The 72,089-nt window shown below is 45.6% G+C and overlaps 1 protein-coding gene across 5 annotated transcripts; it reads left to right on the forward strand.

Annotated features, from left to right (window-relative positions):
* Positions 1 to 9,778: 9,778 nt before the first annotated feature.
* Banf2 (BANF family member 2) lies at positions 9,779 to 51,838 on the forward strand. Of its 5 annotated transcripts, XM_076928291.1 has the most exons (5): positions 9,791 to 9,877; positions 23,960 to 24,085; positions 40,359 to 40,470; positions 43,602 to 43,730; positions 51,635 to 51,838. In XM_076928291.1, exons 4-5 carry the CDS (start codon positions 43,605 to 43,607, stop codon positions 51,779 to 51,781), a joined length of 273 nt encoding a protein of 90 aa, XP_076784406.1. In that variant the 5' UTR covers positions 9,791 to 9,877; positions 23,960 to 24,085; positions 40,359 to 40,470; positions 43,602 to 43,604; the 3' UTR covers positions 51,782 to 51,838. The 5 variants fall into 5 exon arrangements, with proteins under 5 accessions (XP_034352598.1, XP_076784406.1, XP_076784405.1 ...); XM_076928290.1 differs by lacking the exon at positions 40,359 to 40,470; XM_076928292.1 differs by lacking the exons at positions 9,791 to 9,877; positions 23,960 to 24,085 and adding an exon at positions 12,439 to 12,532.
* Positions 51,839 to 72,089: the final 20,251 nt, after the last annotated feature.

Raw genomic sequence — 72,089 nt, forward strand, 5'->3', positions numbered from 1 at the left:
ACTCATGTGACCTCTAGGTTCTCCAAAAATACATCCAGAAAATCAAGTATGCAAGTACTGTCAAAATGGACATTTTTGCGGCAATTTGGGGCTTTTGGTTAATCTTTGTACGTGTGTGAGTATGAATGTGATTCTGGGCCTGGACATGTGTGTGTAGGGACCACAGGAAGATATCAGGCATCTTGCTTATCACTCTCCACTTTATTCCTCTGAGACAGGATCTCTCACTAAGTCTGGGCTAGGCTGATAACCATTATACCTAGTGATCCTCCTGTCTCCATCCTTCATAATGCTGGGCTTAGGATGCAAAGTCATGTGTGCTGGTGCTAAAACTCAGGTCCTCATGCTTGGGCAGCAAGCCCTCTTACCCTCTGAGCCATCTCCCCAGCCCCAGCTTTATTGCAATTTATCTAGCATAGAAGTAATGTGAGTGCATTCAGATAGTAGAGTATACTCTATCAGGAAAAGTACAAAAGGGGCCTGGAGAGATGACTCCATGAGTGAAGTGCTTCCCCGGCAAGCATAAGGACATGAGTTCTATCCCCAGCACCCAAGTAAAAACACTAGGCATAGAGGTACATGTTTCTAACCCCAGTGCTGGGAAGGCAGAGGCAGGAGGGCCCCTGGGACTTGCTGGCCATGGAACCCAGACTAATTGGCAGACCCTGGGTCCCACAGAGAGAACTAGTTTCAAAAAAATGGCGGCTGAAAAAAATTGATACCCAAAGCTGACTTCTGGCCTTCACGTATACATGTATGTACACTTGCACATAAGTGAACAGGCATACATATATAAGCATGCACACACACACACACACACAAACACATGCATACAAAGAGAAACACCAAAAGAAAAAATACATGAAACTCCAACTTTCTGGTGTGATGTTTTAATCTTTTCCTTCTACATTATTTTCTTTTTATAAAGACTCACTGTCTAAATACAAAGTATTTAAAAGACTGGCTACTGTGCAAAGGTTCTGCACTAGTCAATGTCTAGGGAATTGACCCAAAGTGTCTTCCAGTTCCCTCTAGGAACTGGGCATTCAGAAGAGGACGGGACAGGCAGGGACTGTTCTGGAAATGTACTGGGTGGTCACCAGAGGAGGAGAAGGGCGCCTTTCTGCTCTGTCCTAGTGACTTAAGATGGTGGTGGTGGCTGTCACTGGTAAGCAGCACACGTGGCAGTGAGCTGGCATTTTCCAGAATGACCCACCCACAAACCTGGTCTTCCTGGCGCTGCTTCAACAAAGCAAACAGCAGCTTCCTAAGAAGCGTTTGCTTGCTTTCCTTCAGACATGAAAACGAATGCAATCCATCTTTGGTGTGTTTTAGAAAACTCCACTGTGATTTTGATAAGACTTGTGCCCATACCAGGCCCTTGCAGCCCTCAGTCTGACAGCTCTGAGGATGCAGGGAGGGCAGAGCTCTCTAGCTCCGTACCTGGCTGGCCAAGGGTGTCTTCCCCAGCTCCTCTCAGAGCACAGCTATGCCTGCAGGCAGGACAATGCTTTCCTTATTCCCCAGTCCTCACTGTCTACTGGCTGCTGTGGAGCCTTGCTGCCATGGCAAACATTCAGACCTGAGGCCAACAGGCACATCTTGAGCGCATTCTTTCAGCTCCTGGATGGAAACAAGCAGTATTTATCCCACAGTGTCTCCTTATGCAGAAACAGTCAGAAAACTGAGAATATACACAGTGTGTAGCCCGATGTCAGTAGATGTTTCTTCTTTCAGTGCAGGACTTGTTTGTTGGCTTGTTTGCTCTGTTGAGGCAGCAGGTCACCATATAGCTCAAGCAGACCTCAAACTTAATTTCTTCTTGCATTTTGCACCGGAGTACTGGGATGGCAGCATGCATCACCATGCCCGGCTGGTGCATGAGTTTTTAACATCTGCTGTGCTCCAGGGCTAAGGCTGAAGTAGTGAGCTTAACAGACATGAGCCCTCGGCTGAGGTGCTGGATGGAAGTGGAGGAGCTGCTCAGAACCAGCAAGAGCTCTCTCTAACTGTAGCCTCCTCTGGCCTGCAGGCTTCTCTTTAATTGTCCCCAACTGAGGTACAAAGCGTTCCGATGAAAATTTTCAGAAGTAAATGACCCCTATGTTGTGATGTGCTTGGTAATCAGAGCAGCAGGATGGATACTCCCAATACTCTTTGTCTAGCGTATCTGCACTGTATATACTGCCTGCCCGTTCCATGCTTAGTAGCTTCAAGAGGTGAGATTCTGGGTTCATGAGTATCATTCTACATGTGTTCAGACAACACCCACATTACTTAAATAACAGCCCAAAGCTCCAGGGAAGTAATGCAGAGGAGATCCCTGGATGGAACACACAGGAGGACAGAGTATTTCTGGTATTGCAGAACTGAGAAATATCCCCCTAGATATGGCAAAAGGCTCTAGTGATAAAGCAGATTAAAGTGACAGAAAGAGGAAGTGGGGGAAGGGCTATTCTAGTGTGTTTTGAGAGACGAAACCTAAGTCATCCGAAGGAAACAGGTGCAGCAAAAAGCAGGACATAGCTTGTGTAAAGGCCCAGAGGCTTGAAGATACTTCACAATTTCAGGAAGCAGAGTGCAAGCTGATAAAGATGTGAGTAAAAGAGAGACAAAGAAAGTCAGGCACCAGAGAGAGAGACAGCCCAGCAGTTAAGAGTGCTCCATGCTCTTCCAGAGCACCCACGTTTGGTTCCCAGTACCCATACTAGAAGGCTCACAACCACCTGTAACTCCAGCTCCATGGGACTTGACATCCTCTTCTGGATTCCAAAGACATCCTCACATGTGTTGGCGTATGCACAGAGACACATATCCATAAATAAAAATAAAAAAATAGAGGAGGTTAGGCCCTAGATTTGGCATATTAATAACTCTATTGTGGTGTGTTTAATACTTTATGGGGGCTTTCAAGCATACACTATCTCAACTTAGGAATCCCAACAGCCCTATTATACAGATGAAGAAATAAGCATGTGTTTCTTCAATATCACAAAGCTAAGATGTAGTGAGACAAGGACAATGATCAAGAGCTGTTGGCACAACACAGAGAACTCTACTCACATTGCAAGAGGGCTCATTTGTATCCATGCTTGGAGATTATTCAGTCGGCAGCCTCTGCCACCAAACCTAGTGGTTCTGTACCATCTTGGAATTATTTTCTTTGTATTTATGTGGTTTTCTTTGTTCCTAGGCTAGGGGTTGGTGGGGAATATAAAGCACAAAGATTTATCGCTTGGGCTGGGATTATAGCTCAGTGGTATGAGAGTGTCAGTCTTGTGTGTCTTGTGTGTCAACTTGACATATTCTAAGGTCGTTAGAGAGGAAGGAGCCTAGATGAGGAAATGCCTCCATGAGATCCAGCTGTAAGTCATTTTCTCAATTAGTGATCAATGGGGGAGGGCCCAGCCTATTGTGTGTGGTGCCATCCCTAGGCTGGTGGTCCTGGATTCTATAAAAAGTCAGGCTGAGCAAGCCGTGTGAAGCAAGCCAGTAAGCAGCACCTATCCATGGTCTCTACATCAGCTCTTCCCTCCAGGTTCCAGCCCTGCTTGAGATCCTGTCCTGACTTCCTCCCATGATGGATTATAATCTGGAAGCATAAGACAAAAAAAACCCTTTCCTCTCCAATCTGCTTTTTGGTCATTGTGTTTCGTAGCAGTAACGGAAACCCTAACTAAGACTACGGGTTAGGCAGGTAGGTATTAGATGATAAAGACAGAGTGTGTCCCAGTCCTTGGTGAGCACATGGAAGGTTGTAGTTAAAAAGAGACAATGTAGCCGGGTGCAACTGTACACATTTGTAGTCCCAACACTTGGGAGATACAAGCAGAAGGGTCAGGAGTTCAAAGGCAGCCTCTGTTACTTAGAGTTAGCATCCAGTGTGGGCCACATAAAATGCTGTCTGAAGAAATAGAAGAAGAAACAGTACATAGAAAGATAGTAGATGATGGAAATAAATGTAGGTATTTGTTTCTCTCGAGGATATCTGTGGCTAGTTTACTAAGGACTGAAGATTAGAGCTGCTTTAAGACTTACGGGGAAGAGATACACACAGACAAGCATCTACAGAAGCTCATTGCACTAGAAATCTAGTGTATTAGAGACCATTGTAAGGGCTTGCCATCAAGAACTTGCAGTGTAAAAATAGGAGTGCTTTATTATACTATAGAACAAAAGAGAATCGCACAGGTAAGACCTGGGTAAATCTAAAAAAGAAGAAAATAATTATCTAAAATATTACCCATAAAACACAATCCCTATCATATTTGAGATATATTTCTTTCTATTGTTCTCTAGTCAGGCAACATGTATGTATGTATGTATGTATGTATGTATGTATGTCTTATATACCATTGCATACACCACAAGTACACACATTATTCATAGGCATTTTTCTTCTTGGGATATAAATTATGTTTTAAAATTCATGTATTATTTTTTAGTTCCTTGAAAAACGTGTGTATGTGTGCACACACAGATGTCACAGTGTGCAAATGGAGGTCAGAGGAGAACTTGGGCAGTTAGTTTTCTCATTCTGCCACTTGGGTCCTACGGATGGAATTAATGTCACTAGGTTGGAAGCAAGTGCTTGCTTTGAGCTGCTGACCCATCTCACTGGCCCAAACCATGCACTTTGAACGTGCAAATCAGGGCTCTGGATGTAGTTCAATTGGTAGAGTAGCTGTCTGGCATCCCCAGTGCCCCTCGAAAAACAGCATGAACCTATAAATTAGGGTAAGTGTATTTCAATCATTATCAGATAAAGATCTAGAATATTCCTTTGCCCCACAAGCCTGCCTTGACCCTTCAGCCTATCTTCCTCAGTCTCCTCTTCCAGGTGACCACTGAACTCACTTGTATAGCCTCAGGCCTGTCTTCCCTGTTCTGGGAGTTTGTGTTCATGGAATTATGTATATGTTCTTTTCCTTCTGGCCTCTACTGCTCAGTGGGATGTTTTTGAGATTTATCATATGATCCTATACGTATCAACAAATTCTTCAGTTTTATAACTGACTTATATTCCAATAGAAAAGTCCACCAGATTTGGTTTATTTTGCCATCTATTAATGGATATCTAGATTGCTTCTGGGTTGGGGCTACGGTACATAAAGATGCTATGGTCATTCTGTGCAACTTTTTCCTGTGAATGGGTTGCCTTTATCTTGGGAAATGCCCAGGAGTAATGTGGGTCTGTAGAATAAGTGTGTATGTTTAACTTTACAGGAAGCCACCAATTTTCCAAAGTGAGAATGAAGATTATGGCTGACTAGCATTCTTGTCAGCACTTAGTATGGCTGCTCTCTTGATTTTAGCCATTCTGGTGAGGATGTGTTGGCTTTAATATGTATTTCCCTAATGATGGTGACCATTTTTTATAGGCAAGTGTTTTCGTAATTGTGATTGTACACTCTGCTGTTTAAGTTTATACTTAGTGTACTTCTGTTACCCACAGTCTTCATAATAACCATATTAATGACTCCTAATAGTCTAACAAGAAAATTCTTTGCAATTTACTTAATTATCCTTCTATTAGACATTTAAATAATTTCCAATTTCTCATAATTCTAAACTACACCAACATTAACATTTTAGTCATAAACTTCCCTCTATGTTTTAGATTTATTCATTCAAATATATAATATTTATATTTCACATATTTTGGATTATTTTCTCCATATTAATCATAGGCATGAAATGATTTGTTGTAAGCATTTTCATGGACTGGAATGTAGCTGGGGATAGACTGTTTACCTAACACACATAAAGACTTGGAGTTGTTCGGCACACCACAAAAAATGTGTTTCTCTCTCTCTCTCTCTCTCTCTCTCTCTCTCTCTCTCTCTCTCTCTCTCTCCTCTCTTTTGAGACAGGGTCTTACTGTGACTTGAACCTACTGGCCTCCTGCCTCACTTTGCTGAGTGCGTGGATTACAGGCATATGACCACATACACCTGCCAACTTCCTTTAGATTTCTGGCTATGGGTGAAAAGTTGACAATGCTCCTGGCACAGTGTTCTGATGCCATAGGTGTCACGCTGTCTTGAGCCAAGTGACGATGGAAAAAAGAGAAACTCTGGAGGGCTTTGTCATTCCAAATGACCCACCAGAGGTGACCAACAGTAGCACTTCCAAATTCTCCCACATGAAGTATGTGGCGGGAGAAATGGAGGAGTCTGGGGTATATTTTCTTGCCACACACATTTCTGTGGGGTTGGAAATGGAGGAGTCTGGGGTATATTTTCTTGCCACACACATTTCTGTGTTGGGAGCCGACTTTAGCAGAAAGCGGCTAGATCAACTTTGCAGCCATCTGGAACCATATACCCTGATGAAAGATTTGGTTTTCAATAGCCTACAACAGCTGAAGCACACTCTGATATCCCACATATTTTGTGTTGCTGTTTACTGGCCCCAGATGCAAGGTGCACTTGGTGGCCACGCCTGCAAGGCATGCAGTTCACGTGCTGTCCACGTGCTATCTACACCATACATGCTCATAAGGCGCATGTGCTATCCACACCTGCAAGGCATTGCGGTGCACGTGCTGTCCACGCTATAGACGCCTGTAAGGCTTATGTCATATCAACACCTGCAAGGCACGTGGTATCCACGCGCCTACAAGGCATGTGGCAAAAGCCTATAAATAGCTCAGAATTCCCTTCAATAAAAGAGACTTGATCAGAATCTCTGTCTTGTCTCCATTCTTCACGTCTCTTCCCCTTTATCCCCACTCTCTCTCTCTCTCGCTAGACCCTGACCCTCGGACTGGAACGGGCAGTACGGGCCGCAACATTTCTGTGGGGTTGTGTGTGGATCTGTGGGAGCTCCAGAGGGGATGCTAATAATGAGAGAGGACACCAGGAGGGGAGCCAGGGTGGGAACTGAAGTCCACCAAAAAGCCAATGAGGGAGTTGAATCGCTCCTACTGATGTGTGTGAAAGGCTGGACAAACTCACTCATGGCACTGTGCAGGGTGCCCGGAGAGCATAGTAATTCTGTCTACCAGCACAGGCCCTTCCCAGCCACTCTACAAGCCTCTACCGCTCCCCAAACATTTGAGCAAGACTGTGCATGCGAGGCAAAGCATGCACAGTCTTGCTTCAAGCAGGAAAGGCGAACTCAGAACAAATGTGCAGAGTCCATCAACTCCCACGGGCAACCTGAGAAGCCTCCCTACATGGGAGAAGCCTCCCTACATGGGAGAAGCTGCCTTTGGACCAGGTCTCCAGGCCTCTTCCTGAGATACCCACTAGTATGTTTTCTTAAAGTAACCCTGCCTAAACTCCAAAGGGCAACCAGTGGAACACCTCCATCTGTTCTGGAACCTTCCTCTTGCCTGTTATTCCCAGACCTTCCATGATATTCTAAGACAGCTCTTGTTTTTCTTGCTGTGTCCTTTGTAAGCTTGGAATGTAGCTCAGGACAGCGTCTAGCATGGTTTCGTTCCTCAGCACTTAAGAAAAGGCAGGCCAAGGTAGAGTCTGAGCTAGGTGTGGTGTGGTACAAACCTGCAATCCCAACACTCTCAGAAGGTAGAGGCAGGAGGATCAGTTCAAGGTCATTCTCTGCTACACAGTAAATTCAAGGCCAGAGTAAATTATTTGAGACCCTTTCAAAAAAAAAAAAAAAAAAAGAAATGTGACTCTCTCAAGGACATACAGTACTTCTTATTCATGCCTTAGGTTGATTTCCCCTGAGCCAAGGACTCAGAAAGCATTAGTATTCCTAGGGGCTTATTCCTAGGGGACACTGGGCAGAACTGGCAGAGCTGATCTAGAAGAGGGAAGCCGTAAGAGATGAGTTATCCAGCCATTCCTGCAGTGGGCATGAAGGATTCAGTCCTAGGTGGTCCTTTGCCATTTCCATTAAGGGTTCACCACTGGCCGAGGGTGTTCAACTGGAATGACTGACCACGTGTGACAATGGCCATCACCTGCTGTGGGCAGGGTGTGCTCTAGCAGCTATAGGAAGCTCCAGAACAGAGACGTAGGCATGGCAGCTGGAAGTCAGGCTGCCTTCCTGCTGAGGTAGGACAGTCAAGAGGCTGTGGGCAGGACCCCTGACAAAACCAATAGAGAGGGCCTCTTCATAGGCTCAGGCTGGCCAATGAACAGATCTTCAACAAAGTACACGCTTGCTCTGGCCTCAAAGGCACAGCTCCTGTTTGTTCTCCAGAAACCTCAAAATACTGCCATCAATTGGCTGGGACTATTTTAAGATCAAACCCAGGAGACCAGCACCCCTCACTTGCCCTCAGAGTACATTGTAGTTCCTGAACCCACAGTACCAGCTTCATCTACCCACTTGCTAAAAATGTACGTTTCTGGGTTCCACCCCAGACCTACTGAACCAAGATCCTTCTGGTGGAATCTGCACTTGAGACCTACTGTTCAGATTCTAGATTTGAGAATAACACAACAGTTTCCAAAACGAAGCATATGTATATACAGATATACATACATAAACACATACAAATTATGTGTATACATAATTCGTGTTTCAGGTTACTCTCCTTCATTAAGTGCATACCCAGCACAGAACAGAGTCCTAAGTTCCTCTGCTCATTTGTGGCGAGTATGTAGAGAGCCTAATTCTCAGATCAGTGCTGGGAATAAAGCACAGTAACAGTTTGGCGTGTACTAGGCCATATATATATATATATATATATATATATATATATATATCACAGTCCTAAGTTCCTCTGCTCATTTGTGGCGAGTATGTAGAGAGCCGAATTCTCAGATCAGTGCTGGGAATAAAGCACAGTAACAGTTTGGCATGTACTAGGCACCATGCCTATATATATGTATCATATATATATATATATATATATATATATATATATCTTGTAGAACATGAGCCTGTGAGACATATAACAAATGTGTGTATATATATATATATATAATTGTGAGGATATATATATAATATATAATAATATATATTAATATATAATAATATATAATAATTTGTGAGGATGGAGCACATGTGGAGGTCGGAGGACAACTTGAAGGAACTGGTTCTCTCCTTCCATCATGTAGGTTCTGGGAATCAAATTCAGGCAACAAGCACTTGAACCCAAGTCAGTTGATGAATCCATTTTGAATGTTCTCCATGATAGAATCCCAAAGCACCAGCAGAAAAGAGGGCTGAGACCCCAGGAAGTGGTTTCATTCCATCCCCTTTGACGAACTCTTTGCTTTTTAGTACTATTAATTATTAAGTATCCCTAATTATTGGTTACCAGCCATGGAACAAAGCTACAGCAGAAGACAACCTAAAGGATAACGGTGCTGGATTTCATGGTGGATTTGTGTCCCTGTCTCCTAAACTAATATTTAAATTACTTTGCTTGTTTAGAGGCCTCAGGAGGTAGACAGGAAAGGGGAAAGTCTTCATATTGCAGTGGGTGGGGTGGGGAGGGGCCAGTAAAAAGGAAGGAAAAAAAGGCTGCCCTGGAATTTTAAATCAATCACAGAGAGTGTGACAAGTTGGGGGTACACATTAGTCAGTTGGTGGAGGTGACCTTAACAAAGTTGGGGTTGGTTTAGTTGAGTTGGCCCAGGGTAGGTGTGGTCAAGGATTAGGATGGCAAGCGGCAGAGGTGGTGTCATACCTGGTCTCACAGGCTCATGTTCTACAAGGTAGATACATCTCATTACTTCTCAGCCCCTCCCGTCCCACCCTGTCCACCCATACCAAGCTGCCACAGAAGGGTTGTCTCAGTAGTATGACATCACAATGTGACCCATTCAGGGTCTTGGGACTGATTTATCCTAAGGGCCCAGCGTATAGATTACTGTTCACATTGAGCTTACCTGCAGATATAGATCCACAGTAAGAAAGAAGCCTGCTACTGCCAGACCAAGTGCACCTGGTGAGTACTGACACCTTGTTCCTAGCCCCCAGGACCAAGACACGGCCGACAGCTGCCTTGGAGTCCTCATGTACACTAGGACAGAATAAGCTCAACTGGTAGCCAGGAGTATGCAGGAATGAGCCCAACCTCTTCTTGGGGATGTTGACACAGCTGTGGCATACCTGCCTCCTTCTGAGCCTCTTCCTGCAGGCTAACCACCTGGAGGAGGTGGGGCTCCGACCAGCACCTAGGTAAAGGTCACTCATGCTCTTGAGGGATCCTTGTGGCCCAGAGGCCACATTTGCAGATGCCAAGCCCTCTGGAGTATATTCTCCAGCCCTTACCAAGGTCATAAGCAGCTATTGGCTGAGCTCATTCTTCCCTGCAGGTAGCTTTGGGCTACCAAGCTAAGAGGAGCTTATGATGGGCAGAGAGGAAGGAGGAAGCAAGCATGGTGCCTAGTACATGCCAAACTGTTAGTGTCTGTTATTGTGCTTTATTCCCAGCACTGATCTGAGAATTAGGCTCTCTACATACTCGCCACAAATGAGCAGAGGAACTTAGGACTGTGTTCTGTGCTGGGTATGCACTTAACGAAGGAGAGTAACCTGAAACGCGAATGTGCTCTGTACTAACTGTCCACAATCAGAGTGCTCTCTCTGGAAATTGAAGCGTGAACTCACAGGCAAGCTTGGCCTTCTGTCAGCATGGCTGGGGATGGGGATTCTCAACATCAGTAGGAAGTTAGACCAAAAGATCTTAAAGGCCATTTCCAGATCACACGTGGCAGAATTCTGAATTACATAGCTTGCTTAACTTGTGTGAGCCTGGACAAGCCAGGTCTTCCATAACAATGGTGGAGTCTGTGTTAGTTTGGCAGAGCTGGAAGGAACCCTGGAGATGGATTACACCTACCTGCTGGGCGCCACGTGGTAACAGATGCATAAGCTGGCTACCCATGTTATCCAAAGCCCACAGGACCAATACAGGGTTAATTCACATTGAGCAGGTGAAGGAGGGGACTTGGCCTGGGCGTTAGTCAACACTCAAGCTCTTCCATTTTTCTTACAAAATGACTCTCAACTTGATTACAGTGCCAAGCATAATGGCACATGCCTGTGCGCCCAGCACTTAAGTGGTAGAGGGAGGAGGACCAGGAGTTCAGAGTCATCCTCAGCTGCATAGAGTTCTAGGCCAGCCTGGGCTACATGAGACCTTTTCTCAAAAACCATGAAAGACTGTAGCTATGGCTGGCTTTGGGCTCATGACCACCAGTGTTCCCATTTCACAGATGGTAATGGTTATATAGCTGCCCCAAAATTAAGGTATTCAAGAAGATGTCACAAGCATTCAGTAGCAAAGCATGTCTGGTTCATGGCAAGGAGACCCTGCATTTCCACTTGAGGCAACTTTTCCAGCCTGCACAAATACCATTTCTTACATCTTTTTAGTTCTCTCTCTCTCTCTCTCTCTCTCTCTCTCTCTCTCTCTCTCTCTCTCTCTCTCTCTCTCTCTCTTCCTCCTCCTCCTCCTCTTCTTCATCTTCCTCCTCCTCTTCATCTTCCTCTTCTTCTTCCTCCTCCTCCTCCTTTTTCTTCTTGGTTATTTGTTTGGGGGGTTTGTTTTTGTTTGCTCATTTTTTTTTTGAGTCAGGGTCTCATATAGCCCAGACTATATAGTGATTCACCTGCCTCTACCTCCCTAGGACTGGGGTCACAGTTGTACAGTGACTGTGTCAACCTTTCTTAATCTTCCCATTGGGCAAGTTTACATTGTCTTCCCTGATTCCATATTTTAAGCTCCTCATAGGCTTCATCCAAGATGGTGTCAGCTTCTCTACAGACTGCCTGTTTCAGTGCCTGGACATTTCCATCTGATAGGATGGCAAAGTATTTCCATACCAACAGATGTTCTGGGCTGAGAAGAAAACTATGCTAATGGAACTGAGCCTCCTCTAATTGTGGCAATTCCCCTTCTGTGTGCCACCCCAAAATAGTAGCCATGCCCTGTGCTTTTTTCACACCAGGGAGCCCCAAATTGGTGGCAGAAATGAGGCTACAGAGGAGTCAGTGAATAGACTCTAGAGCTACTAATACGAAGGAAGACTCCAGCCTATTCAGTATGTGTCACACAGGGCCACTGTCACTGGCCTTGACTGTTGGTAGACTTAACTGTTCTCCACTGTTGAATTTGAAGAGCCTTATTTAACTAAAAGAAAACAGAACCTCCAGAAAATTAATGGAGGACCAAGCTCCAGAGCACATGATCAGACCTCTTGAACTCAAATCTGATGTGTCTAATAGCCAGTGCTGGTCAACAGGACTTTTCCAGGGATGGGCCTGTTCTCTGTTTGTGCTAACCAGTAGGGCAGCCACTAGGCCTTTTGAGGCCATGGAGTCTTTAAAATGTGGCTAGTGGGGCTGAAGAACTGCATTTAAAATTTTAATTTAGATCACACTGCTACTCTTGGCTACAACTAACTAATGAGCTAGGCAGGGTAACTCTCTCTCCTGCTTCTGTGATGTCATCTCTGACCTCAGCCCCTCCTTCTCCAGAGTGTCTCTCTCTCTCTCTCTCTCTCTCTCTCTCTCTCTCTCTCTCTCTCTCTCTCTCTTTCTCTCTCTCTTTCTCTCTCTCTCCACCCATCATCCACTCCAGGCTCTGGATTTTCAGGTATTTTTATGTATTTTCTGCTTTCCCTGCTAGTACTGGGTTTTAGGTCATCTCACGGTCTCCTTTCTTGGCCACAGTTTGCTAGGAGGGTTTCAGAAGAAGTCTCCCCTTAGAAGGAAGGCCCTCATATATCTGTGTCCAACCCCACTACAAGTCCTTCCTCGTCTTTCTGAAACCATTATCTCTGTTTTGTCTCATTTGTTGGCATCTCCCAAGAGTTTCAATTCCCCCAGAGCATGGGTGCTGTCTTTGCACCTGCCACCTCATGTCTGGGACAGTACTCGAGAGGGCAAGTGCTCAGCCATGATCTTCTCTGAGCCAATGGACATGCTGAAGGCTGCCAGGCTGTAGTGATGGGAGACGGTCAGCTCTTCCATACCCTTACTGAGTAACCCCGGCAGGTAACTTGGTGCAGTAAAGGTTATTTGTTTCTCCCAATTCTGTGGCTCAGAAACCAGGCACTCGTCTTGGTGTGACATCAGTGAGGTTCACTTCACTGCATTTAGCTATAACAAAAGCTGAGGTAGGTGGCCCATGAGGGCCTCACTCACATGCCTGAGGCTTCCAGTCCCTCCAGGAAGCATTCCCTTGCAGGTAACTTGGGTCTCCTCACAGCTTGGTTATAATGGGGGGGGGGGGGTTAATCATATTTTAATGCAACAGTTAGCTTCTGAGGGAGAAAGTAGAAGATACCAGTTGTTTTCATCACACATCTTGATCAAGCCAAGCTGTGGAGCAAGCCGAGATAAAAGGGGAGAGGAAGTTCTTCTCTTCTTGGGTGGGCAGAAAGCACATAGCAGGAGGAAAGACTCTGAGGGAGCCTCCTTGGCAGATAACCATGGGTACTACATATAGGCAGAGACTCCATTGTCCTCCAACCTTTGGGGGCCCCTTAAATCCAGATCTGCCAGGTCTGGGTGGAGCCCAAGACTTCATTCTTAGTCAGCCACAAGAGAGCCAGAACTGCAGGTCGGTGGGTGCTCTTAAATCACAGCCTACCAAGGCTGACCTTACTCTTAGGTTTATCCCCAGTCCCCTGGGGATAAGCACTTCCCCTGAGGTAAGCACTACCCTCCTCTGCGACCTGCACAGGCCACCGCCCACACAATAGCATGGAGTGACTACCTTTTGCAGGACTCTGTTCTCAAGGAATGATGTGGCCACTCATGTTTCAAAGTCAGCGGCTATGACTATCCTCACAGGACCCTCACACATTTAGGCCCACTAACGCTTCTTCTTGGAGGAAAAAAAAAAGATTCACAAGGCTCAGGAAAGGCAGCTCAAATGCAGAACTAGAAGTAGCTCATGAGGCTGCACACGAGGCTGGGGTGATGTGTCAGGAATGGGGCCTTTCTCTGCCCCTCCAAGCAGGACTCTGTTTAAAGAGTTACACTTGCTGGGGGCCTGGTAGACACAGTGCAGTGGCTTAACATCCTGTTAAGTCACTCATGCCCTTACAAGTAATCAATTAATTAAACCCTTTGGGTCACCAAGTTGGTCTTTGGTGGGGTGGTTTCTTTGGTTTGTTGTTGAGGTAAGTACATCTTTGTTCATGTCTTCGCAGGAAATGTTAAAAAAACAAAACAAAACAAAACAAAAATACCCAACCAACCCACAATCCTATGTCCCAAACATGGCCACACATTCTTTTCTTTAACATTTGGTTTGCATCATGCGCCCTCCCCCCTTGTAAAATTGGTGGGTGAGGCTTTCACGGTTATAGGATTAGGAGCCAAATTCAAGCTGCACATAGTCTCTGACATACAATGGTTTGAAGTATGATACTTCAATCTTTTTTTAAAATGCTTAAAAATGTTTATAAGAATTTTTGCCTGCATGCACATGTGTGTACCACATGCATTCCTAGTGCCCACCAAGACCAGAAAAAGGCACCAGATCCACTGGAACTGGAGTTACAGCTGTCTGTGAGGCACCACGTGGGTGCTGGGAACCAAACCAGGGTCCTCTGTGAGAGCAACAAGTGCCATCAACCATCTTGATGATGGTGTGAAAGCAACACACACGCAATAGAAGTCACACCTGGAATTCTAAGATCCATTCATTTCTTGAGATGTCAGGCAAGGGTCATGATGTCAGCCATTTGTTCATCATGTTCATATAATCATGAGACTAAACCAAAGACTGTACAGAATTCTGCACTCAATAGCATACTTGAGATAGTCCATATCTTATTGAAATTTTCTCTTAGTTTGGCCCAACTTTGTGCTAACATGATTGTGTTTAAACATGATTAAGATACACTCAGGCATGATGTTCAGCAAGTAAGGTTCTTAAATGCAATTTCAACTTACAGAGTGTATATCAGGATGTAAACATGTATGACAAGGATCATCTGTAGTTTAAAAGAATTTTCTGGATGTTGTGATCCAGTCCTGCAACTCCAAGTGCTTAGGAGGATGAGACAGGAAGATCATAAATTCAAGAGTTGTCTGGACTATGTGTATAGCTAGAAGTTAGCCTGGGCGACTTGGACTCTGACTCAAGTTAAAAAACAAACACACAAAGCAGAGAAAGGACAAAGTTCAGTGGGGCAGGGGCAGTGTTTGGGTAGCCTATGTGAGGCCCTGGATCAAATCTTCAGTACTGAAGAGGAAGAGAAGGAGGAGGAGGAGAACAAGGAAGAAGAAAAGAAAAGGGAGGAGGAGGAGGAAGGAGAGGAGGAAGAGAAGGAGACAGAGGAAAGGAGAAATTGATTGGAGTATATTAGGCCTTTGGGACTAACTATACACAGGCCCTCAAGTATTGGTGTCAAGAAGGATATTAGACACCCTCAGTTCTTCCTCCCCTAAGGATCTCTCTGGCAAGATCTACCCCACAGAAGAGATGCCCTGTCCCTGTGCACTATGCAATCCCAGCAGAAAGGCGGTATTATTCCTCTTCCAGACTTTCCATCAGAAATCCATCAGGTTCTCTGGTTGGCCCAGCTAGACCCACATATCCATATCCAGTAGTTACTATGGGGAAGTAGATGTGTTCTCCTGTGGCCAGCCTGGATCACTGTGACTCTCTGAAGCCAAGTGGTGGGTTGGTTCCTTGCAAGCCATGTAAAATGATATCAGAAAAGGGTCTTTTTTTTTTTTTCCTTACTGGAAAGGAAGAAGAGTTACTGAAAAGTAAAACAAAAACAAACAAAACAACCAATAGAAACAAAACAAAACCCTCACCCTAGTTAGTCATGAGAACTGGTATGGGTGTCCCCTGTTGGCTGAGAGATCAGAGGGCAAACAGGGTCTTTGTAAATTCCAGAGAGCCCACAGCAAATCAGACCTCCAGAACCATAGGACAACCTCAGAAAGGTCCTTATATTAAGCTCTAAGATGAAAAGAAACATAAATGTTAGCCAAGGCATGCCCCATCCCCAGCATCCTGGTTCAAGGAATGTTAGTGTTCTTTAAAGGGCAGGTGAGAAGGTCTAGGTGACAGTGATTTGGTCTCACAAATTATCAGTTCTATTGTTTTACAGGATGTATCAGAGCCTTAGATAAGCAGGAATAGCCTGGATATTCAAGAGTTGAGGGGAGATAGGAGGCAATTGAAGGATTATTAACCTAACTCCACCATCTTAGCAATTTGCTAAGATGCTTTCACAGTACAACCAGCAAAGAAAGACATTTGTGATCCGAAACAGTGGGAGGGTTTCTCACTACAGCCACCAGTGCTGAAGCAGAGGAGAGCCGCTGGGGGTCTGTAAGGATGATACTTAGAAAACGGCTTGCAGTCCGGCTTGTTCCTGGGCAGCCACCATGTTCCCGCTGCTCCTCAGCTCTGACCAGGGCTCGGACTGGCTAGATATGCAGGTCCTGGCTCCCACCAGACACCAGCGTGGGAGGATGACTCTGCCAATCCAACATGCTGCATCCAGAAAGCTCGGCTGAAATCCAGACAATATCTGCCATCCTCGAAGTACCCGGTAGAAATGAGACTCTTAAAGCTTAATGATTATCTAAAGGATTTTATATTTAGAAATGCTCAGTCAACAAGATGCCCACACAATTAGAGTTGTTACCCAATATCTAACCTTTTGATAGAAGTTGCTACCCAGGACAGCTTTCAACCTATCCATGGTTCTCCATGGCTGATAAGTCTCCTTTCTCTCCAATCTTTCCCCTATTTATCTCCTCCCCTTCCTCTTTTATCCCCTCCCCTTCCTCTCTTTTCCCCGCCCCTTCCTCTCTTTCTCTCCCTGCTCCACCTTTTCTAACTGCCTAATCACCGGCTCCACTGCGAATACAATGTAGCAAAATAAGTATCCTGCTACAGGGGTCTAATCCAAGGCACTGCTGATATGGTTTACCTAGAGATGTGCCATCCTCAAGAGGCCCTCAAAACTCAGGAAAACAAGTTCCCTGCTTGTTATGCAAAATATGACGAAGAACACAGAGCAAAGGCTGCTGGGGCAAGCAAGGATGCTGAGCCTCTGTCCCTCTCTGAGGCTCTGTCCTCCCATTGCTGAACTGTCTAGAGTCCTCCTGAAGCCTACCCATACATTTTTGGGTTTTGTCTTTTTCTGAAGACAGGGCTACTCAGGCACAACCGAGGGGTACACAACCATGTGCAGAGGTGACTGGAAAAAGGGTTTGAGTCAACACTAATGGGCTGGGCAGGGAACCTAGTATGGATCTGTTTAGATCCCCCAAGGCATCTCTCAGCAGTGTTCCTTCCTCCAGGGGTGGGCAGAGATCGCTGGAATAAGGAAGGCTTAGACTTTACTATCAGGGGAGGTGGGCTGGAGAATGTTTTTATGAGCAGCTAAAGGTCAGGAGGATGATACTTTCTTTGAAGAAGTCGTAAATCAGAAACACAAATGAAACTCAGAATATGCTAGAGTTGCTATGTGTGTTATCCATCTTATGGATGAAACAAATGTCAAGAAAAAGTGGGCAAATAGACTTGGTCAAGTCACGTGACTAGTTATATCTGGGATTGTTCCTTTGGGCTGTGATGGACCAGGCCTCATTCTGTGTATAAGCATCTCCTTGCACTATCAGGCAACTCCTCCGCCCATACTACCCTTCCCATGTGTTTCTTCTGTCTGGAGGGTTGCCTGCTGCTTTATTCTCGCTGGTTTTTCCTTGCATAACTGCTCACAAGCTCCAACGTGCACCCTGTGAGGAGCAGTGTGTACTCAGAGAACCTTGGCCTACCCTGCAATCCACCCCCTATTGCTGCAAGATAGAGGAAGTAGGAGAAAAGAGTAGAAGGCTCCATGGGTCTAGTCTTAGGAAAACACAACCACCCAACCATTAAGGTGACGTCACTGTGAAGCTAAGCAATCTCATGCTTATCGGAAGCTGCAAGAGTCAGCGCCACGAGCCACACACACACTATGCCAGGCAGGGGGTGGAAGCTGAGGGGGCGTTATACTTCCAGAGCACAGCACTTCCTGTTTTCTACTAGAGAACCTATGGTGTGCTTCTATGGGCTGCTTTGGTAATGGAGCTTTGAGACCCCACTGAGCCTGGGCCCTTCCAATGGGCTATTCAGTGACCCGGCATAAGCTTGATCCTGGACCACACAGAGAGGAGGAAAAAAAAGCCATTGTTTGATTGGCTCAAGTCACAAGTAATTTTCTGAACACAGAAATCAAGCTGTGACCTCTGATCAAGTATATAACCTTAAGTATACTATGACACGCTTTAGCCTTGTTCCCTTGTCTAGCAAGCTGGCTAGAATGCGTTTTTGATGGGGGTGTTAAGCTGATTCTGAAATAGCAACAGTCCTAGCCTTTCTAGAATAAGGACTTCTTTGGCGGCAGCCAGAATGGAGGTTGCAGGTGTGTGTGTGTTAAGTTCAAGGTGTCCAGCCAGTGAGTAGCAAACCAGCTACTTGTCGCCCATCCACCTGTGTCTTGGTGTGGTTTCTGAATCACATTTCCAGGTTGTTCAGAGTGAATCAAACAGTATTCACTGTACAGATGAAATGGCTAGGGGCACCAGACGTGCAAATGGCTCTCTCAGTTCTTCCCTATACAGGAGCACAGATACCATACATGTGCCCTCATCACTCACTCCCAGATGACTTTACCCAAATTCCATGCAGAGGACAAGACCTGAGTGGAGTCTCTTCTGCATGCTTGTCCCACCAGAGGCTTGGAAAGGCATCTAGATCACACCAGAGCTCAGAGGACTCTGAAAGAGCTGGAACCTGACCACGGCATGTTAAGCCAGGTTTGCAGGTCTGGAAATCCAGCCATCTTCAGGGCAGGACCACTAGGATGAGCATCTCACTGAGAGGAGGGAGGCTCCTCTCATGGAGGGAGAGGAGGGAATGGCGATCACCTCTTTGTAGACAACTTCACAGGGAAGAGAAAACTATCCCAAAGTAGCTTCGCCCAAAGTTTAAGAGGAAACCACCAATCCAAAGTGAAAGTTTTCCAGGAGATAAGACTTACTTGAATGACTCCTAACCTGAGCTGCCTGGTCTACAGTAACTGAATATATGCTGTCCAGTTGTATTTATAAGTACAAATGTCATTATTTCCTCTGGAAGCATAGTCTGCAACAACAGAGGGAAACTGGTGGTGTAGATTTGTTGGGTCTGTGTTACAAATGTGTCAGTTATTGGCCAACAGTTAAAATTTGGCAACTTGAGGCAGGCATGATGGCACATATTGGTAATTCCAGCACTCAGACGGCTGGAAGAGAAGAATCGTCTCAGTCTGAGGCCAGCTCAAGGCAAGTTGTGGCTATACAACAAGATCTTGTCTCAAAAAAAAAGTTGCTGTTCTGTGCAATAACACATACTGTAATTCTAGCACTTTGGAAACAGAAGCAGAAGGCCAGGAACTCAAGTTCATCCTTAGTTACATGGGAAACTCAAGAGGGCAGCCTGGGCTACATAAGACTATGTCTTAAAGCAAAGCAAAATAAACACCCCCTGTCCTCCAAAAAGTGGAGGCAAGCATGATGGTATCTTGTAATCCTAGAACTTGGAAAGCTGAGGCAGGGGGATGTGGGGAATTTGAAGCCAGCCTGAACTACATAGAGAGTACTAGGCTAGCCTGGGCTATATAGCAAGACTTTGTTTCAAGCAAGGAAGTAAACAAACAAACAAACAAAATGGAAACTTGTGCATAAAAATCTAAATTTTAAATTTTGGACTTCTTGTCAAAAAGCTCTGCAAATCTGGTCAAACTTCCCCAAAGTAAGACCAACTTTTCAGAGAGAGAAAATGCCCTTCAGATGGAGTGTAGGACCTGGCTCAGCCAGAGTCCATACCACTTTTGTAACCTCTGTCTCCAATGCAATTCCAATCCCCACTTACCATTGCCCCTGCACTGTTTTCCCTCTCAGGTTAATTGCCTTCTCTTACCAGTTCCTTCTGGCTTTTGCATTTGTCACCTACCTCTAACGGTAAGCCCTTAATAGGTATTTAATAGTCCTGCTTTCAAAAAGATCACTGGACTAGGACTTCTAGCTCTATAATTCCTGATGATCTAGTCTTGAGGCTGACTCTTGAAAGAGGCAGAATATTCTCTGCCCGGTCTAGAAAAGGCAAGTTCACTTCTAAAGAGTGTATCAACACACAGCTGGGCAAGCTTCTTTAAACATTTTTTAAAAATATCTGGTCCTAGGAACTAAATCCAGGATTTTATGTATGCTAGGTGAGCATCTTGTTGCTGAGATACACCGCAGCTTCCCCTTTAGGTTTTTGTTTTGTTTGTTTTGTGACTCAGTGTTGCCCAGCCTGGTTTTGAACCTGTGACAGCTTCTGTGGTCATCTTCCCTATTGAATCAAATGCCTAAAACCCTGCAGATGTCCAGAAATTACTTTACTGCTTCTGGCAGTTTGTAAAAGAGCACCAAGCATAATACCATCAATTAAAGTGATAGCAGTCTTTGAGAAACTCTTTCCTGTGTGTTCATGAGAACTCCTCTGAATTCCACACAAGTTTAAAAGACAGCTCTTGTGCTGACTCTCCTTCTAAAACCAGATCCATCCAGCCGCCTGATATTTATTTCAGGAGGGTCTTTGTTTTCAGTCTTGGTGACTCAGAAAGAGATCTTGGATAGGTCTTTGCATCTAACCTGCAGAGGTGTTAGCTATTTTCTTAGGCTTCTGGGCCCTTGAGAATCTAACCTGTTAAAGTAATATTTTAATAAGGCTATTTCTTGGGCCGACTATCTAAGCGGCGGCAGTTCTGCTTAGCTCTGCCACCGTGTTCTGCATTCAGAGGCCACAAGCGTGCCACAACTAGAAAAGGCCAGCCAGAAACACAGACCCTGTCTCCCATGGCTCTGCCAATCTACCACGCTGTTTTTACAAGGCTGGGCTGAGCCCAGACCATCCCTCCATCCACACGGTACTCGGTAGAAATGATACTCTAATGTTTAAAGATTATCTAAAGGCTTTATATGTTTGATAATGCTCAATTAACAAGATGCTCACACAATTAGAGGTGTTTCCCAATATCTAACCTTATGATACGAGTTGTTACCCAGGACTGCTCTCGATACATATGTGGTCCTCCATGACTCCTACATCTCTCCTCCCTCACTCCTCCCCTTCCTTCTCCTCTTCCTCTCCTCACTCCGCCTACCTCTCATACAGCCCAATCGCTGAGCTTTATACAAATGTAGTGGGTTCGTATCCCGTTGCACTAACCCATAGTCAGTTCCCAGACATCTGTTGGTTCTGCTGGTCAGAGGTGAGCTGTAAGTTCAGAGCTAGAGAATTCCCAGAGCCAGGTCTTTCCTCTAAAGTAAGGACTCAGAACCAGAGCAAACTTAGCAGATGCTACCCAGCCCTGCCTCTGGTCCTTCAGGGCCATCTTGTGTCTGCTTCTCTCTCAGTAGCATGGCCCAGTGAACACTGAGCTGAACTAGAGGGAAGAAAGCTTAGCCAGGTGTGAGTGCGTGCAGTGCAGGATCTCAGTGGGTAACTGGTTCCATTTATTAGGGGATGTGTTTATGCCCCTGGGGAGGTGGCTAGGGTCTCTAGGACAAGGTCTGTGTGACCATGTACCATTGACCAGGGCAGGGGTGTTGAAAAATGCTTCATCTACATACTCAGGGACTGTAAGGGGTGGGGACCTTACAAGGCCAAACAAGGAGTAAAACCTGGTAATTGTCAGGGTCCTCAGTTCTCACTAGGGTTGACGGTGCGGACCTGACTTTATGGCACCAGGTTGGGAATGGAGAGGTAGCCAACTCCTGCTGTCCTCACATTTGAAGTCTCAGGGGTTGAAGTTCCCTCCACCCTTCCCCCATGACTCTGGGCTATTATGGTCCCACACTTCAAGACTCAAGTTCCCACAAAAGCTCTCTGCCCATGTGATACTATGAGGTACATATAGTAGGAACTGACTGTGATGTCCTGTGGGCTAGTCATAGCAAGAGCATTTTCCTATTGAGCATTGAGAAGTTGATTTGGGGCGGGATCTATGTCACACATAGGGAAGTCGGGACAGAATGGAAAAGCTGGCTACAAAGCAGGCTGTTTCCCTGAGCAGTGTGCCCTCTGAGGATGTTTGGGATATTGGAGTTGTCTCGCCTAAGGGGATGGGTGTGTGTTGTCCATACTTCCCTGGCTGGGTAATACTTCCAGACATGGACAAAGCCACAGGCATTGACCTTTGTAGAAACTCTTGAGTCCTGAAGGACCAGAGGCAGGGCTGGGTCAGCATCTGCTAAGACTGGTTCTGGAGCTCCCCTATCCCTCAGCTTATAGTCCACCTCTGTCTTTTACTGACAAGACATGCTCTTTGCCGCCCTGGTCCTCTGTTTCCCTAAATCAACCCCTCAGCTGATTCTGAGGTGAAGTGTGGCAGAGGCTGTGAAGAGGCAGGCATGTCTGAATTGCTCAATCCATGTAAGTCCCAGAACTTGCCAGTGCGACTTGGTTTCTCATCTCTCACTTGCCCACAGTCTTTATTCCGTTTCTATTCCCGGAGTGAGCCCAGCTGGCACCAGGCCTCCTTTCCAGATGAGCAGGGACTTGCTGACAGCCAAACTAGTGTTTGGCTCCCAGGCGACTTCTGAGAGACGCCTTGTCCTGCCTCCGTGGTCTCTCTAGCTGTGTCCTCTCATCTAGATTCTCCAGATTTGCTCCCTTGCTCTGTGAAGAGGAAGACTCAAGGTCAAGTCACGAGCAAATGCCCAGAGGGAGGTTTCTGACATCTGCAGCTCTGCTGTTTCGGGTCAGAAGCAGAGGCTGTTCTAGGAGCTTCTGAGAGTCCAAGTGTGGGACGATTACAAAAGAAACAAAACTACAATAATCAAAGAAATAAGAGGTCATCCATTTGATAGTGACTGAAGTAGGGGTAGGAATGGGGAGGCATGGAGGCGTCTAATGGAGGGGATATGGAGGGCTTGAAGGGACATAGTTATATTTTAATTTTAAAAATATATTTTTAAAAGCACAGCATGCCCAGTTATGGGGCTGGAGAGATGATTTGTCAGTTAAGGGGACTTGCTGCTCACACAGAGGACCTGAGTTTGGTTCTTAGTACCCACTTGGAGCAGTTTATAACAGCCTGGATCCCAGTTCCAAGGGATCGTCACCTTCTTCTGTCCACTGTGGACAGCCACCTGAATGTGTACATATATACATACAGAGACATAAGAGCACACACACACACACACACACACACACACACACACCCCGAGAGGAATAAAACTTTGTAAAAAAAAAATTAAAAGATGCCTATTTAAATAAACAACCAATAATGTTTTCAATGGAAGTCCATTGGGCCTTCCCACTTACACTGCAAAGTTATTGAGTGTGTATCTGATTTAATTTTTTTTTCTTGAGATATGGGCTTAGCATGTAACCCAGGCTAGCCTTAAATGTTCTATCATAGTGCCTCAGGCTCCCCAAGAATGAACAGTTGTATTTTATCTGCTAAGTCCTTCGACCTGGCCTTGGAGACTCAGAAACAACCTCCTGGAAGGTGTGTGCTACAGACAAATACAGCTACCTTCAGATAGCCCTGCGTGTAACAGGCATACAGGTAGATAGTCAGGGTCTGCCAACTGCTCATAGAAATTACTTTTGCCCAGGGACCTTAATGCATGCAGTGGAAGCCCAGATTCACTCTCACTACACTTCCGTGTCAAAACAAACAAACAAAACCCATCTGTGCTTTTCCTTAAACATGGCCATCCTGTGGGGTACAGGGAGGTACAGCCTAGGCCTTGAAACACTTACATCTTGGGTGGCTCTTCCTACCAGCCGAGACAGGGATTGGGATTTCACTCACAGGTTCACCAAGATAGCAAAGGGACAGAAGAGGAACTGGGTAGTTTAATGTCAGGTGTAGCCAGCTCTTGCCTGGTTCCTTGGCACAATCCTGAAGAGGGGAGACTAGGCCATTGTGCTACTGTGGTTACTTGCAGACCACAAAGGCAAGGGGGCTGGGCCTCTGAACCTTTCAGGTGACTCCAGGTTGATGACTTTGTCTCCTAGGCAACGATCCTCCCACAGCAGAGAGGTTTGCTGTGAGCTTGCAGCTACAAATGAGGCTTTCTGGCTGGGCAGAGGACCTAGGCACAGCCCCCAGCAGCACTTACTGAGTTCCCTATGTCCTGGCATGTGAGTATGCAAGCCTGTTTCTGTCCAGTTCACCAGGAGATTTGATCTCCTTGGAAACAATTCTGCTCCCCTTGGTGACCACCAAGGGAACAGAAGCTTTCTCTCTGGTAGCAGTGCAGAGAGACTCTGAACACCTGTCCAGTCTGCAGGATAACACCCTGATCCTTAAGGCACTGTCACTGCTCTGGCTTGTGGTATCTGGCCCTGTCCAGTCTGTTAGGGACATCTTGATATACTCACTGCCACTGCCTGTGGCCTGCACACTTATCCCTGGTGGTATGCTTCTCTCCCAGGGGTCCTCTTCATCCTGACATGAGGATTCTGCTTACTTATCAGCCCCTGAAACACATTCACTATGTCCTGTCCTGGACATATGGACTATGTGCTGCAAACCGCCAAGGGCAACCCCTCAGACTCTCTACCTAAACACTGTACCGGCTGCATCATCGTCCACAACACTTGGGAAATGGTCCTGCTTTTCTCGATTCCCTATAAGCCCAGGGAGGCAGTCACTAATTCCATGCATAGCTTTAAACCCACCAGTCATCCAGATCTACCCCTCTGGGATCTTCAGGCCTACTACTTCCTGGTTTGTCCCAGAGAAGGAAAGGCAAGCCCCTGTCCCTATTTCCTGCTTCTTCAGCCCTCATTCTTCCTCTCCACCTGGAACTACTTCCTCCTCTTCTCTGGCACTGAAGGCAGAGGAAGGAGGAATCAGCTCATAAGGAAAGAATCGAGAGGTTTAAAATCACGTCTGTTCTGATACATCCATGCTCACTGCAGCTTTATTCATGAGAGCCAAGACGTACCCAGTGATGAATGAATGGACAACAATGTATGTTCAGCCCTCTTATCTGTGCTGCCTTAGAAAAAAAACTACATCTATACTAAACATGTACAGGCATGTTTTGCTGCCTTTGCACCTTACACAATACTGTGCGGCACCTATCGTATGGCGCTTGTGTTCCTTGGGTACCATAAGGTACTTAGAGATTACTTAAACTAAGCACACAGGAAACTGTGCATTGGTCATATGCAATTGCTACAGCCACAGATGGAGGAGACTTGACTAACTGTGGGTTGTAGCATCATGGCCACGGAGGATGTCTTGAGCCAAGGGGATGTTGTACTGTTGTGTAGCCATAGGGAGTCATAGTAGTGAGACTCAAAAAGGAAAGAAATCTTGTCATAGATGATAGTGTGGATGACCATTAATGGCATTATGCTCAATGAAATAAACACAAAAACTCAAACACCATATAATGATATGGTATCTGTAGGGTCGGCAAGCATAGAGACAGAAAGCTTGTTAAGTCCTAGTTTAAAACGTGAACAGTGAACGTAAGTTTGCACAGATATAGATGCAGTGTGACAGACAGTAGAGTACCACTGTTGTTGGTTTGTTTGTTTTGCCATCAGGGAGTGAACCCCAGGGTCGTGTACATGCTAGGTAAGGCTTAAACTCATTCAGCTCCTGACCCCTTCCTGCTTAAGAAATGTCTCTGTCCTCCCACACGTGAAAGTATGTAAAATAAGTGCACAAACCAAACATTCACTGGAAATGAATCACAAATTTATCCCAAAACAATCCTTTGGTATACATATAATTTTATAATTAAAGACAAAAGCAAATTTGCATACAAATAAAATGAGTTCGGTCATTGACTTCCACATTAAGTCTTGGCTGAAGATGTGGATTCGTGGGCTGAGATCTTTTCCTGCAAGCATGAAGTCGTGAGTTCAGATCCCCAGAACCCATATAAAAGATGCTCCCAGTAGCATGCATCTGTAGTGCCATCAATCTTGTGGCAAGATAGGAGGCCAAGTGGAGAATTCCTAGAAGCTCTCGGGTTGGGCAGCTTGGCAAGCAGCGACAAGATACTCTGAGACAGGGTAGAAGGTGAGGACGGACATTAGAGATTGTCCTCTGACCTCCACATGTGTGCCATGGTGTGCTCACATAGGCACTCATAGAAACATGCACGTGTACACACAAGCAGGCACACAAATCATGTTGTGTGCACACATATACACCCCAAGATGAAAGAAAGAACAAATGGAGTCTTAGCCAAGTCTGACTCTGCAGGATGTAGAACATCTTCACCGCTTTTCAGAGTTGACTCATATTTTGATTTTTAAAATTACCAATGCTGATATTTCCCCTTCACATAAACATGTAGTACAAATGGCAGAAGTATGCTTAGGACCATCTCAGAAATTGTTAGAAATTCTGTCCTAATCCCAGGCTAACAATTCGTTGAACATTTTTTTTTTTATGTGTGTGTATGAAACTCAACTAAGCAACTCAAACAGCAATTCTTAAAATAAAGTATTCCCACACAGAGTTGTATCTTATGGGATGGTAATCTTCACCACCACCACCACGAAACAAACAAACAAAAAAACTATAGACTACCTACCCAAACCCCAGTGCTAGCAGGAGTTATTGGCCTGGGTGGTACAATGACCCTCTCCAAACAATATAGATCATTGCCATTGACTCTGGTTGCCTTCTTTAACTTGAAAGTAAGAGCCTATTACTGAAGACATTACACACTGCCTGCGGACTGGCTCTCATAGTATCAGAAGGTGCTATGAAAGCTGCCAAGACAAAGAAGCTGTAAAACCTGTGAACCACAATAATTACCAGCCTGGCAAGATAGCCCCAGCAGTGCAATAGAGGCATTTTTATCTCAGGGTAACCAACAATTGTCTAATTGGACTTCAGTCTCTCTCAGTAGTAGAGAATTCATCAGCCAACTATCCATAGCTGGAGAGGCCGTAGGCGGAGAAGAGAACCTGTGCTGCTGCCCTTTTTCTAAACCCATATAATTTCCAGCTGTATTCTAAATACTTGTCCTTCTACCCAGATAAGTGTGGCTCTCGCCTCTCCTCAGAGAAGCTTCTTTTTGTAAGCGATGGAGTCTAGAACAGAGATTCAGACCCAACTCCCACCCTGAAAACCAGGGAAAAATGAAGACGGGGGGAGGAAAGATTGTAAGAACTAAAGGACCAGGACATTTGCTGTGAGACAGTGTCTTCTATATATGACAGGGAAGCTGCATACATGACAACCCAACATTATGCTCACCTAGACAAGGCCTGAGCAATGACAGCATCAGTTGACATGCAACGTGGGTGGGGAAAAGCTCACGAGGGCCCACTCACCTCTAGATGAAGAGCTACTTCCAAGCAGTCAATGGCTGCTAAGAGAAGGAGAATCAGTCTTCTCTAGGGACAAATCCTCTGATAGGTTATTCATTCCCAAGGGGACAACTCTAAACACATGTATCTATGAGCAACACTAAATAGACTAAGATTGGAGATACAGGTAGGGGTAGAAACAGAGATATCTTGGGGTAACCATATATATGTGGAAATTCCGTAATATAGTACTCATGTATAAAACTCATAAAAAATTTAATTTTAAAAGTTCTCTTATAGAACAATTTAAAGATGTAATACTGTGATACTTACATGTTGAGCGAGGACAAGAGACATATTAAGCCTTTGTTTTCCATAATTAAACCATAAGAAGAGTTTTTCTGCCCTCAGTAGGAAGACTGGAACTCAGAGCTCACAGGAGTCCTGAGCCTCAGCCGAGGTGTTTCAGGCAGTCCTTGTTGGTGTCACATGTGCTGGTATGTGCACTACACCACATGCGCTGTGTATTCAGAAGCGAGACTGCGAGGAACCATGTGATACAGCACAAGTCACACTGGCAGAAACACCTCGGGTTCGTTGTGTGTCTGATTTCAGGTCACTGCCACGTTTTTCAAACCACCACATCAAGTTGTGTGATCTCATTCGGAGTCAGAACCCGCAGTTTATGACACTGGCTTTTAATCACTGTGCTACTGAGCTACAGACTTCTCTCATCTGCTCTCCACATGACTGTTACTAAATCTGCTCTCCATCTTTTGCAGAGAATGGGGCCCCAAAGGAAGGGAACGTTTTCAGGAAGGACAGATATGACTGGGACCAGTCACAGCTAGAATAAAGGTACCTTAGGCTAGGCAGGATTTTACAGAAGCTGGAAGATTGAAGGCATGGGTCACTTAAGGCTAGGGAGATGTGCTGAGAAACGGGTGAGTCCGTGGCTGTGTGAACATGGGAGAGCATACTTAGACACACCTAAAAGGTCTAGGTCAGTCACATGACATGGCTGCCTGCAGCCATCAAGAGATAAGGTGCTGGGCTGCATAAGGCTGTCAGGTTAGGTGTGAACTTTTGAATTACTACAACAAAATGCCCGAGGCAACTAAGTTAGTAGAATAAGGAGTTTTAGCACATGGATTTGGAGACGGAAAGTTCAAAAATCACAGGGCACTTGGTCTGCTGTGATGCCGCTATGCAAGGCACTCGGTGGAGGGGACAGGGAGGATTATCACAAGGTAATGCAAGTAAAGAGAGCATTTTAATAACAAGACTTCCTGAGAACTACCAAGGAGTCCGGTGAGAACTAGTTTTTGAGGGCACATACCAGTACCCACTAGGCCACATCCTGAGAAGAGAGCACACAGTCCCTGGGGAGACATTCAAACCACATCCAAGCTTTAGTACATGGCATAATTTTTAACACCAAACTTTTGGAAGCAAAAATAATGATAAAAGTACAATATCATAAATATGTAGGCTAGTAGCCTAGGATTTATTGCCATTATCAAGTCCTATACATTGCCCATAATTGATAAATGTATATATTGAACTTTGGGTGTGTTTGGGTGTATATTTGTACGTGTGGTTACATACATATATGTGTACTTCTGCATGTGTGTGGAGGGAGGTCAGAGGTTGATGTCAAGAGTCTTGATTGCTCTTTATTTGTTTAAAAAATTGTGTGTGTGTGTGTGTGTGCATGCGTGCGTGGTGTATGTGTGTATGCATGTGTGTGAGGTGTGTGCGTGCACACGTAGTGTGCATGTGTGTGTCCATGTGAGGTGGCATGCATGCAGAGATCAGAGGACAACTTTTGGGGTTCTCTCATTCTATCTTTGTGTGGGTTCTTCTGGGAATCAAATCCAGGTCACCAAGCTTGTGCCGGAAGGACCTTTCCCCGCTGAGCCATCTTTCTGGCTCTCCACTTTAATTTTTCAGACAGAAGATGATGATTAATCTTCACTGTCAACTTGATGAGATTTATAATCAACAGGGAAACAAACCTCTGGGTGTTTCTGCAAGAGATTTTTCTAGATTAGGTTAACTGAGGTGGGAAGACCCATCCTAAATATGGGTAACGGGACTCCCATGGGCTGGTGTCTCAGACTAAGAAAAGGGGGCTAAGCAGGGAAATCCACCCTCTCCACTTCCTGACTGCTGATACAATGTGACAGCTGTCTCAAGCTCCTCTCACCATGATAGACCTCACTCTTGAACCGTGAGCCAAAACTAACCCTTCTTTTCTACCTTGTTTCTTTTCAAATATTTTTATCATAGCAACAAGAAAGACATCTAATACACAGGGTCTCTCACTAAGCCTGGAGCTCTCTCATTGGCTCTAGTGAATGACTAGTGAGCCCCAGCAAAACTCTTGTTATAGCCTTCCCAGGGCTGGCATCATAGGTATGTGTCTCCACCCTGACCTCTTTACATGGGTGCTGAGGATGCAAACCCATGCAGACATGGCATTCACTTTAGCAATGGAGCTCCTTTCCTGCTCCAATGCTAAACAGTCATCAGTATATTGGCCTATGCTGCAAACATTGCACCAAGTTATGGGATGACTCTAGGTCATAGGGAGTTTCAACTCCATTGTAATCCTGGGCCCTTTTTCATCCATAATGTCCATTGTTGACTAAAATGACCTGACCTAGTACATAGTTGTACAATCTGATTCTGAAAGTGTGTAGAGAGATTTATAGCCATGGATGAGATGGGGGCATAGGCAGGCTTTGAGAACCATTAATTTTTTTTCTGGGAACTTTTGCAGGTGTCTTGGCTACACACTATCTTGGTGTAGATACATAGAACCTTATTCACCACTGAAGAACTGGGTAGAAGTTTTGAGGTGTTCAGACATTTTTAATATTAGGAAGGTGATATAATATGGTGCCTGTTCTGTGTCTCCCAGACATTCCCAGTGGAGTCTGGCCCAGCACCCTGTAAACAAACCCATTAATATTCTCTTGATGAAATGTATAAATACTCACACCAAATGGGATAATAGGGACTATAAATAGCCTCATGTCCATTCAGGCCAGGTTTGGCTCCTAAGCATGTACTCCTTGCCAAAAAATGGAATAAAAAAAGAAGGAAAAAATAGATCACTCTGGTTTTCAGAGCAATTTGGATTGGAAACTGGTAGAACAGAGCCTGTTTGAGCTTTGTGCCATCTGAAGACTGTAAATGAACAGAGACCCAGCGTGGCAAGGAGCCAGCGTGCAGGGCTTCAATACGCCTAGCATTCTGGTTTGATGAAGCCCAGATGATTGGCTCATGCTTAGTGAACTGGCTACGGGCAGAGCTCGAGCCAAACTCAGGACTCCTCCCTCCAGCCCAGCCACTCCAGCAGGACTTAGCAGTCATCTCAAAAAGCAGATAGATACCTTGCAACACAGTCTGAAGTTTATGGCCCCTTTCCAGTGCCCCAAGGATGGGAGCCCTTCCTCACCTTTGGTGATGTTAGCTTCACTGGGTCCTACTAGGGGCCTGTGGAGAAGCCTCAGCTGGAGGCCCTGTCCTACAAATTCAAAGATTAAGTTTTTAAGTATGGATGATGCTCGCTGAACCCCTGGGGATGGTTGAATTTACTTGGCCATCCCTGGCAGACCCATCAAGATAAAGATCTATGGTAGAAGGAACACTTGGAAGCCAGCAGAGGAACATTAGAGGAAGAAATGATCTTGCTTTCCATTGTGGAAAGGGAACTAAGGGTAAAAACAGCAAATGTGACCTCTGAAAGGTGAACATCAATGGTCATTGATAACGACTTTCTCTGTTTCCAAGGCCTAGGCCAGAGAGCCAATGTCCCATCCCAGGTCTCTATATGAATTGAGTGAGCTGGTAAGCAAACTTTGGAGGTCTGTTATGTAGGGTCCTTTGTTGTATAACTAATGCCACCAACCCCCCAAAGTGGACAATACTTTGATTTTTCCTAAGATAATTGAGAATTCCAGGGGTGGATGCCTTCAGGCATGGCTGAATCCAGCATGCCAGTGAGCACTCTGGAATCTGTCCCTTCCTCCTCTCAGGACCGCTTTCCTTGTTATGTGGGGTCTTCACTGGTGGCTTCATGATGCTGCAGTGAGCAGTACCATGGACATAGTCCTTGAGCTGACTATACAAAATGCAGCCAACTGGGAGCTCTCAGAAGCCATGAGGATGATGCTTCCCTCTGTTGTATAGGAGCAGCCTAACTGTGCCTCCTGAGACTCTGAACACCTGGTATTCAGACCCCAGCATCCAGGAATTAGTATATAACCTGTCCTCACTAGCCTCATCTGTCAATTTGATACAGCCTAGGGTCAACTGAAAGTTGGTCTGAGGATGTGTCTCTATGGAACTGCCTGGCTTAATTGACTAAAAGGTCCCAGTCCACTGTGGAAGGAGCCCGGGCTGCCTAAGAAAGCTAGCCAAAAGCAAGCAGAAAGCAGCATCCCTTTGTAGTTTCTTCTTCAAGCTCCTGCTTACATTTCTGTCCAGACTTCTTTCAAGGATGTACTGGGACCCAGAGGTGGTAACCAAAGGGACCCTTTCCTCCCTCAGTGACTCTAGGTCAGAGTGCTTTATCTCAGCAACAAAATGAAATGAAAACATCACCCTTCCTTTCATCCTTTTGCCATGAGAGACTATCCGTTCAAAGGAAGAAGCCATAGCTTGAGGAGTGGGGAGATGAGGGTCTAGAGCTCCAGGAAGTAGTGACTGGCTGACAGCTTTCCCTCAGACTCCAGTGGAGCGGGTGTGGGAGTGTGCCCATGCTCCAGGTCAACTGCATCAGTACAGTGTATCCATCACTGTCCCGCCTGCAGCTCTCATTCCTACATTTCCTTCTTGGAGGCTACAAGCCCTGCACTATTTTGTGGTAGAGGCTGGATATGATGTCTCTAACGTGCTTGCCTTAGGAAGGTTCTTATTCTTCACAACTCCAAGCTCTCTTTCTGTCTCTGTCTCTCTGTCTCTCTGTCTTTCTGTCTCTCTGTCTCTCTGTCTCTCTGTCTCTCTGTCTCTTTGTCTTTCTGTCTCTCCGTCTTTCCATCCCTCCCTCCTTCCCTCCTCTTCTCCGGACAGTAAACTTAGGGCCTCCTGTATGCTTGGCAAGGACTCTATCACTTAGCTACATTCCCAGCCCTATTTTGCTTTTTTTATTTCGAGATGAAAAGTCTTATTGAGTTATTCAGTGGGCCTTGAATTTGTGATCCTCCTAGCTCAGCCTTCAAAGCAGCTGGGATGAACAGACCTGAGCTAGCAGGCCCTCAATCGTTGAGACCTACTGCGTAGCAACACCACATTCAATAAAGAGTGTAGCTGGTCATGATGATGCATGCTTGTGACCCCAGCACTCAGAGACTAAGGCAGGAGCATGGAGAGTTTGACAACAGCCCGAGCTACTTAGAAGGAAGGTCCTGTCTCAAGAAAAAGATGATGGGGAGGAAAGAGAAAGGAACAAGAAAGAAGGAAAAGGGAGGAAGGAAGGAAGGAAGGAAGGAAGGAAGGAAGGAAGGAAGGGAAGGTTGAGGGAAGGAGGGAGGGAGGGAGGGAGGGAGGGAGGGAGGGAGGGAGGGAGGAATGGTAAGCGTGGATAGGCACAGTGAGCACGAGCACTCTGAATACATGAATTTAAAATATTAAATTAAAAAGGAAGTATGGGAAATGAAGTCATTGAACAAAAAGAATCAACCAGAACATCAGGGTGAGGGTGCTAATCTAGGCTCCCTGTGTTGTCCAGTCATCAGATTTACTCCTAATGGCCCGCACAGAGCACTTGCGAACTCTTTTTGTCATGAAGGTGGAATACACCTATTTAGAAAGGTGTATTCCTGGCACTTTTTTCCTGGCACTAAATTCCATAAGAAATATACTCTGCACAGTATTTTTGCACTATTCTTTCACAGTTGCATGCATATATGCAAAGTACTTTGATTACACCCTCCCCATTAACCGTTCTTATTCCCCCACTCTACCCTCCCACCAATGCCCCCCCCCCCCCCAGTTTCCCTGTCATTTCTTTTCCCTCCATACACACTGAATTTTATTAGCTTTGCTTACATGAGCACGGGGGAGGGAATTGTTTGCTTCAGGAAGGGCATCAACATACCAGTGGTCGCACTACTGAGGACTATGACTTCCCCTCCCCCAGCAGCCATGGACTTATCTGTGGCTCCTCAGGGAGGGAAGGGATCCTACATCCTTCTCTCTCATCATAGTGGGATGTTGATGGCCCAGTCTTGGCAATGCACAGCATTTTTTAGAATTTAGATCTATTTATTTTATTATTTTATGTATGTGAGTGTTTTGCTTGTGTGTGAGAGCACCACATTCCTGCCTGATGCTTGTGGAGGTCAGAAGAGGGTATCAGAATTCCTGGGACTGGAGGTATATATAGTTGTCAGATGCCACGTGGATGCTATAAATTGAACCCAGGTCCTCTGCAAGACTAACAAATACTCCTAACCACCGAGCCAACTCTCTAGCCCTCCATAGTATTTAACAGGACAAGATACTAGACTTGATTGAGGTCATTCCTTGCCAGTGAGTCCTTAGCAAGCAATCCTTTGTGGTTTAGAACCCAGTCACTGAGGGAACATCTGTAATAGGAGAGTCTTCCCTGGAAGGATTATACCGAGACATTTGCAGCTGCTCTGATGGTATCTGTGGCTAAGTATTCAATCTTGTGCCCAATTGGAGCTGCCCAGGGACTACAGGCATGTCCCCAGAGGGCGATACTCCATTGAGAGACAGAAAGTCAGGCTTCTCAACAGGTGCATAGTCTCCAGCACATGGATTCAGTTCTTCAGACCTGTTTCCCAATTGGGTAGAATCATTTAGGATAGATCAGAGACAGATTTGGAGAGTACAGGAGGCCAGGAGCATGCTCAGTGATCTCACCCCATTCCCAACTTTGTAGAGTAATTCTGCTACATAAATACATACTAGATAAATTTTCCTTTAAAATAAATATTTTTGAATTTCAAAAGAAAGCAAGAGAGAGACAGATGGAGAGGGAGGGAGGGAGGGAGGGAGAGAGAGAGAGAGAGAGAGAGAGAGAGAGAGAGAGAGAGAGAAGAGGGATCAGGTGGTCCCTAAGGCCTGCCTGCTCTGGAGTTCTCTGAGTTCAGAACCATGGGGAGTGGAAGGATGATCGTCCTCATACTGGTGTCTAATGAGGATCTGATGTGCCCAGTAGCTTGAGACGACACTGCTGCAGAGCTGGGCTGAGTGTGCCATATGGTGACACAGACATGCCAGTCCCAGCACAAAATCTGACTCAGCTGGAGTCCATCAGTCTAGCAAAGTAGCCCAGAAGTTTCTGAGAAAAATAAGGAAGCAGTGGTTCTCAAATCTCAGACACACTATAGGGGTGGGGGATTGTATTGTTGTTTGGTGATGGTGATGGTGGTGGTGGTGGTGGTGGTGGTGCTATCTGGTTGGTTGGTTGGTTGGTTGGTTGGTTGGTTGGTTGGTTGGTTGAGGTAGGTGGTGTTTATTCGGTGTTTGTTTGTATGTTGCCCTGACTGTCCTGGATCTTTCTATGTAGACCAAACTCACAGACATCACCTGGCTATGCCTCCTGAGTGTTGGGACTAAAGGAGCATGCCACCATGCCCAGCTTCCACTAAGGTGGTTTAGAAAGATGTGGAGGCCCATTCAAATCCCAAGATAAGTAAACTGAATCCTGGAGGAGGGACCATGGACTCCTTTGTTCTTTATTTAAGCAGGTGACTTGCTGAGCAGCTAAAATCTGAATTGATTGAAGCCATTCTTTGCCAGTGTGACCTCCCGACGCAGCCCTTTATGGTCCAGGATGCAGCCACGGATAGAACTCCCTGTAATAGGAAGGTCTTCCCTGGCAGGGAAGTCAAACAAAAGTCATCTTCACATGAGTGTAATGCAGAGTCGAGTTTAAGCCAAATTCAAAGCTAGGGTGATTGCTAAACAGGCAGAAATAAGGTTACCATGTCACACAGCATTTCTGCTTCTGGATCCGTACTCTTAAAGAGTTAGAATCAGGACTTCAGGGACACACCTATGCTCCCATATTCACACCAGCTATTCTCACAGAGGCCAGAGGTCGGGAGTGATTGAAGCATCTAAAAGATGACGACCAGGGATAGTGTGGTCTGTTGCATGCAACTGGATATTATCCATCATATATATATATAATTTTATTTACATTTCAGATGCCATCCCCTTTCCCCATTTCCCCTCCCTAGAAAACCCCTATCCCATGCCCCCTTTTCCTTTTTGCTTTTATATATTTTAAATGTTAATCAAAGGCTTTATAAGTTTGGTAATGCTCAATCAGAAGTATAACCCAATACCCAACCTAGATATATCAACTATCTTTGACTGGTGGAGACACGTGGACATCTGCCTCCATGCCCCTCCCCTCTCTTTCTCTCTCTTCCTCTCTCTCATCACCTAGCTTCACCCTTCCTGTTAAAATAAAATTTTTTTCTCTCAAAATGCAATTAGAGCATAATTATTCCTAATTGTACCAGTGAAGTACAAGATAGTCCTAATACCCAGTCCATCATTTTGTTGACTAACCAGAACCTCTGTCATCTCTCCTAACTAAAACACTTAGTTCTGAACCTGGTTTTTTTTCTTGGCTTTAGAATGCATGTCAGCTGAAAACCATCCACTCAGATTTTTTCTCTCAAAGTGAATAGCCGGGATTAGCTATGAGACTATAGGTCTTCAACCCCGTCAGAAATCCAGAATGACTGAGTTAACTGAGATTATGGGAAGCACTAAGCATAGCTTCTAAAACTTAGCCAATTTATAGAGACCACTGAACACCTGGAAAGCCCCTATACTACTGAACATTGGAGCATCAAATCTTCAGCCTTCTGGCCCAGAGTCATCTGAGAGACCTTAGTGATGCAGAATTATTAAGGGCTGATTACTTTGTCTAGGCAGATATAATCAGTCGACTATTCTGCAAGTGTGCCCTTTTCTCGACAGTAATTTGTCTGTAGATGGAAAGAAGCAATTCTTGCCTAGTGGCTGTCACTGCACAACTGGAGTAACTCCAAAGATGCTCAATTTCTTCTTAGAATCCATGACAGGAAGCTGTCAGGAGCAGACAGGTCTCTAATCAAAATGAACATTAATATAGACATATTTGTAATGTCAATTCTATGGACTTCTGACATTTTGAAAACCAACTATCCATGTAAGGTAACCTGGACTGTTGTCTGTTAACTCCTCTCAGCTATTTCCAAATAAAATATGGGAAACACCCTAACAATAAACTCAAAGCCCTGAATTTTCTATAGTCCCTTAACTCAAAAGCTAACAGTCCCAAATTAGTTTAAAAGTTAAAGAAGGACTGGTTAATATTGGTCTGTCTTTCTAGGGGAAAGTAGTGGTTTTGTTGGAACAGGGAGGATTAGCTAGGACTTATTGCATAGCCATAACCTATTGGTAGAAATCTGTATAATTAATATCAAGATGAAGTTATAATTTCTTAAATGGTACAAAATTTACTTTGATTTCAAATTTAAGGTTTTCATTGGTATGAGCTTCTTATTGATATAAAAGTAAGATGAATATTGATACTCTCATGGGCATTGTGCCTGTATAACACATTTAGGAATATTATCCATCCTTAAAGAGGAGGATCATGCTAGTTACAAGCCACAGTATAGGCGAACCCTGAAGACACAATGCTAAGTAAAATTTCACAAAAGGATGCTGGGGAAATTCCATGTGTATAAAGTATCTAGATCAGCCAATCCATGGGAACAGAAAGTAAGTAACTGAAGGCCAGGTGTCTAAGGGAAGAGTATGGGAGAGTCATTGTTTATGGGTGTGGGGGCTCTTTTTGTAGAAGATGACCAGAATGGCTTGCACAGCAGTATAAAAACACTCAGCATTTCCAAACTACACACATAAAAAGGGTTAAATGACAAGTTTAAAAACACTGTTTATTACATCGAGATTGGGGCATACACATCACAAAAGCACATGTGGAGGCCAGAGAAGAAGTCACTCAGGCCATCAGGTTCGGTGGCAACTATCTTTACCCCCTCTGAGCCATTTCATCAGGCCCAAATGCCAAGTTTTATATGATAACATAAAAGGAATACATGATATTGTGTGGTGGTTTGCTCAATGTATGACCTGTTGACCAGCCTTCCTGTCCTCTCTGTGGAGCCTGTCAAAACCACAGAATCAAAGGTCCATCCCAGGCCTGTGGAGTCAGGACATGATGTTTCCAACAAGGCTCCAGGTAGTCTCTGCACATGCTTTGAAAGAAGCCTTGTCTGTGCTGGACTATTAGAGGATGCTGTCATTTGACTTTCCAGCTTCTGCTCTTCTCTTTGCCCTTCCTGTCAGGAACCTGTCATTGGCTGAGCTTCAGGAAGGCTGAGCTCACCATCCTGTGCTGATCTCTCTCCTGGCCAGTGACAGGTGGGTGGATGGCTGTGTCATCTGATTCTAGGTCTTGAAACTAAGGGGTTGTCCCTCTAGGGACACCCAATGAGAAATGGAGTCCCCTCCCTTTGGGCACTTTCACACTGAGAAAGATCAGAGAAAATTCTGTCAGAATTTTGGAACCTGAGGGACAGATAGCCAGGTCCTTATAAGACTATGGAGATACCATTAACAAATTTCCAGATCCATGTCATTAGAAGCAGCTCTGGTTATGTGAGATTGGGAGTGAACCTACTATTTAAGAGTGTTTGAATCAGGATTTCCTATTACTTATAGCCCAGGGTCTCTAACTTTACCACTGTTGACATTTAGGGCTGAATAATTTCATTTTTAAAAGTAAATGTGTTTTTTTATATGTACAAAGCAGTATTTCATCATGACATTTTCATACACATATACAACATACTTTTATCACATTCTCCCCCCAACACCTCCTCATTCCCTCTACCCTCTGGTTGCTACTTTTCATTTCTCAAGCTGTCACCCTCTGTCTTTTTGTTGTTGTCGTTGTTTTGTTTTTTAAATCTGATTCGACACATGAGAGAATGCACGCAGTATTTTTCTGAGTCTGGCTTATTTTGCTTAACAGGATGATCCCCAGTTGTATCTGTTCTCCCACAGCAAGCAACATAGTGGCTGAATAAAGGAATAGAGCTCCACTGTGTGCACACACCACGTTTTCCTTATGTATTCATCTGTTGATGGGCATCTTAGCTGTGACTGTTGGGGATAGTGCCAGAATAAGCATGGGTGTGCAGGTGTCACTGTAGCATGCTGACTTAGATTCCTTCAGGTGTATGTCCAGGCGAGGTAGGTATATTTGGGTTTTGTGGTAGTTCTATTTTTATTTTTTGAGAAACTTTCATAGTAGCTGTATTGATTACACTCCCATGAGCTGTGTGTAGTGGGTTAGGACCAAACAATTTATCATTATTAGCAATAACACAAAGGTTCTCAACTTTCTTAATGCTGCGACTCTTTAATACAGGACCCTAACCATAAAATCATTTTCACTGCTACTTCATGACTATAATTTTGCTACTGTTATGGATTGTAATGCAAATAGTTTTGGAGATAGAGGTCTGCCAAATTCTAGATTGTGGGGACTGTCCTGAGCAACTTTACTAGTGTCTCTGGACTCACACATTAGATGTCAGTAGCACCCCCTTCCCCACCCCCCACCCCCACCCCCACAGGTTGAGAACCACTGTAATAATAGACCAATCTCACAGCATTTGTTGTCTTCTGGTAATAACACAATGATCATTAAAATAATATGGACAATGTCTAAAACTATTCTCCCAGTCCAACACAGCTTCAGAAAATCGGCTGAATTGCCTTTCCTACAGCTTCTCGAGTCCTTAAGAGCTTCTAGTAGATACTTTGTAGCAGAACGGCAGTATCTCCTTTTAGAATGGTCCCACCCACTTACTGCTTATCTTTACTTTCCTTGAGACTCTCTTCTGCATCACGTAAAATGAGAATCTTCTTTACTCAAAGAGTGTGTTGGGGGGGGGGGGGATGTCTTTAGAACAATACTTGAGCCTGTAATGTAATATCTCTCTCTCTCTCTCTCTCTCTCTCTCTCTCTCTCTCTCTCTCTCTCTCTCTCTCTCTCTCTGTGTGTGTGTGTGTGTGTTTCTGTGTGTGTTTCACACACACACATGCATGTGCACTGATACACACACACACACACACACACACACTTCTCTTCTCTTCCCCAAAGGCTGGGTCTGATGCTTGTAAGGAAAAGTGCCCATCTGAGTGTTCACTGGGGGTGGGTACCCTAAAGACTCTGAAGAGGCCCCTAGCTGCTGGAATAGCTAGTGCTTTCCTAGCACCCCTCAAAGCCCTCCTGCCATTCCCCACAAAGTCTACCCAAGTCTACCTCTCACCAGTCGTTCCTTCTTCATCTACCGGTGTTTTCACCACTGTCCCACAGAATTCTAGATTGTGGGGACTGCCCTGAGCAAGTTTACTAGTGTCTCTGGACTCACACATTAGATGTCAGTAACACACACACACACACACACACACACACACACACACACCGGACTCCCATTTTGACCACCAAGAATTACTCTCCGGGAGCCACTTCACCCCTGACAGAGATCCACTGAAGTCATCCTATCCTTGTGATCCTGCCTGTGGGCCTTAAGAGGGGGAAATGCTCCTGCCTTCTCCTTGGATGTGTTTGCACGTATTTCAAGGAGCTGAGTAGGTTCAGCTGTGGGAAAAACAAGCACGCCAATTGTTCCCTTCTTTGATGGGGCCGGTGCACTGATAACATAGCTGTAGTTTCCATTTGTTCTTAGGGAGAGTGGCGGGAGGTTTATCTTAACAGATGGCTAAGGTGGATATGGGGTGGAATTTTCCCTGGCAAAGTTAGCATGGTTCATAAAACCTCCAGGCTATTCCTTACTCAAAATTGGAGAGCCTGGCCTGGGCTACAGCAGCCCACAAAAAAAATCCAATCATCACCTCAGAGGACCATGGGTACTGCGGAGTTCACCTGCTAATGCTGGCCCTGAGCAGCCTTTTGTACTGGAGGGACAATACACAGAAGAAAAGAGTTCGAGCCCTCCATATCATGGTTAGAGCTCATGCATCTACAGACCTGAGCAGCAGTGTCAGAGGGCCCTCCAAAGCCTCTCCTGTCTTCTCTCCTTCCCAGGGTTTGCTGACAGAGCCCTCCAAAACCAGCTTTCAGATCCATCTTTTCTCCAAGGCACCTCAAAACGAGCGAGAGGAGAAGACAAATAATAGGATATCTGCTTCAAAGAAAGGTCAGGAGAATGGAAGCATCTGATCACACATGTATGTTGTTCAGTGTCTACCATGTATCAGCCGTGGTACCCTAAGCACCAGGGATGGGCTGCAGTAGGGAGGAAGAGGCCCTGAGGAGGCAGTCGAAGCCCTTGATTCCTCATGATCTACTGGGCATTTATGCAGTAGATGCCCTTTGTTCCCTCCTCTGATACTGGGTAATTATCCCTAATAACATAGTAAACACCCCAGTTTTGGACTCAGCACCCCCATTCAGGCAGCTCATGAATACATTCGGGGCAGAACTTCTGTTGTAGGGCCTTGGTATAATAATAATACAGAATTAGAGAAAGCATTTGTCGAAGCTTTGCAGGGAAAAAGAACTCCGTTTCCCTTCGGAAGAGGGAGTGCTGTTTGCAAAGACCATAGCAGGCCCTGAGGCAACCAGATTCTTTCTAAGAACTTAAGCTAAGAGTTGAGCTGAAGAACAAAGGAAGGCTGAATCAAGAGAGCTATCTTGATCCAGACATATCTGACCACATTCGAATTTTCTTATATTGTGTGTTAATTAAATCTTGTGCGAGCCATTTAAAACTGGATTTTCTCTCCCTCGAATCACAAACTGAAACAGAGATTGCTCTCAAGACAAGGATGCTGCAGTAGTGAACAAGCCTCAGACGTGGGGTTGGTTGAGAAGAGATGATCAAGTCAGAGCAGCTAGGAAGATGGTGACCTTTGCTCAGGAGAAAAAACAAAACAAAACAAAACAAAACAAACCTGGTTACGCTGGGACACAGACCTTACACTGATAGAGCCAATGCTGAGGCAATGCATCTTCCCCAAACTCCCTAATGCTGAGCATCTACCCAGGGCCTTGTGAACGCTAGGCAAGGTGTTCTACCATTTGTGTTAATATGACTAGATTAGGAAGTATCTAGAACCGGTGTTCGTGGGGCGTTTCCAGAGAAGATTGGCATGGAGGCACTAACGGAGAAAGCCTGAACCTGAATAAAAACAGCCCTATTCAAAATCTACAGGCTTGGGCGGAATAAAGCTTGACACGAAGGAAGCCAGGGTATAGGTAACTCCCTTTCTTTTCTTTTTTTTTAAATTATTTATTTATTCTTTTGTATGTGAGTACATTGTAGCTGTCTTCAGACACACCCGAAGAGGGCATCAGATCTCATTACAGATGGTTGTGAGCCACCATGTGGTTGCTGGGAATTGAACTCAGGACCTCTGGAAGAGCAGTCAGTGCTCTTAACCACTAAGCCATCTCTCCAGCCCCTCCCTTTCTTTTCTTGAGCGAGTGTGTCAAAATATGGTTTCAGAAATCCATGGAGGTGAAAGGCATGATGGGAGTAGCCCATGGTGGAAGAGCACGTGGCAGGGATTCCTCACATTGTGGCAGACTGGGAAGCAGGGAAATCGGGCCAGAGGCAGTGTGGGTATAACCTCTAAAGGCCCCTGCCCTCTGTGGCCTAGTTTCTTCTTAGTCAAATCCCTTTCTCCTAAAGGCTTCCTGGCCTTCCAAATAGTACCCCGTCCCCCAAGCTGGGGACCAAGTGTTCAAAACAGGAGCTGGTGGGGGACTTTTCAGATTCAAACTATGACAGTCTCCAGAGCTTGAAGGAGTTTGTTTGGGAGGATGGTTTTGTTTGTTTGTTGTAGCTTCTGGGGATCTATTCGAGGACCTTGTGACCATCAGACAAGTGTCTTACTGCTGAGTGCCGCTTGTGTCCCCTGTGTGGAGAGGTACTACCAGCATGCTTGATGAAGAAGTGCCTCGATTGTACCATACCCAACCTCAGTCTGGACTTTGCCGCTTTATCTATCTGCCACTCATCACAGAGTTTGATACAAGCTAAAATACAAGTATGACAAAAAATATCACTATCAGGTGGCTAAGAGAGGTTAGGCAAAGAAAGCAGGGTTTTTTTTTTGTTTTTTTTTTTTTTTTAAATGTATTTCCTTACGACATTTTCTTTTAAACCTTTATTTATATTTATCATTATTGTGATGTGATGTGTGTGTGTGTGTGTGTGTGTGTGTGTGTGTGCACACTGCATGGTGTGCATATGAAGGTTGGAGGACCACTCTGTGGAGTCCGTTCTCTACCCCTGCCTTCACAGGATACCCTAGTTTCATTTCTGTTGCCATGACAAACGAGCAAGGTGGAGAGGAAGGGATTTATTTCGGCTCACAATTCCAGGTTACCATCATTGAGGGGACCCAAGCAGCTAGTCACACTTCATCCTCAGTTGAGAGCGGAGTGGAGAGAAAAGAATGCACTGAAGCTACCGGCCTGCTCAGCTAGCTTCCTTCTGTTTTATATAGCTCAGCAAACTTTGCCTAGGGTACAGTGCTGCCCACAGTGGGCCAGGTCCTCCTACACCAATTAACAATACAGTTCCTCACAGACACACATGCCAATCTGCTAATCTGATTAGGCAATCTCTCATTCAGGCACTCTTCCCTGGTGATTCTAGATTGTGGCAAGCTGACATTTAAAACATAACCATCGCATATAGGCTTAGAGCAGTAGTTCTTAACCTTAGGTTGTGACCCTCACAAGGGTCACATATCAGATATCTTGCTTATCAAATACCTATGTTATATTCATAACAGTAGCAAACTTACAGTTAAGAAGTAGCCACAAGATAATTTTATGTTCGGCGGTCACCACAACTTGAGGAACTGTATCAAAGGGTCGTGGCATTAGGAAGGTTGAGAAGCGCTGGTTTAGAGGATTAAACTCGGGGTGTCAGGCTTGTGGCCAGCGCCTTTACCCACTGAGCCATCTCATCAGCCCATAAGCTGTCTCTTTAAGTGTGTTGGGTGAAAGAATGGGAAGGCAGCTTGAGACTCTTAGCATCGAGCTCGCCTTCTGCTGTTGTGGGGTTGGATTGATCTAACTCATCCCCAGTCTTCCACATGCATTTCCTCCATCCAGCTGGGAATGGAAGTGTAAAAGCCTGCAGCATGGGACAGTACACATGGCATTTAAAAGCCCCCAGTATATGCTGAATGACAGAATCCAGTCTGCCCATCTGTTGCCCTCCATTCCTGGACTGAGAGACCTCCTCAGTGTCCACTGTAGTATGAGCAGTTAGACATGGCCTAACCCTTTCTCCACCCATGTCTGTTGCAGGAGATGGACAACATGTCTCCCAGGCTGAGAGCCTTCCTCTCTGAACCCATTGGGGAAAAGGATGTGGCCTGGGTGGACGGCATCAGCCGTGAGCTTGCCATCAATTTGGTCACCAAAGGCTTCAACAAGGTGCGGTTTTTTTTTTTTTTTTTCTTCTCTGTCTCCTCTTTCTAACCTGTCTTCCTCTCATCCTGCCAGATGGCAGCCCCTGCCATGTGTCCTAGTGACTGGCCATCAGAGAAAAAAGCTGTCACTTGGCTGGGTGCCACAGACTTCACTGGTGCTGACCCTACATGCTTAGGGGAATCCGAAGCTTGTAGATGATGGGCAAATAGAATTGCGTCTGCAGAGCAGCTGAGACTAGCAGGAACAGGTCAGTGTTCAAACACTCGGGACTTGACAGAGCCAGGTCTGCTACTGAAGTCTGAGACTGATCTGTCAGGATGGATGGCTCATGTGCACTCCCCACCTCGGTCTGTCAGGGCACCAGCATAAGAATGGCATGTTGAGAGCCAGCATCCTGGGAGCTCCACCCTGGTGAGGAGATCAGAGTCATTCTAAGATGCATTCCCAACCCAAGAATGGCCTTAGGGATAGCCAGTGGAGTTGGAGTGTCTAGTGTCCATTGCTATAACAAAATACTCAATCTAGGGACTTTATAAGGAAAGGATTTCTACTTAGCTCAAAATTCTGGAGACTGAAAGTCCAATATAGGATGACATGCGTTTGGCCTCTGGTAAGGACCCTCCCAACCACATGGCAGCATGGCAGGATGGTGCTGTGGGCAGGAGCTGAGATGAGGAGATCACAGGGTGAAACAGAAAGCCAGAGGATAGAGAAAGACCAGTCTGTGCTTTGTTTACTCATCTGTTCTGGCGTGCGGATTAAACTCAGGGAGTTCCATTTGCTAAGCATATGTTCTCCCACAGTCTACACCCCCTCCCCCCAAGGCCCCATTCATGCCCATTTTTGACAAACTGTTCTCTTTAAAACTAATCAGGGTTCCATGTTCCCTTACAAGGGCAATGGCCTTAATGCCCAAGTTATCTCCTGCTAACATAAGAAAAACGTTTAGAGGCCAGGAGCTGCTGTGAGTGTGTGTGTGTGTGTGTGTGTGTGAGAGAGAGAGAGAGAGAGAGAGAGAGAGAGAGAGAGAGAGAGAGAGAGAGAGAGATTGTATTTGTTTTGTGCCCCGATCTAACGGTCTGGGCCATATTTTCCAACTGATGTGCTGCACCGTACCTGCTACCACATATTGTGAATCTCACCCCAAGTTGTCTTGTCGGGAGAGTGGAGCTACGTGGCCGAGGGGACTCCATTCCTGCTTTCCTCCCAGATAAAGGGAAAGGACCAATCCCAAGCAGCTAGTACAGGAGGCAAGTCTGACTAAAGGAGAATTTTACAATTAAATATCCTTTTCTTTAAAGAGATGATCATTCTCTTTCTTTCATTTCTTTTCTTTCTTCTTCTTCTTCCTCCTCTTCCTTCTTCACCACATTAGTTACTTTTCTCCTGGTCATGAACAATTACCTAACACAAAGCAACTTAGGGAAGGGAAGGTTTGTTTTGGCTCACAGTTTAAAATCATACAGTCCTTATGGTGGGGAAGGCATGGTTCATGGCAGTGCAGAAAGCCAGAAAGGAGACTGCCACTGCTCATTTGGCTTTCTCCTTTGCTCACTTTTATTCAGTCTGAGCCTCCACCTGTAGGATGGTGCCACCTACATTCAGTGTGGGTCATCCTGCACTCAGTTAATCTCTCAAAAACAACTTCACAGAGCTAGCCAATGAAAACACAGGTCATAGGGTATTCATTCTCTACCTACAGGGGACCCACGGGAGAGAGGTATCTTTCAGGGCCTTATCCATCCTCTGTTGAAGTGTGACCATCATTTTCTTCCTCTTCTCTCCCCAGGCTGAGTTCTCAATCTTTGTCCTGACAAACATTGCCTCTGGGCCACACTTGCTCATGAAACATTCTTGGCATTTCCCCAGGGGCGCTGGCTCTCTCAGCACCTTTGGGATGTGGCTCCATGGCTGCCCTCGCACCTGCTTGCCTGGGCTCTTCACTCAGCCTCCAGCTCTCTCCCAAGCCACCAGGCTGCTGAACGCACAGGGAACAAGGAGTCACTGGTCTGTGAGGGGGCCCCCAACTCTCTCTGAGCTCTCTAGGGATTCAGTGTGGATAGCACAGATATCTTCCTGCTTACTACTCCGTCTAATCCAGTGGTTCTCAACCTTCCTAAAGCTGTGACCCTTTAATACAGTTCTTCATGTTGTGGTGATTCCCACACCATAACATTATTTTTGTTGCTATTTCATAACTGTAATTTTGCTACTGTTATAAGTCATAATATAAAGATTTCTGTGTTTTCTAACTGGTCTTTGATGGGTCGTGACCCACAGGTTGAGATCCACTGTTCTAGGGCCTTCTCCCCTGCCCTGATGCCAAGCTTTCATCTCTTCATCTGGTGTAAAGAAGGGGGCTGTGTGTGGCCTTCCGAACTTCCCCAGAGCCTTGAAGACACCATGAACTGGTCTATTTCTCATAGACCATGATTCATGATTCATAGGGTGCAGGAGTATGTGTCTGTAGTCTCAATGACCAGGTTAGTTAAGACAGGAGAGTTGTTTCAGCTTATAGATTCAACACAGCGAGGCATGACAAAACAAAACAAAACAAAACAAAACAAAACAAAACAAAACACCATAGGCAGGTAAGCACTGACGGGGTAAAACATTTGCCATGTCTTAGTAGAATCCCCTGAACTCATGCCATAAAGCCTGACATGGTAGCATATCTATAACCCCAGCATTCCTATAGCATCTGGGAAGCAGAAACAGGAGACTCCTGACTTTGACCTTTGACCTCTACACATGTGTGCTATGGCACCTAGATTCCCAGGTACCCTTTCTCTCTGTCTCTGTCTCTCTGCCTCTCTGTCTCTGTGTCTCTCTGTCTCTCTCTCTCTGTCTCTCTTTTACACACACACACACACACACACACACACACACACACACACACACACACACACTTCTCTTTTAAGGAAGAAAACATTAACTATTGACTCACCTGAGCCTTTTCAGGATCTCAGAAGCCAAAAAATGTGACCGGTCTTTCTGGTTCCTCTGCACCTGCTGTTCACTGGGGCAACCCGCTTTGGCCTGAGGACCAAAATGCAAAACGGTAACCATTGGCCCTGTGCCTGCTAAGCCCTGGTCTGCATGAACATGGGCTAAAAATATCAAGCATGCCCTTTAATGCTAAAGCCTTCCCCTAAAAAAAAGAATGTGAGATATCTCGTAACATTTTTATTGATTACATACTGAAATAATATTTTGAAAATATGGGAGAAAATAAAGTATGTTATTGGAATGCCTTTCATCTTTTTCTCTTCTCCCTTATCCCTTCTGTGGCCTCTAGAAGATTAAAATGACTTACATGGATGGCTCATTGACTATTTCTCCAGGGCAGCACTGGTCAAGATTTATCAGTGGTAGGAAAGCGGCTAGGTAGAGAGGAATGACATGTCAATGGAAAAGTCACCATGTGCATGGTGCCAGGCTCACCACAACCGGGCTGGAGCTGTCTCCCTACCCACTGCCACCCACACAGAAAGCCAGACTATAAGCCAGGAGCATCTATGAATCTCCCTCTTCCAGCCTGGGATCCTGAAAATGGCCAGTCTCCTCCGGAAGTCACTTTGTTGTAATCTGAAGAGAGGTTGAGCTCAGGACCAGGAGACCCCAGGGCTTTCAGATGCTGCCTTCTTCATGTCCCCAGGTTCTCAATGCTGACCCACTCAGAAACCCAGATTCTCCTGTCCTCTCTGCTGGCACTGGACCCCGCCATCTGACCTATGAATCCTACAAGAAGCTAGACACTGAAGTTTGGAGGTTACCCTGCGTAGTGTTGTGAGATAAATATAAGGCAATGATAAATACAAGTGGAAGTTGGTGTTTTTAAATAAATAATGTAATAATATGAGCATGTCCTAGAAGCACAAAGAAAAGAGGAGGACCACAACCTGCTGTGGGTTGAGCACCACATTCAGGACTCCGTGCTTTAAGCCTGGAGTGATTGAGAAACACTGAATTGCCACTGGACATCTCTACCGAAGACCGCAGCATGTATGCTTGCTGAGAGGAAACCAGAAAAGTCATATAGTCATGGCAGTGTCTTACAACAATGGGGGTGCCCTCTGTACTGGCACTTGGGGACTGCTAACTGAAGGCAAGGGAAAGTGCTGGAAGCTCCTCTCTGTCTGACAAGGCCGGGTGCCATGATGAAAGTTTAACATTTTAATGAGTGCAGACTAGGGCCAGCTACCTAGTTTTCAGAGCCCAGTGTGAAGTGACATTTTGTTTAACCATGTCACAGCGTCTCACTTCCCAGCCTTTCGGCTAGGGTCAAGTGTAAGTGTATTAAGTACTAAGACAGTGGCAGCAGAGCATTAAAAAAGGAGCCCATGGCTGCTTTGTGTGCAGAGCCCCAGGATCCGCCTCTGGTGCAGATTCAAATTGCTGCAATTTAACAAGGACACTAGTCATGAGAGACCAGTTCACTCAACTTGGGGAAGACCCTGGCAGAGTTTCCCTGTGTGAACTTGGAGTTGGGACAAGTCTGCCCTTGAGCCACCATCTGTTACTACAAATGTATGTCTCAGGCTTTGGCATAGCCACTGGCCAGGGTAATGGATAGAAGCTCCTGCCTGCGATGTCTGTGTTTCTATACCACCCTTCTTGCCTCGAGGTTTCAGATTAGGGATTCATTTTCTGGAGTTAGAAAACCAAAAAGGCATTGAACAAGACCAAGATGAGAGCCATGAACTCCTCCCCTCATCCGGGAGCAGTGTAAAACCCTGGAGGGTAAAGCAAGAAGATGGGTAAGGCCATCTCTGTACTCTCTGGAAGATGCCAGCGTGGGACTCCAGGGAAAGCCCAGAAGGACGGAGGGTCAGATTGCAACTTGGCTCAGAGACCCAGCTGCCTGCCACGTTCCTGGAAAGCTTGCCTGTGTCCCGCCTGCCATGCATTCCTGGGCTTCCTAGCTGCTTAGGCCTGTGGGCTGCAGAGGCTCTGATTACCACACCAGCCGATGCCATGGGCAGCCTCAAAAACAGGCAGAGGATTCCTTCACCTCCAGACCGGACTACAGATGGCTAGAATGTGGATGAGCAGGGTAGACAGAGGTGGGAGTGTCAACCTCTCCAGTGTCTCTTGTTTGGGACACCATCTCAACTCTTGAGAATAAATGGATTGGATGAGTATATGTTAGCTATCTGCAGCATTGGGTGGCCTGGCAAAGTGTTCAAAGCATCACTTGCTATGTGTCAGGTTTTCCTCCTGGTGCTGAGGACCAAATCACAGACCTTGTGCTTGCTAGAGGAGAACTCTGCTGCAACTTGTTACTAAACTCATGGATGTTTCTTCTCCGGGGAAGCTCTAGGTGTATCCTGCTGTGCTCACCTGAGCTCCTCCACAAGCATCACACCGGCCTCAGGGAACATTCATTCAGTGAATGCCAGTGACTTAAAATCCGGATTTAAAACCATCTCGGCAAAATTCACCAGTGAAAACAGGAAAATACTGATTAAGAATGAGATTATGTTAGACACTGGGTTTTGTTTTATTTTTTTTTAATACAGTTGTACCTTAAAATCACTACAAGTACATAGCTTCTTTCTGCTTTCAACAACTAGACAATATCTAAAAATAAACCCTGAGGTGTGTGTATTTGGTAGTGTGTGTATTTGTGTGTGTGTGTTTGTGTGTGTGTGTGTGTGTGTGTGTTAGCTCTGTGGCAGTCTTTGCTTAGTATGTACAAAGCCCTGGGTTTATCCCAGCTCCACAACAAATAAATAAAACCTACAAACTCTAATGCTTTAGCACCTTTTGTGACTAGGATTCAGCTTTTATTTAATTTCATATATATATATATATATATATATATATATATATATATATATGAGCTTTGTTTTCTGTAATGAAAGTCAACACACAACCAACAGCATGTTTTCCTGGAAAGAGCCTAGAACTTGAAGTTGTGGGTGGATGCCAGATCTCCATTCCAGGATGGAGAGCCCCCAAACCATGCCCCAGAGACATATGTACACTGTGACTGGAAATCTAACCTCTGTCATGTATCTCCATTCATGGTCCTGTTGTCTTCTTGATCATAACAGGCTGAAGTTGTAAAAGCCGTGGAGGGATAAGCAGACAAAGAGCTCAAAACAGAAAAATTGCTATGGAACCCAGAATCGGGGTGCACTTAATATACACATACATGTGTATGTGTATATGTAATGTATAATGTATATACTCTTCTATGTGTTTTACATTTTGTGTGTGTGTGTGTGTGTGTGTGTACACATAAGTGCACACACAGCAGCTGGAGTGCAGTGTTAGTGCCTTGCTCTATCATCCTGTTTCTCTTTCTTGAAACAGTCTTCACTGAATCGGTAGCTAGGCAGTTGACTGGCAAGTTCCAGCAATCTCTGACCACACAGTGTTGGGGTTGGAGGTACATGCATGACCACAGCCAACCTTTTATGTGGGTACTGGGGACTTGAACTCAAGTCCTTGTGCTGGCACAGAATGTTCTTATTCATTGAGCCATCTCCCCAGTCTCTAATTTTTTTTTTTTTTTTTTTTTTTTTTTTTGTAAGTTAGCCTACAAAATAACAGCTTCTGTGGTGGTGTTTTCATTCATCCGTGCCATTATACTTTGCTCATTTTTTTTTTTTTTTTTTAGTACACCGACATCTTTGGGAATATTATTATCAGGAGTTTCCAGAGAAACAGGACCAGGAGATTATATATAATTATTAGAGGAGATTTGTTTGTTATTTATTTTCACTCAATTAGAGGCTCCACCTCAGCTGTCTACAGACTGTGGAGACAGGGAAATTGGTAGCTTGCTGCTCAGTCCAAGAAGCTGAAAAGCTCATTCAGAAAGGGGACTGGGTGGGGGTGGGGCGGGGCAGTACTGCAGCTCCAGTTTGAGGCTGGAAAGAGAGGGTCAAGGTTGAGCATGATTTATACCACCTGTGCTGTTCCCACGGGCATGACTCTCCAAGGCATTCTTGTCTTCCCTTGCCTTCCCATTTAAAACACACTCGTGTCCAGGTCTACAGGGCAGGGCAGGGCGATGCTGGGCCTCCGGCTTTTGAATTCTCCTTTCTGCTGAGTGACTGAGATCACACAGGTAGTTTGCAAGGGCAAATGAATGCTAACATGCCCTTTGCCTGCCAGCCACACCTACAGTGCTTCTCATTTGAGACCCTCATGATTGCTTCTTTTAGGGAAACTGGGGAAGATGCTACTGGCATCCAGGGGATAGAAAACAGAGATGTTTTTTAACATCCTGCAGTGGATAGGACAGTCCCCGTGATGTAGAATTGACCACCATGCTAGTAGTGTTGAGAGAACAATGGGCCAGGGAGTTATACTATAGCTTAGCTTTGTGTGTATTTTGAAGAAGGAACTACTTGGGCTGCAGAGGTAACTCAGTGGTAGCGTACTTGCCTAGCACTTGCAAGGCACTGGGTTTAGTCCACAGTGTGGACATACACATCACCACCACCAACAACAAAGGGAAGAGAAAAGAAAACATTAAATAACAGACCTAAAAGGAGTTCAGAGTACAGTAGTCACCCATTCCCTGTCCTCCCAGCATGCTCTGGAAGCCTACTAGAAATGGAAATTCTTGGGTTCTACCCTAGTTTAAGATACTGAGTCAGGAAGTTGTCTTTCATAAGATCCCAGGAAATGTCTTCAATTTTGAGGACAAGGCCTACTTGTCACTACAGGATGACAGTCCCTAGACCAGAGGGACTGGCCTCTGAGAGAGTCCTGTGATTAACTTGACCTCACCTTTCCCCAAGGCCTTGTGATGAACTGGCAGTCTCCCTCCTGTCTGACCCACACCCAGCCTTTGATTGTCACCTGAGTAGGGATGGGGGGAGGGCCAGGCACATCTGAGTGGGATTCTGATAACCCTCTGTCTTCCTCCCTCCTGCCCCTCTTCCCAGGCCTATGTCCTGCTGGGACAGTTTCTTTTGATGCACAAGAATGAAGCAGAGTTCCAGAGGTGGATCATCTGCTGCTGTGGTGCTACCGAGTGTGAGGCCCGCCAGAGCTCCACCTGCCTGAAGGAGTGGTGTGCCTGTTTCCTGTAGACACCCTGGTCCTGCGGTGCTAACCCAGATAAAGGGTTCCCATGCTACTACACACAACCTCCAAGTTGTTATTTGTGTCTCTAATATATTTCCTGTGTATGTGTCTGTATGTGTGTGTGTGTGTGTGTGTGTGTCTGTATGTGCGTCTTTGCATATGCATGTGTGTGATATACCCACACGTATGTGTATGTGCCTGATGTATACAGTTTGATGGGGAAGGGTTGCTGATTGACACCAAAAGTTAACCTAGTTGTCTTTCTTGATTGTTTTCCAACATTTTTTTTTTTTTTTTTGAGACAAGGTCTCTCACTGAACTTGGAGCACACCAATTAGGCAAGGCTAGCTGGCCATTAAGTACCAGGAATGCTCTTATCTCTAGACCTGTGACACCAGACCCAGGTTTTGTTTGATGTGGGTGCTAGGGATACAAACTCTAGTCATTGTGTCAGTGTGCCAAACAATTTCCTGTTCAAACTATCTCCACACTTTTTACAATACACACACACACACACACACACACACACACACGTGCACACACAAGCACTATTTATTTGTTTGTTTGTTTATTTATTTATTTATTCAAGATGGAGGCTCCATCTTTAATCCAGGCTGGCCTGTAACCTCAGCAGGCCTCAAAATTCCAAGTTGTGATTACAGGTATGAGTCACCGAGCATGGCTTTTCCCGGCTTTGTGATGCATGAGAATCTTAAGAAGGGTTTATGAATGTAATAAAATAATAAAAACCCAAATTCACCTTGAAACACACTCAGAAACAGCCATCAGTTGCTTTAGATGAGTATAATACCAAATTGCTCTCTCCAAAAGTTATGTGACGCTCTGTATAGCTTTTTAAACGAGCATTAGCGTTCCATTTAGTGCCTTGGTCACCCATTGCTGTATAGCAAGTTACCCCAATGCAGAGCAGCTTAAAATAAAGGGCCAATTCTATTCTAGGTGGGGTACCCCACCTGACAATCAGACTCTGAAATAGGATAGGAAGGACGGCCAAGAGAGCAACTGTGCTGTGCGAGTCTAGAAAACTGAGTTTACGCCCCAGAGCCCACACAAAGGTGGACGGAGCCACAGAATTTCCAAAAGCTGGCCTGGCGCTGCACACAGGTGATGTCAATACCTATTCAAAAGTATGAAATACATCAAACTTGGATTTTTCATTCTGGAGCTTTTCAGATTGAAGGGTTTTGATTTAGAAATATAAAAATCATCTTAAATCTGAACTCTAATGTTGGAAACGCCTCTCTGATCTAAGTATTTTGGATTCTTAACCTATGTATATGGTCCTGAGGGACAGGATCTTGGAGGTTATTCAGCTGGCTGGTGTTGTCTGGATGTCTCATGAGGTCATAAACTGTTAGGTAAGTAGTAGCTTTCTCTGGGACTAGGAGGGACGACCCGTTTCCAAAGAGGCTCCTTCATGTAGCTGTTGGCTGAAGGCCTCATTTACTCACCAGAACTTCCAGGGGGCTGCTGGGACAGGGAGTCAGACAGAAAGAAAACACAAAGACAGAGAGAATCCCACCCTGCTTCCTGTGGCCTAGCTTCTGACTCATCCCTTCTGCCTGATTTCATATTGTGCACTTTAGAGGCAAGTCATTAAGTATCCTAAGAACAAGAATCCCTCCTCCTTGAAACAGCAAAGAATGCAGATATGTCTTTAAGGCCTTCACTGTTGGAGTTTTTAGGTAGAACTCCACACAGAGTCTTTTAGTGTGGTACTGCCTCTCCACAGACATCCCCTCCCCCACCTCCAGCTCCCAACGGCTACGAGATGAATTTCTGTCAAAGTTGTGGCTTTTCTAGAAATCCATAGAAATGGAATAACGCAGTGTGTAGCCTTTTGAGATTGGCTTTTTAGATTTAGCATAATTCATCTGATGCTAATCTCCTATACAGGCTTTTTAAACCCCAAAAGGTTTTATTCAGTGTTGTTGGTGCCTTTTCCTGTGGGCATCTGCTCTTCCAGGGAAGTTCAACAGTTTCTCCTAGGGAGTACAACACCCACTCTGCTGAGGGTCTTTCTGGCTCCAGGGGCAGGACCAGCCTTTAGAGGTAGGAGAAGGAACCATGCAGTTAACAAGCAGGGGGACATGAACACTTGAAGTTGATGGGAAAACAGTGTCCTTGTCGTCTCCATAGGAAAGCTCTGAGACAGGCACCCCATTAGGGCCAGACCCCATTTTCTCTTTACTATCCTGTATTTATACCCTTCTCTTCACACCCACACCCCTGTCTGTGATTCCTGAGACCTCTCCTTAGTGTTCTTTCTCTGTTGCTGTGATGCAGTATCTTGGCAAAGGCAACTGAAGAGAAAAAGGGTTTATTTGGTTCACAGGTCCAGGTTACAGTATATCTAGAAAGGACTGTCACAGCATCGAGAGCTCCAGCTGGTTGTATTGTACCCACTGTCAAGGACAGAGCAATGTATACATGCCACTTCGGTTCTCCACTTAAATAGTCTAGGGTCCCAGCCAGAGAGCAGGTCTTCCATCTCCATGAACACAATCAAGAAAATCCCCCACAGGCATTCCCGGCAGCTTACTTCCCAGGGAGTCTAGCTTCTGTCAAGTTGACAATTAAAATTAACTCCCAAATATTCAAATTTAGTGTCCAAGTCTGCTTCTAAGACAGTCATTTAATTTTAACAGGAGGAAGAAAAGTAGAATTGAAAAAAAAAGACTGAGTTTTGCTCAATTCCTTTCATCATTAGACACAGTGACCCAGCTCTAAATCAAGATCTTCCAGACATGAGGATGAAGTTCAACGGTGGAGTGTTCGCCTAACATATTTGAGGCCTTGGTTTGAGGCCCATCAAGAAAATTGATTTTCTTAGTTAAAAAATCTGAAGCATAGGGCTCAAAAGACAGTTTGGCAGTTAAGAGCACTGATTTCTCTTCTAGAGAACCAAGTTCAATTCCTAGCACCCACATAGCAGTTCTCAACTATCTAATTGTAGTCCTAGGGGATCCAATGACCTCTCTGGCAACTTCGGGTACTAGGCATGTATGTGGTACACATATTTACATGCAATCAAAACACTCAGACATATAAAAATAAAATTAAAAAATCTAAAGTATAACATGGAAGGAGAAAAGTATCTTTGGGTTTAAACCCCAGTTTTAAATGATAGATGATGTGAGTTCCCACATCTTTTGACTTTTATAGTCAAAAGAACTCTCTATTTAATTTCTTCCTCAATTCACATTTTTATAGGCTTTTATTGATACTTCCAATCTGTTTAAGTTTTATAACATTTACACTCTTCCCAAAATCATAATCCCTGTTGTATCTTTCAGAGCTTATCATCAATTTTTGTTAGTGCCAGAATCTTTGAGGCCACAGCTTTGTCACCTCAGATTCTTTGGTGCTCCTCTGAGTTGTCCTGTATCTGTCAGCACAGGCAGGGCTGTACTGCTAGAACCATCTCAACAGTCTCTGTGACTTAGCCAGCAAAGGTTGACTTCTCTCTCATGCTACATGTCCAGTACATATCATCAGGAGAACTGCCCCCATAATTACTCTGTGACTCAGGTGGAGGCATAGCCCCTCTCCATGCAAACATTCCCATGATAATCACAACAGAAAGCAGCCAGGACAAGCACCTCCCTAGAAGTCCCACATCCTTCACACACTCATATCTCATTGTCCAGAGCATGTCACATGATCCCTCAACTCTAAAGGGGGTAGGTCTCTTCAGAGGAAATGAGAAAGTATAAAGATCACACTGACCAAAAACAATAACATCGATTAAGCTCTTTCTTTTTTTCCCAGAATACTTCATTGATGCTGGACTTTCTGAAGTCAGAACATGTTAGGATATGTCAACTGCAGTCTGCCTGCTCTAGCTCTCTTCCTTTGTTTTCCCCAAGGAGAGAGCAGAAGTTACACAGCTCTGCCTTCTGAGAGATCAGGTCCTGACTACCCAGTCTGCCCTCGATCCCACTTCATAGCCCACCCACCCTTGGGCTAATTTTCCAGTGGTGGTCATGTGTTTAGAAGTCAGTCATTTTGGAAGACAGGAGCCCATTTCCTCCAAAGGAAAAGAAAAGGCAGTTTTCTCTTGGTCTATTCCCACTTCCCCTGACACTGTTGAAACTCATCCCTTGGGCCAGCGATGTGTAGAATCATAGTGGTGGTAGAGAGACAGAAAACCTGTAGGATACAAGGTCTTAAAAACCAGAGAACCTGTCCAGAGGGATCTTATATATTAACAGCAAGAGCGGCTTTTCCCTGTAGAATATGATTTGTAAGATATCAGAGTGAACACTGTTCCCCCAAACTTTACACAAGACAAAAAGTTTCCTCCATCACTCATTCATTACCTTGTACTGATTTTCTTGTTTTCTTCCTAGAAAATATTAATGGCCTAATTTCTTCAGTAAAAGGATTGGCCTCTAGTCTTCACTTCTGTTAGAATCTTACCTTTGTCACAGGAATCTTGCACTCCCTCTCTCCCTTCAGAGGCAAGAAGTGATTCCCCTCCAGTTGACTTACACAAATGACTGTGTGACTTGCCTTGGCCAATGTCCCAGCACCACACCTGTCCTGAAGACCCTCCCATGTTAACATCTACTCTCTTGTGCCTCTGCAGACACCCAGAAAAGAGCTACTGCATTAAGTAGTCATTGTCCCATCTTCTTGGGCCCCTGAAGGAATCTCAGGTGGGTTTGAGCTTACCCTAACCCTCGGCAAGGATCAAAGACCAGCTGCCCATATGGCCCTGTGTAGACCAGTCAGCTCTCCAGTCCACAAGGATAAAGGCTTGCAATTTATGACCAATAGTGTGTGGGGCAGTTTGCTCTGCAGTAATATCCAATTGACACCTTCCTTCTAGTCTCTAATGACTGACCCTACCCTACCAAAGTCCAAACACTCCTTTACCTGAAGAGCCCGGAGCAGGTAAAAGAATACTCTTTTCAGAGCTAGTCAGATATGGGTGTGAGTTCTGCCTCTGCTGAGCACGACCTCATGCTGGGACAATTTCACTAAGCCTCAGGTTCCTCCATAAAACAAGGGGAAGACAATAATCTTAATGTTGCTGCCTCACAAAGTGGATCAGTCAAATAGCCTGTGTAAATTGCATGGTTCAATTAGAATGAAGTAAAACTATTGTCTCTGGTCTCCTTGGAGCTCTAATCTCCTAAGGGCTTGGTCCCCTCATGGCCCTCAGAAAAGAATAAACAGCTGTGTGCTAGCAGAGGGCGCAACGAGCAATTTATTTGATCCAGGTGAGGCCTTTTCTGGCCTACGAGTCCAGGACACCACCCGACTCTTTGGCCCTGCATACTCTTTAATGTGTGGGAAGAAAAGATAGCAAAGGAACATCAGACATATTCAGATTTTAATTGTGACTTTGTGGACTCATATTACTCCTCCCGACCCTGGTCCCAAAGGTGTATTAGGGACACACCCAAAGTGGCTTACCTGCAAGTCCTTAGCCCAGCCAATGGAATATCTCGGCAGGGTGCTGAGTCTGTGATTTGGGAAGGGTGTTGTCTGAGAGATTTGACCAGCATCTGAAGCAGTAGTAAGATATCTTTGAGGTAGAAAACTTTTCCCTTTCTCTTGGCCCTGGATCTGGAATGTGAGTTTGGTCAGGAATCAATGATTTTGATTAGAATTTATCAAGTGTCTAAGGTTCAAAGCACGGTTAGGGCTGAGGTCAGAGTTTCTGGCTTCCTAAAGCTATATAGCAATGAGGGATGAATGAGCGTTGGAGGGTAGCCCAGCAAAGGCTTAATATAAACCCTTATCCCCCAAATAATCCTAAAACAAAGTCCTAGGGGGTGGAAATGTGAGGGGTACCCCAGGAAATATAGGTCAGAGCAGGAACATAACCAGAAGGGAAAGCAGCCAATAAAGAGGCCCTGCCACTATTTATCATCGTGGACAGGAAAAGCTTACCCCTGAAGGGCAATTCTGGCAGCTGGAAGAGAGCCAGCAGGTAATGTGACTCCACCTTGGGGTATCCACACACAATCACCAGTCACTGGTGGGTGGCTGATCCCAGGAACTGAGCTGCTCACTGGGGAAATGCACCCCACTGGAAAGGCAGTGGCTGGCCACTGCCAGGAAATACGGGGTGAGGAACACGGCAGGCACCAGAAGCCCCTGCCTCAAGCGTGTTATGGAGACAATGGGACTTAACTTTGAAACAGAATCCATCCCTTGCCACAAGTTTCATTATCTTCGTGAGGCCTTCCCTTGGCCCAGCTGGGTTTCTGCAAGATGGCTATGAATGTGTCTATTCACACACTAGGAAGATGGAGACTCCGGGGACCTGCTCAAAGCTCTATTTGCAGTGGCCCTGACAGCCAAAATATTACAATGGAGAGTGCTGTGTCTTGTCAGTCAAAGGAAGTGACATTTTGAGCTTAATGTTCAAAGGGAAGTCCCACTTGAATAAGCTGAAGATGGGGATGAGAGAAGGGGAGAAAAGGGGAGAGAGTAAAGGGGAGGGGTAGAGTGGGCCATAGGTAGGGGGAGGCACAAACAGCTGACTCACTCCAGGTCTTTCTAAAGACAAAGCTGTGCTTGCTATCTGCAAAACTCCCTTTGTGGTGAGAGCTTACTGGTGATTAGAAATGCTCTCGGGGACACTAGGGTAGCCTTCACGGGGACAGACAGAAATTTGAATGGGTGATGATGTCACAATGTGATAAAGGGAAAGAGGTGAGTCTAAGAGTATCAGATGGCTGAAGAGAAACTCTGTGACAGCAGGAAGAGCCTGTGCAAAGGCCCTGGGGTGTGAGTGCAGCTGATGAGTCCAAGGGAAGGAATGAGGAAGGCAGAAAGAAAACTAGAAACTGATTGGGAAGGGCCTGGTTGTTCATTGGTGGGACTTTGGCATTCAGGCAGGTTGAGATAGAAATCTACTGCAGGGTCACATGATTTGCTGTGCCTCAGACGGACCACTATGTGGTGTTGACAGTCTGTAGGCCAAGAGTGAAAAAGTTTCCAGTGAGCCTGGGAGAGATGATAGGGTGAAGAGTGGGATGACGTAACAGACTTGTGGAATGGGTGAGATTTTGGATCCATGCTTAAGGTTGATCTCCTAGGTGGGTTAAAGGGCAAGGGCATCAGGATCTGCTGAAAAGACAGAGCAGCCAGCAGATTGGATGAGCTCCCAGGGTGGGCTTTAAGAGCCCAGTGAAGCAGTTGAGTAGGCCAAACACTGGGAAGCCAAGAAAACTTGGCTGGTGTAAGAGAAGTGTGTGTGTCTGGTACCATGTCGTGAGGAGGTAAGGAGCATCAGCAGGAGAGACTGACCTGTAGATTGGAGGACACCCATAGCAGACCAGAGGAGGGAAACAGAGCAGGCTGTTGTGCTGGGCATTGGAGGAGTTCTCATCTGATCTTTCCTGTTTTCTCAGTACTGTGCGAATGAAACAGGAAGACAGGACCAGCTGGCTGGGGAAGACAATGGAGGTGTTAGAGAAAGATTCAGTGGTACAAACAATAGAGAGGATGGATGGATGGGTAGATACATGATGGAAGACAGATAGACAGACAGACAGACAGACAGACAGACGGATAGATAAGATTACAGGTGGGTCTAGTATATTCTGACTAATTTATGACAGATACATGCACAGAAAATAAGGAAAGAAACAATTGTCAACAGTTGTTATCTGGTGGGATTAAAAAGCATATTCACTTCCTGAACTGCACCAAGTACTACATCATCTGGACACTTTTGCACCATTACTTGTGTAACTCAGAAGAAAGAAAGCAATAGAAGACATTACCACCTTCAGTACACATAGCCTCCCATTCAAGGACTGTGCGGAACAGGGCCCTTGGACCCGCTGTTCTGAGGAGCCTCGTGTGTCTGCCCATCAGCTCTGCCTGTCATGCAGAGGTGAAGCTGCCCTTGCCTTCTCTGGGATTTGAATTTGGGGATCTCTAATTTTCACTGGCCTCTAGTTCTTTTCCTTTCCCAAGGCCAGGGTCGCTTAACAGAAGAGAATGGTGGTCTCTTTGGACCATTTCCTTCTCTCCCATTTCCGTCTGCTTCTCTATGACTTTACATCTCTGCCAAACCTGCCTTATTTCAAGGATAGCTTTCACGGAAGGAGATAACAGCTGCTGTGCTGTGGGCCTGGCCAGTGCCTGGATTGGCTGAGACCAGACTAAAGGCCCTGCCCAGATACAGGGCATTGCAATAGCATGTAATGCCACCAAATAGGGCCAGGACCATGGACAAGTCATTTGAGATGTCTGCATTTGCTTTCTGAGCTATCTCCTAGCTCTGTTTTGAAGACAGCTCCAAAAATAGACAAGAAGGCATTTTAAACAGGGAAGGAGATGCTGTGCCCTACGGCAATGAGATGTGTACTACTTCTTGGTTTGTTGCTTTGGTTTTGTGTGTGTGTGTGTGTGTGTGTGTGTGTGTGTGTGTGTTTGTTTTGATGACAGGGGTCAGCTAATATAGTACACCTCCTCAGATCTGTTTTCCTTCAATAGTTAGTATAGGCTGGATTTGATGTCATAACAACTACCAGCAGACTTCTGTGGGAAAACTTCATTCTCCAGTAACACCCATCACTGTCTTAATCTGAGAATCTATAATTACTTATAGAGACCTACAGCAAGGTCTAGGTCTGAGGTGGTAAGAGACATCAGTCCCTCACCTGAGATTCCAGCCATTTTCTCCTGCACCTGTCCTCTAGCTGAATGTTGTTCTGCCACTGCTTTACAAAGTCTTGGGAATCATGAGAATACCTGGAGTGGTGAGGGTTAATAGAAATAAGAAATCCATCTATGTAGCTATTAGGGGAAGGCATCATTTATGACAGGGGTCACCTATACTTCTATAAGCAACTCTTCACCCATACTTCTGGAAGCCAGCTCAGGAGACTAACTGGCTGACCGAGATGGACTTGAGTGTGTCACTTTGGCCACTTTAGATGCCTTACAAAGTGTTATATTAGCCTGTCATTGATGTCCTGCCCTGGGGAGTAGACAGTGCTGTGTCTCCTAGGAAAAGTTCCAACAACAACCCAAGAACCCAGTGTCTTAAGGCAGCAAGACTCTGTACCTACTATGTGGATGTAGCCCTACAAATCTTGGCCATCCGGCCTGCTGCTCTGTTCTCATCCTAGGATGGAGCTGACACAGCATCTAGATTTGAGTATTCACAGATGGTGGGGCAGGAAGAAAACTCTGTGGTTTTACACTGGTGACCAAATGTCCTGGTTCACAATTGTCCCATTATGATTTTCCAGGGTATGGGTTTAATCCCAGCACTTTTACCTTTAGTCCCAGCACTCAGGAAGTAGAGGCATGCAGGTCTGTGTGAATTTCAGGCCAGCCTGATCTACAGAGCTAGTTCCAGGACAGCCAAGGCTACACAGAGAAACCGGGTCTCAAAAAAACCTAAATAAAATAAAATAAAAATTTGTAGGGCTAATGACAGGGCCTCACCCAACCCCAAGGGGAAAGGAAAGGTGGACAATTGGGACAAACATCCTGATGGACTTTGGATCTAGAATATCTCCCCACAGGTCCATGTGTCAAAGACTTGGCCCCAGAGCTGCGTTTTGAGAGGTGGTGGGACCTAAAGGAAGAATCTTACGTTACTGGGAGTATGATTGCCAAGGGGACCATAGGATCATGGCCTCTTCCTCTTTCTTTGCTTCCTGGCTTCAAAGTGAGAAGTTTAGCTCCACCATGCTCTTGTCATGATGTGCCAGTGCACCACAGGCCAAAAGTAATCTGCCCAATAGTAATGGACTAACAGCCTCTAAACGGTGAAAGTAAACATCTCCTCTTTATTAGCTGACTGCCTCTGGTATTTTGGTATCGTGATGGAATGGTGTTTAACACATATTTCACATGACTCCATCTTGGGAGCCAGAGTAGGAGGAATCTCAGGGCATCCATGAGGAGGCTTTGTTTCATGTAATCTTTGCTCTTTTGGCCTTTTTCTGTACTATAATGTATAATGCTCTGGAAGCATGTGTTTGGGTATGAGGGGGAAACCAGCGCATTCTCACCGTAGAAACTAGAAAGTAGGATGCGCTAAAGAACTGAAAACATCCCTGCCATCAAATGGCTTATGTTTCTTTCCACGCATTTTCCAATGCATTTCTTTAAATTAAATTGTATTTACTCATTTATTGGTGGACACCACACAGGCATGGCACAGCGTATGTGTGGCAGTCAGAGGATAACGTGTGGGGTTTGCTTCTCTCCTTCCACCATATGGGTCCTGGGTTGAACTCTGATTGGTAGTCTTGGCAGCAAGTGCCTTGATGTACTGAACCATCTTGCTAACCCTTATGTGCATTTTCAAGGATAGTTTTATTAGAATAAAATTCATATAACATTAAAAGTGCCACCTGAAGGGGCACAGCTTTGTGCTTTAGTCTATCAGAGTCATAGGCGTCACTAGAATCTGATTTCAGAATATTCTAATCACTCCATGACAGGACTGTTGTTGGCAGTCACTCCCTCTCCACAGCTCCCCTCCCCCCAAACCACTCATCTGCTTTCTGTCTCTATAGATTTGTCTGTTCTAGACACTTCATATGCATGGAATCATGTGTTGTGTGGCCTCTGCCTTCTGGCTTCTTTCCCTAACCATCATGTTTTCAAGAACCATCTGTGTGGGAGCATATGTGTATATGCATTTTAAAATACACGTTGAGATTACAGCAAGCAGGCATTATCTCAGTTTAAACATTTACATATTTACATATTTTAAACATTTTCCTTCCATCATTAAATCCTCGAAAAATAGTACAGACTTACAAATCCCAGCTTCTAGAGAGGCCAAGACAGGAGAATCCCAAGCTCAAGGCCAGCCTGGTGAATGGAATGAGAGCCTGTCTCAAAACAAAAATCGGGGGCTGATTAGACAGATCACTGGGTAAGGGTACTTGCCACCAAACCTGACAACCTGAGTTCCATCCTCAAAACCCACACGATGAGAAAAGAAAGCCTACTAACTGACCACAAGTGTCCTCTGCCTTCTCAAGCATGCCATGGTACCCCCAAGCCCACACCCTTACTCACATACAAACAAACAAATAATAAATAAACAAATAAAACATGTAAAAGAAATAAACCGTGAAAAAGAGGCTAATTATACAGCTCAGGGGTACAGGCCTCACATAGCATGCACCAGGCATTAGGTTTAAAGCCTCAGAAAAAGGAAGTGGAGGGAAAGGACAGTTTGAACAGTTCTGTACGTTTGTGTCGTGGTTGCCTCTCCATGGCTGGAGCCTGAGCTATCGGGCCCTGAGTGAATTGGTGTAGTGTTTGCACACACTGATACACCCCTCCCGTGCACATCCGGGCCTCTCCAGACGGCACAGCAATGTCAAGGCAACGCCCTGCCCCCAGACTGGCCTGTAAAGAAGTACATCAGTGGAGTAAAATTGCCCATGTTCTGTCCAGATGCACTCTGGCAGACAGTGCGTGGTTGTGTGAACCTATGCACACCCAACCCTCAGACCTCGAGAGTACAGCAGCACAGCGTGTGCACCCCATGTTCACTTGAACCTTCCATGCTTACTGAGAGGCGCTGGGGCGGGGGTTGCCATGATAAGCAAATCTCTGGCAGCTATTAATGTTTATTTCAGTCGCCAGTCCTGTTCTTCCTTCAGGAAGATGCCTAGAAACGGACTTGAGTGTGTTTTAGGGAGACAGAGAGTTGGAGATGTAACGCTTTTTGACTCTGCTATTTTCTTTTTTTTTTTTCCATAAAGTTCTGACTCGTGCCACTTACCAAAATAAAGCCTAATTTATTAGAGGGCTGCCGCAACAATTCTATTCCAGAGCAAACTGTCTCTCCCTGTCGCCAACACAGCAGACCCATGGTTGGTATTGAGTCTGCTGGGCATCCTCACAGGCCACTCCTCTATTTCCTGACTGCCTCTTCCCAGCCTTTACCTGCTCAATCACCTCTGCCATGGCCCTTAGATTAAAAACAGCCCCTCCAGCCTTATCTCCTTCCTCCGCAGCTGCGCTGTTACTTTTTTCTCCTTAGCATTTATCACCTAATCAGCCTCACCATTTACTTATTTTATTATTCTGGCCCACTACAATTAATCACTAGAGCCTGGCCCTGTGCCTGGCATGAGTAGGCACACAAGAAGTAAGTGTTGACTCGAATCCACTGCGGGCGCTAAATGCTACTCTTACAAAATTGGGGCCCACCCTGCCACCCACATCCGCTGTGAGTCTTCTACCAGCTCCCCATCAGTTTTCTTTTTCTGGACTCTGAAGTAAATTGAGAGGCAGCTTCCTTTGGAGTTGTTTGTTCTGCCCCTAAAAGAAACCTGGACTAGGCAAACCCTGTCAGATAAGCCAGTATGTGACCGGAGAGAACAAAGGTCTGCTTCTGGAAGGAGTGCAGATGCTTCCGGGATTCTCAGAGGGGAGAACCCACCCGGGCACCCATCTTCCTGGGACCTCCCAGGTGCTGGCTCTCCCCCCCACCACACACACACCCCACCCCCACCTTGTGGACAAGGACTGCTGCCCACAATCCTTGGAAGGCAGAAACCTCTGGAAGAGGCTGTGCTGCAAACACAGGCCTGGGGACCGGAAAGGCAGGTCTCAGCAGAAGCAGGGAAATCCCTTCTCTGGCCCAGCCCGGCACCGCAGGGAGTCCCTACGGAGCCTCCCCATTGTACCACACTTCCGGCCAAGCTCCTGGACTTTCTACTGTAACTGAGGAGCGAAATTCCCAAACCCAATATGGTCATGTTTTTAAAGTGCCCACAAGTCAATGAACAAAGTCCCACAATTAGTGGTCTCGGGGGTCAAATCTGCATCAACGGAAACAAACTCAGCGCTCATCTGAATCACAAACTCGCTCCACATTCCTTCCTAAGCGAATCGTCCCCGCCCCCACCCCTACCCCGTGGGCCCCAGCCCGCAAGCCCCAGCCCTACCCGGCACAGCCAAAGCCTTGCTCCCTATAAGACTTATAAAGCATGGAGCCCACCGAGATTGGCCTCAGAGATCCAGCCCCATAACTTCTGACAGGAATATTCTGCACTTTTGGGGGGAATGTCTGTTAGAGCCCAAATTCGTTCTCTAAATCTCTGAAGATGTGTGTGTGTGTGTGTGTGTGTGTGTGTGTGTGTGTCTCGGCTAAGCTCTGCAATATGGTCTTTATAAACAATACGAAACAAAAAACATTGATAATGTTCACACGGAAAGCACAGGAATCCTAGCAGTTTGATTGAAGCGAACAATCCCCATGTAGCCATCTAGGGGTGGTACATGCAGGGAAGCTCTCCTCAGATCAACAGACCACTGGCCCTGGCCACCCACATCCCCATAGACCCCTCTCAGGGAGTCTGCTTTCCCACACCACTACTGTGCTCACAGCTGGCAGCTGAGACTGGGTTAGGCTGCTCTCGAACTTGGGGTTTATATGTTCTCCTGTGTCTGGTTTCTTTCAGTGTGAGTCATGCTCTTACAGTAGCGACAGTTAGGGTTTTTGTTTGTTTTTGGTTTTTTTGTGGCTGGGCTGTAGTCCACTTCAGGAATAGGCTAACTTACTTATTGGTGATTACAATGGCTGTCTGGACAGGACATTCTTTTGTGTCAAATACACCCAAGGGAGCTGAGTGGTTAGGACACATACGTGCTCAGCTTTGCTGGCTAGCCAGACAGATTCCCAACGTGTGGTTGCCCTCTGGACAGCCATATCTGAACTTCTGGATGTCTGTGTCTTCGCTGGCTCTCTCTAGGCTGGTCTTTCCAGTTTCAGTCATTCTGAGAGAAGTACAGCATCGTGTTTCAGTTTTCATTTACACTAAAGAAGCATGTCTTCCTTTTAAAACTCTTGGTGTGTAAGGCATGAAACAGACAGTTCACACTGGGTTGTAATGGAGATCTGAAGACAGAGCCTGGAGAGGGGCTCCCCAGAACCCAGAAATCAGGGGAGCCATGACAGTAAGGGTTGGAGAGGTCCACTTGCCAGAGAACAAGAGATCTGATGTCACTACCCACCGTGGTGCACCCCAGCCAAAAAGCTCCAGACTCTGTCTTTATTCTCCACAGCCTGACCAGTTTCCTGTCCTTTTCTGGCAATCCTTGCTGTTACCCCCCTCCTCCATCTTCTAGTTATCACCTCTCAAAGTGCCACTCAGGGTCACACCTGCAGACAGCTCCCTCCACCCTCTGCTCATTTTAACTCACTGTGAGTAGCTCATTTGTGGTCTACAAATTACAAATTACAGCTTCTGGCATGATTCTGTCACCTGTACAGTTTCCTCTTTCTCCTCTTCCTCCTCTTCCTCTTCCTCCTCCTCATCCTTCTCTTCCTCTTCTTCTTCCTCCTCTTCCTCCTCTTCTCCATCTTCCTCCTCTCCTTTCTCCTCCCCCTCCTCCTCCTCTTTCATTTGTTACAGCATTCTGAAGTTGCACGAAAATCTAGCTCTCTAACAATTCTTGAAAAAAATGAAGGAGAGGGCACCATGGCAACCAGCAGCTGGAAGCTGAATGGCAGCTGCTACCTTTTTCAGGCATGCTGATGCCCGGTTGACCACAATCTTCTCCCTGATGCATGATACCAGCTGCTTCCCAGTGCTGTGGTGTGAGCTCCTCTCAAGTCAGACAGACCTCTAGTGGCACACGTGGGTTGTTATTGTTGTTGTTATTTTAAGAGATGCATCAAGGAATCGGGGGGGGGGGGGTTAAAAGGGCAGAGGAGGACTCCAGTAAGGGTGTGGACAGGTTAGCTGTGAGCAAGTGAAGTTCAGTACACAGAACAACATGGCTTAGAATGGCCCTGGAAAAGGCATCAGGCAAATGACCCCCACCAATCACAACTCTGAGGTCAAATAGTTTAAGAATGCAGGAACCAGAGCCAGGTATTTTCATGGCCACAGCAGTCTCACACAGGGATCTTGATAGCTTGTAGTCTCAAGGCCCTCCCGGCCTGGGCTTCAGCACCCTGAATGTCATGAGTATTTGTTTATGTGTGTATGGTTTTGATGCATGTGTGTATGCATGTTCACACCTGTGTGGGTACACATGCACACATGAGCATGTACACATGCACACACATGCACACATTCACATAGGCACACCCATGAGCCCAAGTGTATAGAAGCCCAAAATTGGTGTCAGGTGTCTTCTTGAATCTGCCTCCACTTTATTTCAGATGAGGCAGGATCTCTACAAACCCAGAGCCTGCAGATCGCAGCTACTCTGGCGAGCCAGCTCGCTCTAGGGAGCTTCTGTCTCTGCCTCCCAAGTTTGGAGCTCACAGGCTGCTGCCAACATGCGTGTCCAGTTTTCAGGTAGGCGCCAGGACTCTCAGCCCTGGTCCCTCACGATTGAAGGTGTTTTATCCACTGAGCCATCTCCCTAGGCGCCTATCATGAGTATGTAACAGTGTGTGTGATTGGGTGTCCACACCTTACTCCACTCAGCTCTAGTGTGAGAGAACGGTTCCCTCCTACTGTTATCATACACACCGGCTTTCAAGTGTTCAAGGGGTGTGTTCACACTTAACCTGACTGCAGGCTCCCTGAGGGTCATAAGATAGTTTTAAACCCTCTTGAGAGGTATGGTGTAATCAGGATCTTTATCTTTCAGCTTCCCACCTCACACGCAGTGGTTAAAGTGGCATGTGTCCACTGATGGGTCCATAAACTAATGCTGCTCTCCGTCCCGGGCGGTGCTATACCAACACGGGGAACTTGGAAGCTACTACCTTCTTTATTGCATTTCTTGCCCAGCAGCTGTCACAAAGGCCTAGGACAGAGATTGGGGTGTGGGGGTGGGATAGAAAATCCAACACAGTGACTCCAGTCCTCAGTCACTTGTTTGTTCCTCCAGGCCAAAGTTCAAGAAGCAGGAAGGGGAGGGCAGGAAGGAGGGACTGTGTGAGGGGAGGACTGGGAGGAGAAGGGCTGGGATCAGCATGTAAAGTGAATAAATTAATTAATGGAGAAAAAAGAAGTAGAGCAGACCATAGGAAGGACCCTCTACTACATGGAAAGAAAATACACTGAGGTCTGACATGTAACAGGGATTCCCTGGAATTGACCCTTAGCAGCTGCTGCTATTCGAGACCAATTGCATTAAGATATCCTAACAGAGAATCATTCATTCCTTCTTGCAAAAACAAAACAAAACACCTTTGTTGAGAATTGTTGCTGACTTTTTACTCAAGAAGTGACTCATGATTTAGGAAAACTAAGACCAGGGAAAGCAATAGTGACCGCCGAGCTAACGGGAGATGGTGCTGCTGGGAGAGAGTTATCTGAGAAGGTGATACTTGAGCTGAAAGCTGAACTGTAAGCAGCATCAGGCAGATGGGCCTGTACAAAGGAGATGAGGATGCTGAAGGGGCAGAGGGAGGGGGGTGAGGGTGAGAGGTGATGGGGCCCTGGAGGCAGGCAGCTCAGTGTTTGTGAACCATGCCAAGGAGGCGAGTGACAAAGAAAGGCTGCCGTGTAAGGAATAAGTCAGGGAGACATGGGGATGGATTTCAGTGAGGAGCCTTAGGTCCAAGATGGTAGGCCAGGAGAAGGGCTTTGTGGAAAGCTTAAGCTGGAGGAGATGGAACGGACAGTTCTTGAGTGTGTGAAGCAGAGATGATAACGGAGCAGAACACCTAGGTTTCCCTTACGTTGGTGATTTTAAATGGTGTGCTAGGCATTGTGGGTACTCTTCCATGGGGGCCCTGGATTCTGTCCTATCTCTCTGTGGAACCTTGCACTCGCTTGTCTGTTTGCTTACTTTATAAAGAAGCGAGCTTGCTGGGGACTATAAAGTCTGCCTCTGGTGGCAGGTCAGTTCCCAGCATTGGCTGGGTTGTAGGGAGTTCTCCTTACATAGGCATTGTTCAGGATCAGAGCTGAGCAGGCTATTATCACACAGAGCCTGGGTTGTCTCTCTGGTCAAAGTTTTCATGTTAGTATAACTGTAGAATAACGTCCCTTGTTTAAAAAAATCATGCAAGATATCTCTATGCCTTATTGCTGTTTCTGCTAATGGAAACATCTTGCTAAACTTCAGTACAGTATTACACACACACACACACACATAGAGAGAGAGAGAGAGAGAGAGAGAGAGAGAGAGAGAGAGAGAGAGCATTCCAAGCCACAAGGGCCTTGGTTGAAGTTGAACTCCCTCCTTTCCTTCCAAACCTGCTCTTTCCTTGACTCCTGCTACTCACTCATCTCAAAAAATTGTTCAAGATAGCCTGGCAGTTAAGGGTACAGGCTGCTCATTCAGAGGACCGGTGTTTGGTTTCCAGCATCCATGTGTGGCAGCTCATGATTACATATAACTCCAGCTCTAGGGGAGCTACCTGCCTCTGGCCTCCTAACACACACACACACATAAACAATTGAAAGAAGAGAAAGAGGAGAGAGAAGAGGAGGAGGAAGGATATTGGAGATTGGCTCTAATGCTTTGAATTAATCCGGCCCCCAAAATGGGGAGTCCATGTCCAAACACTGAAGGTTCTTGTCTCCAATTGGTTTTTGATCGATCAATAAAGAGCCAACAGCCAATGGCTGGGCAGGTAGACTGAGGCAGGACTTGGAGATTTGCTCAGGCTAGGAGCCAGAAGAAAGGAAGGAGAGGGAGAATCATCATGATTCAGAGGGAGAGGGATCAGATTTAGAGCTGCAGAAGGAAAATCATCCAAAATGTAGGTGAGAATGAACACAGCCCACGGAAGGGCTGCCCAGAAGAGTCTTGGGCAGCAAAGACTAGGGGCCCGCCCAGAAGGAGCCAGGGCAACAAAGATAAAATGTAGAAACAGAGGGCGTTAGACCAGGAGTACTAGAGGAAAGTGCGCTAGTCACAGAGAGGATTAGAACTGCCCGGCCTTTGAGCTAGTCACGACATATAAAAATTTAACTGGCGTGTGTGTGTGTGTGTGTGTGTGTGTGTGTGTGTGTGTGTGTGTCTTTCATTTGTGAATCTAGAGAGCTCCTAGGTGGCTGTAGCGAGCACATGTGACCGGCCAGGAGCAAAGTGGTTAGCGAAACTTACTGATACAGGAGGAGAAGGAGAAGCCAGAGAGTTGGTTCAGTTCCTAGCATCCATGTCAGATGACTTCAGCTCCAGCCTGTACTCTAGTTCCAGGGAATCCAGCACCTCTGGACTCTGGGCTCCTGCCCATGAGTGCACATGTGCCTGTGTGTACATACACCTATGGCTTAATATCCTAGAGATTCATTCAATTTGCTTGTAACGATCATTCGTTTCTCTGTCCCTCAGCGTGGATGTAGCATAGTGGAGACCACTAGGATTGATTCAGACTTACAGCCCTGACACCAAAAGCTACAGTCAATATCTAACTGCCACTCCTGCATGAATCTGTTTTCATTTCTCTAGGCTGTTTAGGAATGCACTCTCCGGTTGTGTTGTAGTTTAGTGCTTTTTTTTTTTTTTAACAGAGACTTCCATGCTATTTACAGAGTACCACCATACGTCCATACATCCATACATCCGCACATCCCATTAGCCACAGATGAGCCATCCAGTTTCTCTCCAGCATCCCTGGCATTCCATTTCAGCCATCCTGAGAGGTGTGTGAGACTCTCCCGTCATAGCTTTTATTTGCTTTTCCCCAGAGGCTAAAGCCAGTGAGCATTTTGTCATATGCTTACTTGCCATCTTAGACCCTCTTTGGTTAGATGTCTATTCATTTCTGAGCTTCTTCTTTTGAAAAGCGAAACCACGCCAGTAAATCTGATATCTGTTTCCCTGCAAGTCCTCACATCTGCAGGAGCCATATCTACCAACAGGATGCCAGGCCAAGCATCATTGCCCCAGGGTTCAATAGATGATCGTGGTCCCTCAGTGAGGATGGCCAAGAAGGGAGCAGAGGGCAGGCAGATGCTGTGATGTCGTTAAGTAGGGTAGGAGATGGGATTCATTTGTTGTCTCTTAACCGCTACCACTTTGTGTTTGTTTGTTTGTTTGTTTGTTGTGATGAAAACACTGGACACAAACAATTTAAAGGGTGAAATGATTAAGTTGGAAAGATACAGCCCAAGGACAGCCCTCCAGAGGCCTGTTCAGCTCTTCCCTGTCTCCTGCCTTCACCACCCTCAATAGTGCCACGGTGTTATGAATCTATCAAAGGATTAAACCACCAAGTCAGGGCTCTCCAGGTCTAAGGTCTCTGAGAAACACCTTCACAGACACACCCAGAGGTGTGCTTCCTTATCCTGTGAAATTCATAACCCAGTCAAGTTGACAATCAAGACTGTCACTGTCCCCCATTAACCTAGCTTATAGGATCTTATCTCTCCAAGATCTTCCTCAGATATCCTTTCCCATAGCCTGTCTCAAAGTTGCAAAATGATGACTTCACTGTGATGCATATAAGAATTTAGTATTAATTGAAACTCTACATGTGTATATGACAAAAATCCAGTTAGCACTCACCTGGACCAGGAAGAGAAGCAGTTGAAAGGAAACACTTAAGAAATATTACAAATTAGTATGAGAAAGAAAAGGGCTAGCCTGGGTCTCAGGCAGCTGGTGTCTGTGGCCAGGACAGTCACTACTCTCTCAGATTTTGTTCTCTGTGACAGCAACTACAACTTGTACAATGTAGGAGATGTGGTCACTAGACCTGGACTCACTCAGAAAGAGTGGGGCTGTTACTGAGCTCCAGTAGATCGTCTTAGGACAAGGCAGTGATCTGCTGAGTTGTAGCCTAGGTCCAAGGCACCATTTTGGACAGTTCATGAACATCAAGGTAGCAGAAGTGGACAAGCTATGCAGATATAGCCATTGATGGCCCCTCTAAGTTTATTGGTGACTGTGAGGATTTTAATGAGATCATCAAGGATACACAGAGTCCATTCTTCCTTTGTTCATGACACACTCCCAAGGTCAGAAAGTCTTAGCTTGACTCCAGTCCAAATCTCACCCATCATCCTGCCCTATAACCTTCTTTCTCGCTTCAAACACCTGATGACTTCATTGGTGGTGGTTTATGGTAACAGTTGTGAGTATAACTAATAAACCCCTGAGACAATACAGGCCTTCCTCTCACTTACTTGAAGACCAGGATGTGTGTGTGTGTGTGTGTGTGTGTGTGTGTGTGTGTGTGTGTGTGTGTATGTGTGTGTGCCTTCTGCATGTTAATTCAGAAATTTAAAGTCTCTTACCTTCCTGTGGCCTCGCTGCCTGAGTCCTTTGCATTAGTCAAGAAGACATCAAGAAAAAGGGGAAGAAAATGACAAAAACACACCCTTTTTCTTAACCACTTCATTTCTATTCATATTCCACTAGTGGGGTCATACGCCCTACCTGCCAGTATAGAGAGGGTATATGTAGTTTCTG

This window comes from Arvicanthis niloticus, chromosome 2 (assembly GCF_011762505.2).
Source record: "Arvicanthis niloticus isolate mArvNil1 chromosome 2, mArvNil1.pat.X, whole genome shotgun sequence".
NCBI classification, from domain to species: Eukaryota; Metazoa; Chordata; class Mammalia; order Rodentia; family Muridae; genus Arvicanthis; species Arvicanthis niloticus.

Bases quoted from the DNA above. Each gene is read 5' to 3' on its own strand.
- Banf2 (XM_076928290.1), top strand. The intron at 43,731-51,634 runs GTGCGGTTTTTT...CCCTCTTCCCAG, and splicing joins TCACCAAAGGCTTCAACAAG to GCCTATGTCCTGCTGGGACA.